This window comes from Lontra canadensis, unplaced genomic scaffold (genome assembly GCF_010015895.1).
Source record: "Lontra canadensis isolate GAN:19392208 unplaced genomic scaffold, GSC_riverotter_1.0 scaffold45, whole genome shotgun sequence".
In the NCBI taxonomy this organism is placed as follows: Eukaryota; Metazoa; Chordata; class Mammalia; order Carnivora; family Mustelidae; genus Lontra; species Lontra canadensis.
Window position 1 is genome coordinate 8,369,867 of NW_022631039.1, and position 62,297 is coordinate 8,432,163.

Sequence of the window (62,297 nt, forward strand, 5' to 3'; positions counted from 1 at the left end):
ACATTCTTCGCCTGGCTTTCTCTCAGCTGCTGCTTCTCCAGCTACAGGCCTTCCCGGAGTCCCTGCCCCCTCCCCCGGTCCCCTGGGCTGTGTCCTAGGGCTTACTTCAGCACAGAGCCTGGAATGCAGAAGGGTTCAGTGGATATTTGGGGTAGGGAAGGCTGATTCATTGGGATTGCACTGCTTGGTCCTGGCCTGTCTGCTCGATGAGTTCAGCATGGGCTTTGGGGTTCAGACTCATTCCCTTTGGTGTCCCTGACTGGGCTCCCCTTCCCAAGAAGATCTTTAAGACCCACAGGCGAGCAGGGCGAAGCACAAAGTGCGGGGCTGCAAGGGAGAGGCAGGGGAGAATAAGCTCCGTCCAGAAGGGCTTGGTGTGAAATAGACAGGAGTAGGAAGTCCCCGGGGAGAGCCCTCCTCATCCCTAACAGCCCACCCAGACTCGTTCTTTCCCTTGACACACACACACTGTCCTCTACCTGCTCGCCTCTCCAGCCCATGCACAGCCTCTGAGAACAGGGTGCTTGCTACTCGGGGCCTGTTGGGGCAACAGCTCCAGGCTGCACTGACAGGTTCCCTGGGCACCTGTGTAGCATTTTCCCCTCTTGGGACCCAGCAGCCCTGCCTCCATTCTCTGTGTCCCCTCCTCCTGTTCCCTGGTGAATGTCCAGGAAACTGGGGCCAACCAGGGGGAAGTCAGAGGGTCTTCCACTCCCAATGTGAATGCGAGCAAAGGAAGGAGGGGTCAGCACACACCCCAAGTTGGCTTCTCTGTGCCTACTTCATGAGCTGTCTGGGCAGAGAACCTGGCACCCAGCAAAGTCAGTCCCCTGAACCCAGGGCAGTGTGGGAGGGGGACTTCAAAGCCCTACCCTGTACCTTCTCAGGCTGCAAGGAGTGCCGGGTTGACTTCTAGAGAGACCAAGCCCCCAGGAACAGATAATTAGCAGTGTGCAGGAGGCGGAGCCAACTCAGAAAGACCTGGGTTCCAATCCTGCCCTTCCTGGCTGTGTGACCTTGAACAAGTGAGTGAACCTGTCTGAACCTTACTTTCCTTATCCAGAAAATACAGTAAATATTTATTTCACGTGGCTGTAGGAATGTGAATTGCCTGGCACAGGACGTGGTACCTAATGAATGGCAACAAGTGACCAGGGCTTCTAAATATATTAGAGAAGTGGTTCTCAGAGTGTGGTCCCAGACCAGCAGCACCCCGGAAGCTGGCAGAAATGTGGATTCTCAGACCCTACCCCAGCCCCACTGAATCAGAAGCTCCGAGGGCAGGGCTCAGCAATCTGTTTCAACCAGACAGATGAAGTTGGAGAATCACGTGCAGACCGCCAGATTCTGAAGTCTAGCACACATCAAAATCACCTGGGAGCTTGTTAAAAATACAGATTCCTGGGCTCAAAGCCAGGGATTGAGGTGAGACCTGGGAACTATATTTTAACCCGAGATGAATTTGAAGAGGGAGGAGGCATGTACCCCCAGAGGCTGCCTTGGGAGAACGTCATAGAAGGACTTCTGGTAGTCGAAGGTGGGGGTGGCTGAGGACTCCCTTAGGGTGAGAGGGGATATAAAGCTGGAAACTGAAGGAATTTGCACTTTACCCTGAAGTCACTGAGTAAGAGGGAGGACGGGCACACAATGAGGGCAGTGCGTGCCAGACCTGGCCACCCGCCCAACCCCGTGACGTCGGTCCCCAAGCCCGGGGGCCCTGGCCGCCCTGGGGTCTCTCTGGCCTCTTCCCTCGGTCCGGCGGCTGCAGGTGGGGAGAGTCCCGGCCCGAAGGCACCACGATCTGGGGTGGGGTGGGGGGAGAGTCGGGGACGATAGCAGGGCGGCCGCCGAGCCGGGGGACCTGCGCGACCCGTCACCTCGCGCTCCTGGGCTCCAGGTGGCGCTGCGGAGCGCGGACGCGGGTTCCGCCCGGGCCCCGCCGCCGCCCTCTCGCCGCGCCTCCTTGGGCCCCGGGATTGGAGCTGGCAGCGACCTTGGCGGGGCGGAGGCGGCGGCGGTGTCCGCGCACAGGGAGGGGACCCTGTGTGAGCCCCGGAGCGCGGACCTGCCCCTCCTCCTTGCGGCCCCGACGGCGTTAGCCCACGGAGGAGCCTCTGCCTGGTGTCCGCAGGGACCGCCCGCCGTGGCGACATGGGCCGTGGCATACGGGTTCCACAGAACAGTTCATTTCTAGTTAAAACGACTACCCCGCCACCCCCCCCCCAAGCTAATGAGACCCGTCTCCTGTCCGGGGACAGCCGGCCCCTGTCCCCATCTTTTCCTCCCCAGTGTCAGCAGCTCCTGTCTTGTTGCCATGTCCACCACCATGGGCCCCTTACTTCAGGCCTAGCAGGGCTGTGTGCGTGTCCATCATCTCGTTTAGTCCTGAAGGCAGACCATCCCTTAGGTCCTAAAGCCATCACCGTCCTTTCCCAAATCAATAAATTGTGCTTTAGGGGGGTGTTTAGTAACTCCTCTGAGAGCTCACAGTTAGTGATATGGGATGGGACACAGGTCTGCCGGGCTGGAGCCCATGTTACCGTCTCTCTCTCTCTCTCTCTGAGCCCCACCTCTATCCTTCAGGGCCACGTGTTCCTGTTGTGTAGGTGGTGCACTGCACAACTCTATAATCAACATAGATCTCTGGAAACATTAGGGCAATTTTCCATTGCATGGCAGTGAAGGGATTTACCGAAGGGGCACATTTTTCTCATTTGCCCAAAGTCACCTGAGCTGCCCTAGTGTTCCTGTAGCCGCCTCTCCAAGTTTGTTCCTCCTCTTCCCAGCAGGTGCATCTGGCATCCAGATTCCACATCGCACTGGGCTTTCTGCAGGAGCAAGGAGGTCTTCATAGAGCCCAGCCCAAGGGATCTAATGTCAGGTGATGGGGCATGGCACTACTCCTCAGTGAGATCTGCATGTGTTGGGGGTCACCTCGTCTGCCAGGCCGTAACTACCCCTTAGAGGTGAGAGCGTCTTGGGAGCAAGATGAGATTTTCCTGGTGGGATTCCTGGGGCGGAGGGCAGGCCAGGTGGATGAGACCCATGAGCCAGGCCTGTTGAGTCTCTAAGCTGATACTATAAGGGCTACAGGGAGGAATCCTCCTCTTCCCAGAGCCCCATTGGGCACCCCACAGTTTTGAGGTTGGACACGGAGGAGATCTGGAGAGGAGGGACATGGTCTCAGGACCATCGAGCTCATTGCATGGATGGTTCCAGCACCAAGTGGGGCAGAGGTGATGCTGGGAGTGGAGTGATAGAAGCTGGCCTGGCGTCTGGAGAAGAGGAACAAAGGATATGGAGGGCCAGTCTCCTGGAAGTGGAGGAGGGGAGAGATACCGAGGCTGCATTGGGTGCGGGGGGATACCCTGGACTGGGACCCCTGGCCTGAGGGTGGGGAAGGAAGAGGAGAGTTTGATGGGATTGGGGGACTCTGGTCTCGGTGCCCAGTGTCCCGGCTTAGCTTCGGGCTGTGGTGGGGCTCCCTTGGAATGCTGCCTTCCCCTCTTTCTCCCTTTGAGCCTGTACCCTGTCTTACCTCAGTTCCTTGCTCACTGGATGACTCCCAAAGCACAGAACCTGCTCCATGCCTCCAGCAATCCCTGCATCCACTTTGTGCTTCTAGGATTTTTTCTATTGCCAAGGAGCAGCCAGGATCTCAGGCTCAACTCTTTAAAGTTGCATCACAGTACCTGCTGCTTCCTGCGGTGCCTGGTGGGCCTGGCTGTTGTGGGCACATCTGTACAGACATCCTGCGCTGCTGTTCAAGGCTGGGAGTGAGGCTTGGGGGGCTGGATGGTGAGGGGCTGCCTTGGCCAGTGGGGCAGGGAGATGCTGGAATCCTGGGGAGAGAGGAGGGTCCTGGGCAGGAGAGAGGAAGGGGCTGGTTGCAGGAGATGCCAAGAGGAGGAGACCAGGCCTTGGGTGGAGGCAAAAGTTTGAACTGTGTGTGTGTGTGTGTGTGTGTGTGTAGTTTGGGGGAGGGGATGTCCTGTCTGGAACATAGGCTGCTCAGAGATCAATTTATATAGAACCCCCCCACCGCTTTAAAAATGAGAAGACTGAGGCCCAAAAGGAGACAGATGGTGTTGCTGGAGGGGGCTGGGGTTGGGAGGCTGGTCCTTTGGCTTCTGGCCCCAGGCCCAGTCCTGTGTGGGTTGTGAGTCCCTCCTATTCTTCTCTCTGTCCCCAAGAGCAGACTTTGGACCTGGGGCTGCAAATGTGGTATCTGTGCACACACACACTTCTTCAGCCGCCCCACATGGTGTAGAAGGTGTGGAAGGCCTCTTTCTCTGCCAAGTTCACTTCTTGCTGGGCTACCCAGTTCTTCCTCGCAGCCCGTGCATCCCCCCAGCCCAGCACCAACTCAACTCCAGCTCTCCTCTCAGCCCGTTGGCCCCAGAGCAACAAGCCTTTCTTCAACCTAGTATGTGGATAGGGAAGGTACTGGGCATCTGGGGGTTTTCTTAGGTTGAGGGACTGACACTGCGCATGGCAGAGACGAACTTGTGGGGATCCGGTGCTGATTCCTAGGGCTCTGCTCACACAGCCCAGGGTTTCGCTCTCCTAAAACTCAGTGACTAAGGCCTCAATTTCTTTCTTTCTTTCTCTCTCTTTCTTTCTTTCTTCCTTCCTTCCTTCCTTCCTTCCTTCCTCCCTCCCTCCCTCCCTCCCTCCCCCCCTTCTTTCTTTCTTTCTTTCTTTCTTCCTTTCTTTCTAAAGATTTATTTATTTATTTGACAGAGAGAGAGATCACAAGTAGGCAGAGAGGCAGGCACAGAGAAAGGGAGGAGGAAGCAGGCTCCCTTCCGAGCAGAGAGCCTGATGCAGGGCTCGATCCCAGGATCCTAGGACCATGACCTGAGCCAAAGACAGAGGCTTAACCCACTGAGCCACCCAGGCGCCCCAAGGCCTTGGTTTCTTGAGCAGGCTACCTGGTCGCCACAGCTACCTGATACTGTGGATGTGATCAGAGACCAGCTGCGTGACCACCCCCCCCCCCCAACATCTTAAGATGTTGGAGGCCACAGGATGGGCATGGCTAGACATAGACCCTCCCCATTAACTTCTTCCCATGGAGCTGATATGGCTTCCCCATCTCTTTCACCACACAGAAGAATCCCCCCCAACCCCGGTCAGTCATTCCTCTATCATGTCAACAGCAGGCTCCCCTCCCCAGTGCCTCCAGCACTCTGCCCATCTCCTATGTCCCACTCTTCGTCCTTCTGCCTTCAGCTGTTTGCTTTGACAACTCTCTGGAGCCTGGGGGACCTCTCTCAGGACAAAAATGGCCCTTCAAGACCAAATCCTTCCCACTATGGGGACACTGCCAAGGTAAGAGTGTGGGTGAGATCCTGGAGAACACGGTGACTAGAGCCTGGGGTGCAACCCAGACCTTTCCCCCAGCTGTATTAGTTTTCTGGGGCTGCTGGAGAAGTTGCCACAAACTTGGTGGTGTCAAACGCCAGAAATTCATCCTCCCACAGTGCTGGAGGCCAGAAGTCTGTGATCAGTTTCCCTGAGCTGAAATCAAGGCATGAGGAGAGCTGGGCTCCCTCCCGAGGCTCCAGAAAAGAACGTATTTTTTGTTTCATCCAGCCTCTAGTGGCCACATCACTCGGATCTCTGTCCCATTGTCTCCTCCTCTTCTGTGTCACGTCTCCGGTTGCCTTCCTCTTTTAAAGGATGGGGCCTCATATCTCTGGGAGGTCATTATTCAGCCTCCTACACCAGCAAAGTCTGGAGGGGAACGACCACATTTCTCCCCAAGTTGTGCATCCCAAATGGTATTTGCCGAAAGCCCTCTTTTATGCCCCCTGCCCCACCTGTAGGTTGGGAAGCACTAGGGGTTTTGGGTAAGAACCTGGGTAGTCAGACAGACCCCAGGGGATGGGCTGGGGCATCACCACTTACCAGCTATCATTCTCAAAGTATGGGCCACGGCCAGGAGGATGACTCCGGGAGTTTATTAGAAATGTAATTTCTGGGGCACCTGGGTGGCTCAATGGGTTAAAGCCTCTGCCTTCGGCTCAGGTCATGATCCCAGGGTCCTGGGATCGAGCCCCACATCGGGCTCTCTGCTCAGCAGGGAGCCTGCTTCCCCCCCTCCTCTCTCTGCCTGCCTCTCTGCCTACTTGTCATCTCTGTCTGTCAAATAAATAAATAAAATCTTAAAAAAAAGAGAAATGTCCTGGGGATAAAAATATGTGTTTATAAAAAATACAAATTAAAAAAAAAAGAAAAGAAATGTAATTTCTTAGGGGCTCCTGTGTGGCACAGTCAGTTAAGCCTCCGACTTTTGGTTTCAGCTCAGGTCATGATCTCAGGGTTGTGAGATCGAGCCCTGTGTCCAGCTCCGTGCTTGGTGCAAAGTCTGCTTGTCCCTTTCCCTCCCCCTGCTTCCTCTTGGGCACGGGCTTGCTCTCTCTCTCAAATCAATAAAATCATTTTTAAAAATTAAAAAAAATGTGAATAAGACCTCCAGCAAACACACAGTGATTGGTAGAATGACAAGAAGTCAGGTCTGCGCAGGCTGTACCGTGTGCCTGGATCTTTAGGGTAGCTGCTCAAAAGATATTTGCAGCATAAATGAAGGAGCCATCCAATGAGTAATAATGGAATACGAATGGTGTGTTTTTCACTTATTTGACAAACACTTACTGAGTCCTTTTGGGGTCTGCCTGGTGCAAAAGGTAATTCCCCAGAGTCCCCGACCTTGCCAGGTGGCAGCGCAGAGGGGGTAAATGGATGTTCGCAGTGCGGGGTGAGAAGGGCCCCAGCTAAGGGGTGTTTGGATGGGCTGTCCAGGAGCCCGCAGATGGAAAGGAGGAAACAGTTGTGGATTTTCGTGCTTTCAGATGTGTGTTATCTTTTGCAACCCCGAAAAGAGCACGAGTATATGGTCTCTTACCTATGCTCACTTGCCGCATGCCCGGGAGCAGACGGCTTGGCCTCTGTGCTCGAAGATCTATTTCCTCACCTGCAAAATGGGAATCAGGACAACCCCCGGGGTCTTGCTTTAAGCAGCATGCCTAGCTTAAAGGAGGTTCTGAAAGCCGTTCAATCTCTCCTTGTAGTTTCCCCAGCAATCCTGTGATGTAGCTATTAACATTCATTTGAAGTCCAGAAGGGAGAGAAATATCTTAGAGACCTAGGCCAAGGTTAGTTACTGCAATCCAGCCCAAACTGAGGCATTGAGCTCCCTGGCAGCAGGGGGGGCAGAGGATGAAAGAGATGGTTACTATCTTGAGAGTTTCTTAATTTACATAACAAAAGGAGGCCACTGAGTTCCTACCGGGAACCCTTAGCACAGCTCTCCCCAGGCTGGCCCTCTCCCGCTCCAGCTCCCAGCTAGAGGCTTGGTGGCAGCACAGTTTCTTCAGGGAAGCTGCAACTGAGTCACAAGCCTGCTTTGATTCAAGGGGAAGGGACCCAGACCCCACCTCTCAAGGGACGGAGCGGCAAAGAAATTTTGGTCATTAAAAAAAAAATTAAATCCCAAATTGTCAGAATCAGGGCTAGTGTTTACAACCTGAAAAGAGTGCTTTTCTCTTATTTGACAAACATTTATTTTCTCTCTGTGTGGCAGACCCTGTGCTGGGCTCTGGGGAACACGGGCCCCCACTCCCTTGTCTGAGCATAAGTGACAGACAGGTGCCCTGGGCCCTGGCCCTCTGGCCCTACCAGATGGAGACCAGGGGTCTCCTAAGCTCTGATGTCTCCTCTGCTTTGAGCCCCCAGGTTCTGAGGGAGAGCCAGTCTGTGCCTGGGCAACCCATGGAGGCAGCGTGGGGGAGGTGGGGACAGTGTGGGGGCAGAAACACAGCCCAGAAGGGGAAGGCTTTGGAGGCTGGCTTCAGCTTTGGACGAGAAAGAATGGAGGTCTGTGGGGGTTGGGCCTGTCGTCCCAGTAGTTCTGGGGAGAAAGTCCCTTTGCTCCACGAGACTCCCACAGGCTCAGCAGTGACGGACACCAACGGGCTCTGGGCCCAGTTTCCTTCTCTGCCATCCTGGACCCCTGCTGGAACCTCTGCCCCCAGACTTTGGGTCCCCTCAGCTTCCTCCTTTCCTCTCCACCCCATCCCTCCTTAAACTTCTGCATAGCTGTCCAAGCTGAGGTTACTACTGGGGACCACTTTGTCCCTTCGTACTGTCCCAAGCCCCCAGTACCTCACCTCTGCCCCCATGACCTCCATCTCTCCTCTCTGCCTACAGCACCTCTGCCGCTCCCCTGACATTTCCTATTTGGTTGGCACAGGGAAGATGGTCCTGGAGCTACTACAGATCGTGGGGTGAAGGGAATCTGATCCTTCTCTCACACCAGCTGCCCTCGGGCCATGGAAGGGCCTCACACCAGCACCCTCCTTGTCTGATCTAGAGGTTTCCCTGAAATCACCCTTCGCCCTTGAGAACCCCCAACAACATCGCCTGAGTGTCCAGTCACGTTGAGTAACACACTGCCTCCAGCTTATTGTTTTGAGGTCCTGACTCCCTGCTAAGCAGAGATCTGTGTCCCAAGGTAAGGCCAGCATCTTCCTGCATGTCCTTTTGCAAAAATTTCCCTGACACGTGGCCCCATCTTCCAGGACTGTGGCTGCATCTTTCATGGCTCTAACCCTACCTGCCCTGTTCATGGCCTCCATCCCCTTTCTTGTAACTCCAGCCTCTCCACAGGCTCTCTTAGGCCCTAAGTAGCCGACATCCACTTTTTTTTTTTTTAAATTAAAGATTTTATTTGTTTATTTGACAGATCACAAGCAGACAAAGAGGCAGGCAGAGAGAGAGGGAGAAGCAGGCTCCCCGCTGAGCAGAGAGCCCGATGCGGGGCTTGATCCCAGGACCCTGAGATCATGACCTGAGCCAAAGGCAGAGGCTTTAACCCACTGAGCCACCCAGGTGCCCCTGGCATCCATTTTTTATTCCCTATGTTGACATTAAGAATATTTCCCTTCCCAGCCAGCCCAGGCCCTCACTCCCAATAGGCTCCCCCATGCTGAGCCCAGCTCCACTCAGTTCTGCATACCCCAACCTTGCATATCTGCTTCTGCTTTCCCAGCTTCATCCAGTTTCCCCTTCTTCATTCTCCTTGACACCGCCCAGCCTGTAGACAACTTCTGTTGCATGAGACCCTATTCTCCACGCTCAACTGTCCACCCCAGAAGCTGGCCTCATCCCCTATCCCTGGAGACTCACATGTAAGGGGTCTCATCTTGGCCCCCTTGTTTCTTTCCCTGTTGCTGGGGGAGGGGAGGGAACAGGTTAGAAGCTTGTGGTCAGTTCACTGGCCTGCAGCTTGACCTTGCTCTCCTCTCTGGATCAGGAGAAAGGAGCGGTGCGCTCAGGCCACGATATTCAGACTTGACCTTCTTTTGGGAGTGGGGGGGGGTCTACCCTGTCAGCCCCTGAGATCAGGCAGGATGGGAAAGGGGGCTCAGAACAGGGGTGTGTGTGTGTGTGTGTGTGTGTGTGTGTGAACGTGGGTCACAGCCGTTGGAAGTGCAAGGTCAGTGACTCACTCTTCACTACTCCCTGTGTGACAGGGGCACAGTGTGGACATGTCTCTGGGCTGAGCCCCACCTGTAGACAGCTCCCAGTTGGGGAGATGGGAAGTGAGGGTCCTTGCGGGTGGGGTTTGCAGAGGGTGGGGGTGGAGGGCTGTTGCCTCATTTCTTTGACTTGGCTTGGCTGTACTAGAGAGTAGCTTCCTATGGGGACTTTGCCCTTCCCTGCCCCCTCCTCCCTGGCAGGGCTCCTCAGCTGCCCTCTGCAACCGTCCCAGCCACTCTGAGGGTCACTGCATTGGAGACATCCCACTGCCCCTCAGCAGCCTGGTCCCTTGAAGGACCTCTGACTCCATCCTGTCTCCAGTCCTACCTACCACCACCCCCCCCATAGTACCTGGCCCAGCAGAAGCTCAGGATGACCTTGAATGACCCCTGCCAGCACTCAGACTCACTTTCCCCAAACGAGGTTCTAGGTCTGGGATCACCCCTCCCAGATGACCAAAGGGAACCCCACTACCTGGTGGGGTCTAATCCATTAAGACAGAACCTAAGGGCCTCAAGCATGACCTCTTCCTGGGGCCCTTCCCTCTCCTTCTGCATTCCCTCTTCCCTCCTCTCCCCACCCTCCCCTGGATGGGAGATGATGCAGAGGTGGGACCTCCCCAGCCTGGTTTTTGGGGGAGCAGTAGAGGGAGGGGTTGGGCAATCTCAGGTGGTGGGGTCAGGGAAGCTTCTCTCCTTCTCCCCTCTTTTGCTTGGAGTGTGGGGGGTGGGCAGTTACTGGACCATATTTTAAATTTCTCTCCTAACTCCTTCTTCTGGGGTTCCCCCTTCCCACCTTCTGCTGTCCCCAGACAGGGCTTGGTTTGGTGTGACATGGAATCGAAATCCCTCTTTGCAGAAGAGGGCCCGCTCTAGAACATACCACCTTGAGGAGACTCTAAAGTTAAGGGTAGAGAAGGAGTCTCTTGTCAGAACCTTCTCAAAGGGGAGTTTTGTTGTTGTTGTTGTTGTTTTAAAGATCTTATTTATTTATTTATTTGACAGAGAGAGATCACAAGTAGGCAGAGAGGCAGGCGGGGGTGGGGTGGGGAAGCAGGCTCCCCACTGAGCAGAGAGCCCGACTCAGGGCCTGATCCGAGGACCCTGAGACCACGACCTGAGCTGAAGGCAAAGGCTTAACCCACTGAGCCACCCAGGCGCCCCTGTTTTTTTTTTTTTTTAAGATTTTATTTATTTGACAGAGATCACAAGTAGGCAGAGAGGCAGGCAGAGAGAGAGAAGGGGAAGCAGGCTCCTCGCTGAGCAGAGAGCCCGATGAGGGGCTCGATCCCAGGACCCTGGGAGCATGACCTGAGCTGAAGGCAGAGGCTTTAACCCACTGAGTCACCCAGGTGCTCCTGTTTTGTGTGTTTTTTTTTTTTTTTAAAGGAAAAGCAATTCTAAGCCTCTCGGCTGGTCCAGCCAACAAAGTCTTAGGAAGAGTGGGGGCAGGACTGGGACCCCTTGTTTGCTCCCCTCCACCCACCTATCCTCACATTCACCGAGGAACTTTCTACTTCCTGGAGGCCTCCCATAAGCCGGCAAATCGAATGGCTTGTTCTTATTTCTGTGTCCTGGCCTAGGAAGAGGTAGTGGCTACATTTTAAGGCTGAAATGGAGCACCTGGACATACCAAGTTCATGGCTAGGGCTCCTGTAGGGCCTCTACATCCCTCAGCTCGGCCCAGGTGTGTGGAGTACCTTCAAGTTTGAGCTCCGACACTTCCTGTGTGCCAAAGTGACCTCAGCCTCCTTTAAACAAGCAAACGAAACTTTTTATCATTGCAATGCTCAAATATATACAAAAGTAAGGGAAATATTATAATAACCCCCCACATACCCATCACCCATCTTCAGCAATCATCTGCATTTGGCCAGTCCTGTTTCCCTACACAACCGCCCTCACACACTGCTCCTCTTCCCCAAACCAACTTCGCCCTTAATTAACATTTTTATTAAGATCCTTGTAGATTCACATGCTGTTGTGAGAAATAACACAGAAGGATCCCTAGTACACTTTCCCCAGTTTTCCCCCACGGTAACTGCTGGAGACTGAAGATTTGTGTCTCCTCCCCGCACCCCAAATCCATTTGTTGAAACCTAATCCCCAGTGTGTTGGTCTTTGGAAGTGGGGTCTTTGGGAGGGGATCAGGCGATTATTACTCTTATGAAAGAGACCCCAGGGAACTCCCTTCCCCTTCCACCATGTGAGGACACAGTGAGCAAACCATCCATAGACCAGGAAATGGTTCCTTCCTAGACATTGAATCTGCCAGCACCTTGATCTTGGACTTCCCAGCCTATAGGACTATGAAAAATAAATTTCTGGGGGCGCCTGGGTGGCTCAGTTGGTTAAGCATCTGCCTTCGGCTCAGGTCCTGATCCCAGTGTCCTGGGATCAAGCCCCGAATCGGGCTGTCTGCTCAGCAGGAAACTTGCTTCCCTTCCTCTCTCTCTGCCTGCCTCTCTTCCTACTTGTGACCTCTCTCTCTGTGTCAAATAAATAAATAAATCTTTAAAAAAAGAAAAGAAAAATAAATTTCTGTTGTTTATAGCCACCCAGTGTATAGTATTCTGTTAGGGAAGCCTGAGCAGACAAAGACAGTAACATTTTGCAAAACTATACTCTACCATCTCAAGGATACTGACATTGGTATAATCTACCAATCTTATTTGGATTTCCTACTTTTGTACTCTGTGTATATATTAATTCTATACAATTTTATCACCCGTGTAGGTTTCTACAGCTACCAGGACAATAAAGAAAATGAACAGTTCCAACACCAAAGGATCTCTGGTATTACCCTTTTATGACCATGCCCACTTCCCTCCCTCCACCTCCTCCACTTTACCCCTAACACTTGGCAATCACTAAATCTGTCTTCCATTTCTATATTTTGGCCAGATAAATGGAACCATGTGGCATGTGATATTTTGGGATTGGCATTGATAATAATAATATTAATATAATAATATAATATAATAATATCACATATTATTATATATAATATATAATAAATATTATTATCATTTTGCTCATCATCACCTACCCAATTCATCCAAGTTGTCATAAATCAATAGTTTGTTCCTTTTGATTGCTGCGTAGTATTCTGTGGAATGGATATACCATAATTTAACTCTTTTTACCTGGCGAAGGACATTTGGGTTGTTTCCAATTCTTGGCTATTATGAATAAAACTGCTATAAAGATGTGTAAAGGGTTGGAAGTGCCAAGGGATATGAAATTGGCTACCACATTCTGGGGACCACAGGTGCTTACTGGGTCCATCATTGTTTCTAATGGCTTTTCAGTGGACAGAATTAGAATATACTTTTCAGGACACCTGGGTGGCTCAGTTGGTTAAGTGTCTGCCTTCGGCTGGGGTCATGATCAGGGTCCTGGGACTCCTGAGCAGGGAGCCTGCATCTCCCTTTCCCTCTGCCTGCTATTCCCCTTGCTTGTGCTCTCTCAAATAAATAAAATCCTTTAAAAAAAAGAATTAGGATACTTTTCTTTCTTCCTTCCTTCCTTCCTTTTTTAAAGATCCCATTCATTACGTGTCAGATCACAAACAGGGGGAGGGGCAGACAGAGGGAGAAGCAGGCTCCTCACTGAGCAAGGAGCCTGATGTGAGACTTGATCCTGCGACCCGGGGATCACAACCCCAAAGCCGAAGGCAGACGCCTAACCTACTGAGTCACCCAGGCGTCCCTAGAATATACTTTTCAATTAAAAATAAACAGGAGTTCCTAAGCTACTTCCTAATTTCAAGACGAAAGGGAATTTGCATAACACCATTGATTTTGTCTGTGTTTCTCTTTTCAATTATGCCATAATTCCATTTCTGATATATCAACATAATTATGCTCTACCCTACAAATTTTCACCAGTTCCTAATATGACTACTGAATACAATTTAAGATTTCGAGGCAGGTTTTGTTGTTCTTAAGATTTTATTTATTTATTTGTCAGAGAGAGAGAGAGAGAGAGAGAGAAAGTGCGCGCGCACGCGCGAGCGTGCGCGCAGGCGTACAAACAGGGAGAGCAGCAGGCAGAGGGAGAAGCAGACTCGCCCCTGAGCAGGAACCCTGAAGTGGGACTCGATCCCCTGACCTTGGGATCATGACCTGAGCTGAAGAAGATGCCGAACGGACTGAGCCACCCAGGTGTCCCCCCCGCTTTTTTAAAAAGGGGTTAATTTTGTTCTTAGGGTAGATCTTTGAGAAGTACAATTAAATTACTGTGTTTTCAAGCCATTCAGAAGAGTTCCCTTCTGTGTAGTTCTGCCATCAACTAGATACACATTCAGGTTCATTTGTTTCATTTTACTTTCAATTTAGGGACTGATTTTTTAAAATTAATTTTTGTCATATAATCATGGAACACATAGGTTTCCAAAGTCAAATACACAAAACAAAGTATATTCAAAGTCTAGCCTCTTTTCTTTTTATTCTGTTCTCTCCTTCTCCTTTTTTTTTTTTTTTTAAAGACTTTATTTATTTATTTGACAGAGATCACAAGTAGGCAGGGAGAGAGGGGGAAGCAGGCTCGCTGCTGAGCAGAGAGCCCAATGCGGGGTTCGATCCCAAGACCCTGGGATCATGACCTGAGCCGAAGGCAAAAGCTTAACCCACTGAGCCACCCAGGCGCCCCCGTTCTCTCCTTCTCAATGTCAGCAACCATTAAAAGTTGTTGTCATACTTCCACTTCTAAACCGCCCCCCACCCGAAAGTATTTACATTTGGGTCTCCCTACTCTCACAAATGAACAGTAGAGGGAATTTGCATACTTTCTTATTCCTCTCTTCAGCAGGAAAGCCTGCAGTGTGTCACCCCAGAGATCTTCGGAAACATTCTGTGTGTGTAAAATGAGGGCAGCTGTGCTTTCCACCTGATTTTCCACGGCAGTTTCTGGTAAGATAAAACTTGTGAAAAACTGCAAAGTGGTACACAGGCGTGTCTGTTGACGGACTATTAACCCCTTTTGGGGAGAGCCTCAAGAGTCATGCACCCGACTTAGCACATTTTGCACAAGAGGAAACCCGCGCACAGAACTGAGAGGACCTGCCCCAAGGAACACAGGAAGTGGACAAGCAGTTCAATCTCCTGCCCTGTCTAGGAGTCCAGAATAAATCCACCGAAACTTTCTTTAAAAAAAAAAACTGTATTCAATCTACAGATGCCTATTTTTTTTTAAGATTTTATTTATTTATCTGAGAGAGAGACAGTGAGAGAGAGCATGAGCGAGGAGAAGGTCAGAGGGAGAAGCAGACTCCCCATGGAGCTGGGAGCCCGATGTGGGACTCGATCCTAGGACTCCGGGATCATGACCCGAGCCGAAGGCAGTCGTCCAACCAACTGAGCCACCCAGGCGTCCCAGATGCCTATTTAAAAAAAAAAAAAAAAAGATTTTATTTATTTGACAGAGATCACAAGCAGGCAGAAAGGCAGGCAGAGAGCAAGGAGGAAGTAGGCTCCCCGCTGAGCAGAGAACCCGAGGCGGGGCTCGATCCCAGGACTCTGGGATAATGACCTGAGCTGAAGGCAGAGGCTTTAATCCGCTGAGCCACCCAAGCGCCCCCAGATACCTATTTTTATAGAGACGAATATTTTAGGGAGCCCTCCACGGGGACAAAGTCACAAAAGGCCCTAAGGCGCAATGAGGCAGTCCTCGCCCGGGCAACCAAGAATGCCCAGAGTCCCTGGAAGGAGCCCGGGGTTGGACTCTGCGAGGATGCGCTCACTCATCCTGGGAAGCTCTACTGGTCCTACTTCATTCCCAGTCCCGGAACGCCGGAAGACGCTGCGGAGGCACTGACGAGGGAGGGCCAACACGGGGCCCCTTGACCTAAAGCTGTCCTGTTTGGCGCCTCGACAGAAGGGACTGACAGACACACTGCGGACTCGAGCAGAAGTCAGGTAAATACCCTGCAGGATAAAGACGCCGCGTCCAGGTTTCCAAAGGCGAAATGGCCCTCGTGAGGACCCTTAGGGCCTCCACCGGTGGCGGTTCCGAAACTCTGGCTTAGGGGCGGGGCCGAGGTTTTGCGGGCGGAAGCCCGCGAGAGAAAGGGAGCCGAGCAACGGAAATGACGCTTAGTAGCGCCAATGGGATGGCGCGGGGGCTGGTCTTCCCGCCCCATTGGGTAGGGGCAAGCGGTTTCCGGTAGCGGCGTTCGGGAGGGGTGGCGGAGGGGGGCTGGTGGTGGCGAATTCGTGTCCCGTGACCTCCGGCCTCCCGAGACCCTGCATCCCGGCAGCTACACCAAGATGATGGGCTGTGGGGAGGCACAGCTGAAGCTGGTCGAAGGGGAGGAGGCCGTAGCGGCTCCTGGGCCACCCCCAGAACCCCGCGTCCCGGAGCCCAGAGCCCCAGAGCCCGAACCTGGCCTGGACTTGAGCCTGAGCTCGCGGTCCGAGACCCCCGAGCAGCCGAGTGGCTGCCCCGGCCGGCGGAAGGGGCGGGCGGACCGGCGGGGCGGGGCCCGCAAGGGTCGGCAGGTGAGCTGGGGGAAGGTCTGGCCGCCGGCCCGCAGACAGGCCCGCGTCCATCTCTTCACCGTCCCGCTTTCTGCTCCCAGGTCCGCTTTCGCTTGGCGCCGCTCTCCCCCGTGCGGTCCGACCCCACGCCGGCCGCCGCAGCACCTAGCGAGAAGCCCGCGGCACCGCAGGACCTGGGGGCGCCCGCGCAGCAGAGCAGCCTGGCATTGAGCCTCGAGTTGCAGGCCGCGCGGGCTGCAGCCGAGGGCCAGTTCGATGCGGCGAAGGCCGTGGAGGAACAGCTGAGAAAGTCGTTCCAGACCCGCTGCGGCCTGGAGGAGAGCGTGGCCGAGGGTGAGAGAGAGAGACGCCCGGCGGGGCGCGGGAAGTGGGGCTGAGAGGCGCCGCTCACCTCCGCTCCCCCTGCGGTCTCAGGGCTGAACGTGCCGCGCTCCAAGCGGCTCTTCCGAGACCTGGTGAGCCTGCAGGTGCCCGAGGAACAGGTTCTAAACGCTGCGCTGAGGGAGAAACTGGCGCTGCTGCCACCGCAGGCCCGAGCCCCGCCCCCAAAGGTGAGGGACCTGGGCTTGTTTCCGTGTCGTGTCCCTATCCCCTTCCCGAGTGTAACCTTGCTTTGGGCTCCACTTCCCAACAGGAGCCACCTGGGTCAGGGCCGGACATGACCATCCTTTGTGACCCAGAAACATTGTTTTATGAGTCTCCACACCTGACCCTGGATGGTCTGCCTCCTCTCCGTCTTCAACTCCGGCCCCGCCCTTCAGAGGATACCTTCCTCATGCACCGGACACTGAGGCGCTGGGAAGCGTAGACGTGGAGGCTCCCTGGATTGCTAGTTAATATTTTTGTGTTAAAACTATTTTTCAGAATAAAATGGTTTTGCTAACAAATGGGACTCTTCTTGGGAGCCTTAAAATGGGGTCAGGCCTCAGGGTGGGAAGCTGTCCGGGAGTCAAGTTTTTGGCCTTTTTGGAACTTGGTAGTGATGGGCAGGTTGAGAACACTGTCCCACCTCTTCCCCTGACTTCCGTCATAGAACCACGTTTGTTCCTTTGCAGTACTTTTTTTTCTTTTTAAGGGAGTGAAGGCATGCCTGAGGGGTCGGGGGAGGAAGATGAGGGGTAGGAGTGCATTGCAAGTGGGTTCCACACTCAATGCTCAGCTGGAAGTAGGACTCCATCAAGGGTGTGAATCTCAACCCAACCGAGCCACTCAGGTGCCCCGCACTACTTAGTTCTGATCACTGGGACATGTGGGTGGGTCTCTGTTGTATATTTTGGGGAGTCTTTCCTTTTACCTCTAGGGGCCTTGCCTATCTCATTTACACCAGATCCAAGAGGGCTCAGTATTTGTTGAATATTCAAGGTTCCAGGAACACTTGAGCTGCTGAAGAGTTTCACGTTAATTGCCCATTCATCCAGTTGCACAGCACAAAAAAGGTGGGTGGGTGGTCCCATCAGTAGTGACTTTCTCTAGGTCCACTTCAGCTCCACTGTTAATTCTTCTAAAGTTAGCCTTCTGTCCAAAGCTCCCACCAAAAAATTGTCAGTGGTTCTTTGGGGGGAGGGGAGATGGACTCTTTGCTTCAAGTTTCACATAAAAATTCACTTTATACCCTTCCTTCCTGATTAGAGCCCTCTTTGGTTGTGTGTAGATGTGACTAGCATTCAACACTCAGTCTTCCCAACCACCGAAAAATCTGTCTTCTTGAGACTCCTGTTTGGGCAGAGGAAGCACAGGTTCTAACAGGAGGCACCATCCCTTCCCCACTAGATAGAAACCGCCAGACACAAGTGTGGGGGCTGCTGCCCTAAACATCAAATTTATTGTGCTGTTCTTACATTCCAAACCCAACCCCTCCTCCCAGTGGGGGTCAGCAGAGGGAAGGATTTTCACAGTACCTGCATGCCTCCCTGCCAGACTTCCCCCTCTTAACCCTCAGTCCATCTATCTGTGGTCCGCTGAAATGCAGCTAGGGACAAGGGCTGAGGAGAAACGGAAATCTCCTTTGGAGAACAGGAGGAAGAGGCCGGAGAACTTGATACCCCCCCACCTCCCATACCCTTAGGAGAACAGAGGTCAGCAAACAGTCCATGCCATCCAGCCCGGTGAGCTGGGGGAGAGAGGAAGATGTTGGTGACTCCAGCACAGCTGGGCTTGCTGCTTAGGGTGCCAGACGTGTAGGGAGGAGGCTGGGGCAGCAACATAGGAAAAGCTTTCTTTGCAGATCCATGAAAGGAAACTCTTTTTGGAGCCAAAAAGGAAAGACCCTGGGATACTTTCCTTTTCCCCCAGGTCCGTAAGAGCAGTGGGCGGCTTCTTCACACTTTCTGTTCAGGGGGCCACTTAGTGGCTGGGGGAACGGGCCTTGTGGAACAGGTACACAGAGCGCTGGAAGCCTAAGGAGAGAGTGTGCAGTCAGTAGGGCTGGTAGGACTTCAACACTCCACAGCACCTGTACCCTCTCTGCCAGGACCCACCACTTCACGGACCCTGGCCTCCCACCCTCCCCCAAGTCAGCCAGCCTTACCTCTGGAGGTGTTGTGGGGTGTAGCCACAAGCTCATAGCTGGAGAAGCCCACCTCTGGGGAGGTCAGGTACGAACTGAACTGCTCCGGCCTCAGCTGGATTCGATAGTAGTTCTTATAGATTGTTTCCTGGGGGAGAAAGGCAGGGGACCGCTTCAGCTTGCTGGCTTCTCCCCTGGTGTAGAATGATACCCACCCAGGGGACCTTGTTAAGCAAGTACTTCTCTTTCTGCTTCCTCGAGGCCTTTCTTGTCCCAGCTAAAGGAAGGGTATCCCAATATCCATGTGAATCCCAACTCACCGTGAGCGTCTTTCTCTTGCCATAGGATGACCAAGGTTGGGGCTCTAGGACCAGGATGCCCCCAGGATGTAGATGCCGGTAGATGCGGCGGAACATGCGCTTCAGCCCCTCATCTCCCCAGTTCAAATGCACCCATTTGGTGAGGCTGAGGCAGAGCACCACGTCATACTCGGGGGCTTGGGCCTCCACCAGCTCATCGCGATCCAGCACGTAGTTACCCTGAGGGCAAGAATGGGGGGCAAGGTCAAAAGAGGCAATGAAAGAACCACTGCCCACCCCCCACCCACCCCCCATCAACCTGCTCTGCAGCCTCTAGACAGAAGGTCCTACAGCCTTGCCTCAGCCCTTGGCCACAACCTTCTCTGACACTTGTCAGACTAACTCCCAAACGGTGCCCTCTTGGGTCTCATTTTCCTGTTTACACCCTCCTGCCCCTGCTTTCTGTTGGTGGTAAGCCAAACAAAAAGGGAGCATGGAGAATTTTAAATTGAGCAAACTACCCACAAGGTCTCCAAAACTGGGGTGAAACTTCAGAGAAAGAACAAAGGTTCTCCCGAGACACTGTCCCACCCCACAAACATTAAGTTGAGTGACTCAATGTTATGCAAAGGGACCTAACCCAGGTTTTGAAAGGGAACCAACCTGTGGTTCCTTCCCTGGAGTTGTGGCTGGCAGAGTTCCAGGTCTATTTCCTTTCTCAAGGAGAAGTAAAGAACCCTAGCCCTTAGGAAACCTTTTCTAGGTGATGTGCTCACAAAGTTTATTCTTGCAGGCTTAACCCAACCCGCCAGCACCACCCGTTCCGGCAGATGGCTGAACTGGAGTGTTCTACGGAGAGCTCTGTGTAGTCAGGGGACAGACACTCCGTGAAGACAGTACCCTCCCCTCCTGCAGAGCACTCTGACTCTTCCCTATCCCACCATCTAGGGTCAACATGAGATGGTCTCCGGCCAAGTCACTTGAGGTCCTGATCACCAACACTCTTCAACCAACTCCGGATCTAAGTCCCTATCAAAATTAGTCAGCCACTAACCTATCCCTCCACCCACCCCAAGACATGCCACGTCTGACACCTGTCCCTTCATGCACCTTCATTCAGTGCGTTGGAGGCCAGTTTTCCATCTGGACCAAATCTAGCAAGCAGCAGCAGCCAGCAAGGGAAGTTGGACTGGTTTGGATTACAGTCCAGGCCGGGAGCAGAGCAAAAGGAGTCAAACCCCATGTTGGGGCCAGTAGTCATGACAAAGGGGCCCAAGTGAGAGGCCCCACCTTTCCAGGTTATAGGAAAGGAGACACTCAGCAGTCATTCACCGACTTAAGGATCCAGTTCTCCTAGCAGAGTGCATGCATAAATTCCCCTGGGTCTTAACTTTCCTCTGTCTTGTTCCCATTTAATCTTATCTTCACACCTGGCCCCTATCCCAAGAGCCTTGGGACCCTCTTACCGTGACGAAGACAACATTGTTGGGGAAAACTGATGTGTCCGCTCCATCCAAGGGCACTTGGGGTGCAGCAATGGGACCCCGGCTGGCTGTCAGTGAGGCTGGGAAGCAGCTTCTCTTTCGGACGGTTACGGTCCCTTCCTCACTCTCTGCCCCGGGGTCCCCCTCAGAAGTCTGGGATGGCAGACGCAGCTCCTCAGACAGGTAGTGTCGGATGTTTTGGCGGGCCGAGTGGATGAGGCGGGAATCAATATCCAGGCCCACCATGCGGGATGGACCCCACTTACAGGCAATGCTCAGGGTCAGATGGCCCACATTGCAGCCCAGATCTAGGACGTCCCGGCCCCGAAACCACTCAGGCTTCAACACTCTAAGGCGCCCGTCCTCACAGGAAGGATTGCGGTAACCATAGTACTTGCAATAATTCCCATACTGGAACTTGAGCTGTTGCTTTTTGAAGCCTGCTGCAGGTAGTGGGTGGAGGTGGTGATGGTGGTGGTGGTGGTGGTGGCGGCCTCCCCCACTCCCTCGGCCCTTTTCCTTGGGACCCTGGCCTCCACCCCTAGCCCCTGCCTCTGACTTGCTGGAAGTCCTGCGACGTTTGCGATGTCGGGAGGAGGAAGACGGGGGTGCAGAGGTAACTGAGGCAGCTGGAGGGGCTGAAAGGGAGCCTGAGGGACCCTGTAGGGCAGATGGAAGGGGAGACACAACCTCATCCCTGCAGTTGATGGCGGTGTTGAGTTCATAGGGCTGGGGGGCATCCCGGTTCTGGCCCCTATGCCGCTGCTGCTGTGTGGTGCCCTCCCCATGGAGTGAGGGAGTGAGGGGGGCTGTGGGGAGCACAGAGTGGCTATCATTCCCTCCAGTTGCCTGCTGCTGCTGGTGGTGCTGTCCCCGGTGTCTATGCCGCTTCCGACCAGTCTTGAGTGGCGATGCAAGAACTACCTGGGCCTCATCAGTGCAAGTATTAAGACTGAGCGGGTCAGTAATATCTTTGGGGATGAGGATTTCCACTGGATCTCGCCCCTTGGCCGGAAGTGGAGATGACTTAGGGGTCTCTGCATTGAGTGCGCGGCTCACTTCCTCATCCAGGAGACTATTCAGGTTCAGTGGATCAAAGATATTGCCCCCCAGGAGAAAGTTGGAGGGTAACACAGAATCACAGTCCGAATTAACCCGCCTGCGCCTCTTGAAGGCCGGATGTTTGAAGCCTCCACCACCCCCACCTACGTTACAACTATTTCTCCTCTTGCCCCCGCCTCCCCCAGGGGGCCGGTGGGGCTGATAGCCATTACGGGGTCGAGGAGGGGCAGGGGGGCCCAGTTCTGTTCCGCCCCCTCCCCGTCGCTCCTCCCCCACGTCAGGGAGAGCTGCTCGCCCGTGGGGATCCGACAAGCGGGCCTCCCCATGCGACTGTGCCTGGGGGCCGCCCCCTCGTTGCTGCTGCGACTGGCCTCCCCGAGTGGATGTGGCCCCAGGGTTCTCCTTGCCGGCCCCAGAAGCTGGGGCTCCCGCCGAGTGTGCGCGCGGGCCCGGCCCACGCTGCGTCCCGCCGCAGAGCTCCCCGGAGGCGGCCTCTCGGTGCGGTTGCACCGTGGGGCCGCCCCCTCCGCCCGACTCATCTTTGAGCGGCGGTGGCGGGGCCGGCACCAGAAACGGCTCCTTCTCCGCCGCCATCTCGATCATTTCCCCCCCTTATTCCGTCCCAGAAGAGGGCAAGGGGGGGGGGGGGGGACTGGGGGCTTAACCCCCCCTCCCTAGAGCCCGCTCCCTTCCCCCCTTCCCTGGGTGCGCGCGCAGCCCTGCTCTTCTCGCCTAGTCTCGCGCCCAAGCACCTCCCCCGAAGCGCGCCCCACTCGCCCGCGAGACCAAAACAAGATGCCCGCGAGAACCGAACAACTCGAGGAATCAACCGCGCGTGCGCCGACCCCTTTTTCTTCTACTACCGCTTCGCCGCGAGCGCGCACTGCTAGAGCGCGTTCCTCTCGCCCCTGAATCACGCATGCGCACTCCGCCACCACCCTGGTTGCGCGCGCATGAGTACGAACCAACTTAACGGCTCCGGGAGTTTAAATATAGCCCACCTCAGCCCCCCCCAAAAGCCCACCACCCCAAACTGACACCCTACTTCCCTTCGCAGCTATGTCCGTCCCTACTGATATCCTTTGTCTCTGCCGCGCGATCCCACCCACCGTAGGCGGGGGACGGGGAGCTGGTGTGAAAAGGTCTCCTTGACACCCGACCCTTGCTCCTGAGGAATGAGTCTCAGCGGTCTCCGCCCGGCTCTAAACCCAGCAACCTCCCTACCCCGCCTCCTTCCTCCCCCTAGCGGGCAGCGCCTGCGCACACCCTTTTGGGCTTGCGCGGGTAGATGCAGCACGTGCTGGAGATGATGCCCCGCCCTCCACCCTAGGGGCGGGGACTGTTACGTCGCTTCCTCAGATTTGGTACACGCAACGTGCGTCAGCACGATCTGGAGGGGGCGTGGCCAAAGGATGGGGGTGGACCTCATGAATTATTCATAACTCGACCGCCTCCCCCCTTAGAAAGGCTTCCGAGGGAACGGAGGGGTGAACCTAAAAGTAGAGGAAGGGAAAGAGAGGAGCGTACAGATAGTTTTCCTACGAACTGTTCTCCGTAAAATACAATAAGTCATTGTAACTCACCCCCCTGGGAAATATTCTCTGCTGAACTGAAAAAAAAAAAAAAAGGCACTAAAACAGCCGATGTTGTCCAACTTCCTCTTCCCCCGAAATGGCCGAGTCGTTTTCTTGCTCCTCCGCGTTACCCCAATCGCGATCACCTGGGGACACCACGCCCTCCTCTCCGCGTCCACACCCACACCCCTGGCACCAGCACCTCCTCCCACCGCCCGACGCCTGCGCGCGAGCCCCCAGCCCGCGGATTGCGACCCGATGCCCACCACGGCCACCAGTAGCGCTACATTCAATACCACCACCGCCACCTCGCACGCAGGCCCTCCCAAACACACGCTGCCTTCACGCAGCCTTATATAAAAAGGAGTGTGGGCGGGGAAGAGGGTTCGGCCTGCTTTGGGCCCCCTGCCTCGGCCAATGGGGAAGAAGCTATTCGGCGCCCTTTCCACAGGGTGCTAAGGAGCTGCGTTCTCCCTGCCAACAGTGCCTGGGGAGTGGGTCCTGTGGCAGAGAAGAAGGCGGGAGAGGCGAGAGTGGGGTTGCGGATCGTCTCAACTAAAATATCCGGATAGGGCGCGAAGGAAACTAAAAGGAAGAACAGGAATCAGGAAACGAAAAGAGGAAGGAAAAGGCCGTCTGGGGTAGAGAGAAAAGTTAGTAAAAGAAAGATGTGCTTCATGAGCGATCAGGCGCTGCTTCTGCCGCCTAAAAAAGTGAGGCCACTGAGGATTATGGGATTTGTAGTTTCATGGGGCATTTGGTTGGAAGATGGCGGAAGTAGCAGCTGCGCAAACGCAGAAGCAGCTTTAACTGCGCATGAGCCCCAGTCCTGGAAGCCCGCCGCCGGGGTGGCAACGCCGCTAGTGCGTGTCTTCACGCCTTCTTTTGGTGGTGGGAATATTGACTGGGTCGGGGTTGGAGGGTTTTGCAGAATTGCTGCAGGGGCTCATTGTGCTCCTTGCCTTTAGGTCCTCCTTGTTCCAGAAGGTAGCTGGCTTTTCTCCAGTTGCAGATGAAAGTGCTAGGCGCTGCCAGTCCTCGCGCCCGTCGCCTGAGGAGTTTTCTCTTCAGGACGACAACGAGCTCTTACCCCTCCTTAGCATCCCTACCGCAAACCTACCCTCAGCAAACAGACAAAAGTGATCCCATATTGTGGCGGGCGACGACGGGCTGAGCGGGAATGAGGATGCTGGTGGCTCCCCACAGGGTGTAGGGGTGCGGGCAGCTGAAAGGAAATGATCTCGTGGCGGGGGTTCTTGAGGTGGAAGAGGGGCCAGCAAGCCACTGTTCATCCACTGAGGGGAGTGAAGGACTTTTGATTCTGTGGTACCTTCGCTCGTTATTACCGTCCTAAGAGCGAGTTGGTGAGAGAAAAGAGTGGGGAAAATGTGGATCCCCAGAAATTTTCCCCTCTGGGTTCAAAGGCGGAATTAGGGCTTTTACTGTTCCAGACCTCGGCACCTTGGGAGGGGAGATGGGGCAGGGATCTGGGGGTTCGTGGGAATGTGCTCTTTTAAGTGAAAACAATCCAGAAAAGCGACTTAGAGGTCGGTAACGGGCGCCTTGTGGAAGTGTTGCAGCCGGCAGGTAGCAAGAGTCCGAATGAAATCAGCGCTCACGAAGGAAAACCAGTATTTTGGTGCTAAGTGGCCGTATCTTTGCCCTCTGGACGAATAAGCTTCAGTTCATCATTAATTTATCTTATTTATTTATTTATTTATTTTGTGGAGAGAGAATTTTTAAAAAAAGATTATTTATTTATTTGACAGAGAGCAGGAGTAGGCAGAGAGGCAGGCAGAGAGAGAGAGAGAGAGAGAGAGAGAGAGAGAGAGGAGGAAGCAGGCTCCCCGCAGAGTAGGGAGCCCGATCCGGGGCTCGATCCCATAACCCTGGAATCATGACCTGAGCCAAAGGCAGAGGCTTTAACCCACTGAGCCACCCAGGCGCCCCTCGTCATTAATTTATTGATAAGATTCTATACAGGGTTTAGTTCAGGTAGTTACCACAGTAGGTGTCTTGTTACGTATGGGCAGTAAAGGTAGCCGGAATCTTGTTTTTATCTTCTTTCTTGTGAAATTATGCTCGCTGAGGGGTGGGGGGGGGGAGGAAAGAGTTAAAAACTCCACTATGGTTATTAATGGGAACATGAAAATAAGCAGGAGTCCAAATGCCATTAAACATTGATGCCAAACGACAATCAGACTCTAGCTTAAAGGAGATTTTAAAGTTTTCCAGGCTCAGTGGAGCCTGTGCAGACTGTGTGTCTAAGGACAATTCTGCAGGGTTTACATGTATTCTCTTAGACCAAAGATTCCAGGAATGATAGAAAGAGGGAATAATTGATAGTTAGGAGAGAGGAATTTGTGAGCACTTTCTAAATGGGGGGAAGAGGGTTAACAGTTTCTGAAAAATACTGACATAACTGAATTGTTATTTAGCTAGATCAGTTCTTAAGCTTATTGGTCTCAGAACCCTCCTATACTCTTAAAAATTATGAAGGATTCCAAAGATTGGTTTATAGCTACATATATGTCTTTTACATCTATTGGTATTAATATATTAAAACCTGAACTGAGAACATTTAAATTATTTAACTTTAAAATAACAGTATGTTATAATTAATAATAATGTGTTTGCATAAATGACATTTTATAAAAAGATTTTATTTGTTTGACACAGAGATCACAAGTAGACAGAGAGGCAGGTGCAGAGAGAGGGGGAAGCCGGCTCCCCGCCGAGTAGGGAGCCCAATGCGGGGCTCGATCCCAGCACCCTGGGATCATGACCTGAGCTGAAGGCAGAGGCTTTAACCCACTGAGCCACCCAGGCGCCCCATAAATGACATTTTTATGAAAAAATATATTTTCCCGAATGAAATTTAGTGTGAAGAAGGGTGGTGGTTTACATTTTTGCAAGTCTCTTTCATGTCTGGCTTAGTAGAAGACTAGCTAGGTTTTTATTTGTTTCTGAATTCAATCTGTTATGATACCTTGTTTTGGTTGAAGTGTATGAGAAAATCCAGCCTAACATGGATTAGTAGTTGAAAAGGGGAGGGGACCCCCCAGGGGTCTTTGGATCACACTTGAGAACTGCTGAAGGAGATGATTTCATCTTAAAATCACTGTCATGATGTTTAGTGTTTTTTTTTAAAGATTTTATTTATTTATTTGACACATAGAGAGAGAGATCACAAGTAGGCAGACAGGCAGGCAGAGGGTGGGAGGAAGCCAGCTGGCAGAGAGCCTGTTGGGGGCTCAATCCCAGGAGCCTGAGATCACGACCCGAGCCGAAGGCAGAGGCTCAACCCACTGAGCCACCCAGGCGCCCCATGATGTTTAGTGTTTTAAGTGAAAGAAAACTTACTCTTTTATGGAACACTTCATTCACCATCTCTTGGTTCCCTTCATTTGTTATTTCCAAGTTCTTTTCCTCATTTTCACCCTTCTTATGTTGAGTGGGTAGGATCTGATTAATGGAATTTTATTTTACTTTCATACTTAAAGCTCTATTGGACCCCCCCCCCCCCAAATCTGAGGTAAAAACAGAAATGAAACAAAACCAAAAAACCCTTCAGATGTTATTCCTGGCTCCAGAGCCCCTGGTCATTTAGTAGCTGGTCAGATGAAAGTTGGTGGTATTTTGTGTATTTATTAACTATCTGGTTTAAAAAAAAATTTTCTCTCTCTGCCCTACATTTTAATATTTCTTATTGTGGAAGAAGAAAATTCATCTGAAACAGAGGAGCAGAGACTTGAGTTGTCTGAAAGGGACTTCTTGGCTTTCCCCTCTCTGTTGATCAGGTTAGATATTTTCTTTAAAAGTAATGTTTTTCATCAAGCACACTCTAGATTAAGGGGAATTAACAACCCCGGGGCAGCAGCTCTTTCTGCCCATGGGTCCTGTCCTTGTGCTTTAACAAACCACAATTTTGCACCAAAAAAAAAAAAAGATTAGGGGGAATTATTATATAATACTGCTTATAAATTTACTGTATCTTATTAACAGTGATCCATGATTTTAGACAGTTGGTTGGGGCGCCAGTAACACACTTTGGCCTGGAGAGGTCAGTATAGGTTTAGGTAATGATTTGAACCAAAGTGCTGGAAAATTTTGCATTTTTAGGTGGATCAAAACACTCTATTTTATTTAAAGAATTTGGAATTTAAAAAATCACTTTTGATGTGGTAACATTGGCATATAATAAAATGCTAGAAATATGCAAGGGAGTACAGTAAAAAGCTCTCTTCTACCCCCAGCCACCGAGTTCTATTTCATAGAGACATTTTTGTCAGTTGCTTGTGTATTCTTCCAGAGACAGTTTATGGATATACAAGCATATTATGTAAATGCACATTTTAAAAAATCAAATGTTGTCATCTCAAATACACTAATTTTCATTTTGCTTTCCCCATTTAGTATAGCTCACCTTGTAATTTATATTACCTTCATAGGGACTTCTCATGATCTTTTTCGGAATTCTGGAATCTGGGAGAAGTGTTTGTCATTTGTGGTCAAATTAATATTCATTTTACAGCCTATCAGTTTCTAGTTTCTATATAGAATTATCAATAAAGAAGACCAATTTGCTGTAGTACTTCCCCGATTTCCCGCTTGCCTTTTTTTTCTAGAGTAAATAGACTTAGGGGCTGGTGATGATGAGTTAAGATGGAAATAGTGAGGAAATGTGCTCCTTGATGCAAAGGAAAAGTAGTTGCTATAGAACTGCACACCTGAATTATTCACATTTACAGAAGTAAGACAAGGAACAAAAAATAACCAAAGATAATTTGAAAATACATTTAGCCATGTTGTACACATACTAAGTCAGGCCCCCAATATCTTTTTTAAAAGTTTTCATTTATTTATTTGATAGAGAGATCACAGATAGGCAGAGAGGCAGACAGAGAGAGAGAGGGGGAAGCAGGCTCCCCGCTGAGCAGAGAGCCTGATGTGGGGCTCGATCCCAGGACCCTGGGACCATGACCAGAGCCGAAGGCAGAGGCTTAACCCACTGAGCCACCTAGATGCCCCTACCCAATATCTTTTGAATTTATCTTGGGATCTAGGGGGAGGAACTCCATACCCTGATCAACTGATTATTCACTATAATTTGGTCATTTGAGGGTCTTAAAACAGTCAAATCAGTTAAAGGATTGTGTACGTATCTTTTATAGAAGATTTATTTTATGCTGCTTTTGGGTCTCTTTATAGTGGGAGATGACATAGTTGGAAGATTGAGTTTTAGGTCCAGGGCCTTCAAGTTACTTAAAACCAACAGTGAGAAATGAGATCATTGAGAAGAATAGATGTGTTATTAGTAGAATTTAGAGGAAAAGGCCTGGGTTCATCTTGGCTCTACCATGTATTAACACTGAGGCTTTGGGCAAATCACTTAATTGCATTTTGCATATTTTTTCCATCTGTAAAAAAGGGGAGCTGGCACTTTGTGACCTCTGTAGACCCTCCCAGAGCTACAATGCTTGTTATAATTGTTATAAAAATAAGAATGGCTTACATGTGTTAAGCCTAAAGAAAACTGGGTGGAAGGGTTATAAGAAGTTTAAGCTGATAAAACCAAGGTCATTTTTCTTCTAATTGCTGAGTAGAAATAGTCTCAATAGTGAAAAGCAAATTGGAAAATAATGTACAAATTACTGCAATGTCATAAGATGAGTCTTGGCACTCTGCTAGACAGCAAATGGCTTATGGCTGTGTGCAGATACTGATCTCTTTAGCCTTGATATGGCTGGAGGTCCCCCTACTCCCAACCCTCAGTTGTCTTTGGCTGTGAAAAGCCTGATCCTTTTACTCCAGAATACCTGAAATTCAGTTTTCATTGTATTTCAGTGTGTATTTTTTTTAAAGATTTTATTTATTTATTTGACAGAGAGAGATCACAAGCAGGCAGAGAGGCAGACAGAGAGAGAGGAGGAAGCAGGCTCCCTGCTGAGCAGAGAGCCTGATTTGGGGCTCGATCCCAGGACCCTGAGATCATGACCTGAGCCGAAGGCAGTGGCTTAACCCACTGAGCCACCCAGGCGCCCCTTTCAGTGTGTATTTTTAATAGATGCTTTCTATGTGTGCTGTGATATTAAAATGGGTTTGAAGCACTGAATTAGACTGTTGAGATCTAGCATGCTATAGATAATAGTGCAAACTTTAACATCAGGTGGGTTCAAATCAATTATCACCTATCGATTACCTATTATGTCTAAATCCTTCTAAGCCTCAATTTCTCCAAGAGTAAAAAAGTATAGATCTCATAAATTTAAATTTATAAAATTTACAAATGTCATCTTATTTAAATAAGATTTAATCTTATTTAATTAAATAAATTAAATAATTAAATAAGATTAAATCTTATTTAAATAAAATGACACATGTTAAGGGTAAAGAATATAGTTGGTGCTCAGTAAGTGTCTTCTATTATTATTAGTTACAATTTTGGTAGTGATAACAAAGCATTCTGATGTAGTATAGAACATTTGAGTAGATAGCTGTAGGATATAGCGTGAAGGTGTTAGATTCCTATTACTAGCTTCCCTGGGGACCTCTGCTGGTTGCCAAATATTTTTGAGCCATGAATTGAGAGAGATTGCTAGAATTCAGCACACTGGAAAATGTATTGGACTAGGAGATCTAAGTAAAGGGCATATAAAGAGTATAGTGATGTTAAAAAGGGGGTTTCCTATGCATAGGGACCTCTGAATTAGGTCAGAGAATTGCCAGATTATTTGTGTTTTAAGTATTTAGGAGAACCTTGTGGGATGAGTTTATGCTTCTGAAGAAAACTCTTACTTTTTAACTCCCAGGACTGTTCATATTACTACTCCTCCTCCTCCTCCTCCTCCTCCTCCTCCTCCTCCTCCTCCTCCTCCTCCTCCTTATACTTCTATCTGTTAAAAACAAGACAACAGACCCCAAATGCAGTTGCTTCTATTAAGCCCCAGATCACCAAAACAAGACTTAAAGTTTTGGCTCTCCCAGAAATAGAATCTTGGTTTACAGCTCATCAGGGATCACCTGATGAGCACTAGTTAGGTAATCTACCTAACAGACCCCTACCATCTCCTACAGGAAAGTCGACTTGCAATAGCTAATTTTTTTTTTGGTCTAGTGTAACTTCCTTGTTCTTGCTTCTCCTGCCAGTACAAGTCTTTCATTTAGTACAGCTTCTCTGAGCTACTTTGTATCTTTTAGATCAAATGCTGCCCAATTCATGAAGTTGAATAGAGCCAATAAGATCTTCAAAATTTCCTCAGTAAATTTTTTTTAAAAGGTTTTATTTGTTTATTTGACAGAGAGAGAGAGTGAGAGAGATCTATCACAAGTAGGCAGAGAGGCAGGCAGAGGGGAAGGGGGAAGCAGGCTCACTGTTGAGCAGAGAGCCTGATGTGGGGCTCGATTCCAGGAGCCTGAGATCGTGACCTGAGCTGAAGACAGAGGCTTAACCCACTGAGCCACTCAGGAGCCCCTGAATTATAATTATTTTTTTAATGCATTGCTACCATTATCATTTCCACTGTTGACTAGTGCCTGCCTTATGTTGGACATAACTCTAGGCACTTAAAACACTAGGGATTGTTGTTTATCTTTAAAACAGTAACTCTCATTATCCTCTGGCATGTGATTGGCACTGAGGAGGTAGAAGTAAAGTCAAGAGGGCAGAAAATGTAGTTCAGGAGTCCCAGGCACAGAGCCTGAGCCCAAGAAGACAGAAGAAAGTTGAAAATCATGTTCAATTGGAATTCTAGCAGTTACTTTCTTTTTTCTAACAGAGGCACAAACAAAGTGTAGCTTCTGAGCTGAATAATGACATCATTGCGAAGCAAAGAAGGTGAGTCAAGAGTAAAGGAGGTTCACGTTTTGTACGTTTCCTCTCAGTTTTCCCTTTTTCCTCTGTCTTTGGTCGTCTCGATGCCCTTCCCACCAAAGGGAAGCTCAGTCCATATATGGTTTGCATGCACTTTGTTAAAGTTACTACTTTTCTAGAAACTTTGAGTGAAATGTATGTGACTTAGAAGCTGTCCAGCTCAGGAAATGTAGGAGCTCATAGAGAGACAAAAGACATTTTAATATCTAGAACACAAATTTAAATGTGGTAAATGCTACCAGAGAGGCACGAAGTGTTGTAGAAACTCAGAGGAGAAAGAGATTACTTATACCTGGGAGGATCAGTGTAATTTTCGCTGTAGTAGTTTGTTTTCTTTTTCTCCCAATTTTTCTAATCTCCCATAAAATTCTGTTTTAAGTTAAAATGAGCAAATTTTTAAAATTTCCGTTTGAATAACTCATCTTCTTGCATGTGCGTATTTGTCACCTTTGAGCTACTCAGTAGTTCCTAAACTTGGCATCAGAATAATCTAGACGGCCTTGTAAAACAACAGATTCCTATGCCTCATTCCCAACTATTCCATCTGAATCTCAGGGGGTGGGGTGGGTGGGAGAGGAGAGGTCTGGTAATCTGATTATGTTAAAAGCTCTCTGGATAATTAGGACGTGCCCAGTCAATGGGCAGTGCAAACACTTTCTGTGTTAGACTCTATATTTCATAAATCCCATTGGATAATCAAATTTCTTTCAGCATGTGGGAAGGGGCCAAAGAAAACCTTTGCCCCACCTGCACCAAAATTGCATGGCCTGATGTGCTATAGCCCTAAACCACCCAAAGAGGACACTGTGAGGATCAGTTCCCCAAAGGCCAGGTTAGAGAAGAAGGAAGAGAAAGCAACCACAGAAAATGGTCCAGGCAGTGGCCAGGAGAATAAAGGAAAACCTCAAGACAAGCAAGTAGAGAAGAAAGAAAAGGTATCAGTCTCATTGATGGGCTCTAGTGGGACAGTTTCGCCTAGATATCCAGACTAGACAATCTTTTATGTAAGGGAACTTGGAGTTTCTTTCTTTTTTTTTTTTTTTTTTTTAAGATTTTATTTATTTGTCAGAGAGAGAGAGAGAGCGAGAGTGAGCACAGGCAGATAGAGTGGCAGGCAGAGGCAGAGGGAGAAGCAGGCTCCCTGCTGAGCAAGGAGCCCGATGTGGGACTCGATCCCAGGACTCTGGGATCATGACCTGAGCCGAAGGCAGCCGCTTAACCAACTGAGCCACCCAGGCGTCCCGGAACTTGCAGTTTCTTATTCCTTTCTTGGGGCTTCTATTTTCTTCTCAAAGAGGTAGAATAAAAAATCTTGATGAAAGCCTTTAACTTGAAATAATGGTAGGGGTTGAGATGGGATGGAGGTAAGAGTAGAAGTAGTCAGAGACTTTACAAACTTTTCCTTTTCTTTGACTCCTTTATTCCCAGGAAATCCGGGGTAGAGTTTATAGAATCCTTAGGGACATTGACTTCATGCTTGCAACCTTGCAAACTTACTGCCTCATGTAAAGGAGTCTTCCCTGACTTGTCAGGGAGGAAACCTGGGGAAAGATGAGTGGGTTTCCTCCTCTGCCCTTGTCTCTGCAGGAAAGATCAAGTCTCACCAGTGCAGAATTTGAGGAGATTGTCCAGATTGTGCTACGGAAGTCCCTCCAGGAGTGCTTGGGTATGGCTTACAGTAAGGGAGGAATTTCAGTTAGACAAACTGTTATCTGAGGGGTAGAGTAAGTTGACAGCTTTTCTCCTTCCCTCCAGTTTCCTAAGTAAGGAAATACTAGATGGGCGTTGAGATAGTTTTAAATAGTTCATCTTCTACCAACAGGACTATAGCTAAACCACCTTAGACAGGAGGTATAGGCTCTTAGAAAAGTGAGCTACCTTGACTTCAGAATATAAATAACAGTCTCAGATTTGTTTTAAAATGTAACTTAAATTCCTTTTTACATGTTTACAATCTACTTAGAAAAGATAATTTGTATTTCTCAGATTGGAAGAATTTAGTTTCCATCTACTCTTGTGTATTTCTGTTTCCAATACTGTTTTAACATATGCTCAGGGATTTGACTTTTTGGAATAAAGAACTCTGTAGTAGGCCCTGAGCACTTCACCATATGACCTGAGGAGAAGGGGAAGGGGAATAGTCTGACATTTTTAGCTATTCTTAGATGTACTTCTTTTTTTTTTTTTAAGATTTTATTTATTTATTTGACACAGAGAGAGATCACAAGTAGGCAGAGAGGCAGGCGGGGGTGGGGTGGGGTGGGAGGGAAGCAGGCTCCCTGCTGAGCAGAAAGCCTGATGTGGCACTCCATCCCAGGGGCCTGAGATCATGACCCGAGCTGAAGGCAGAGGCTTAACCCACTGAGCCACCCAGACGCCCCAGATGTACTTCTATTCTTAGACAAAGTTTCAGGAACAAATGATATAAAACACAATATGTAAAATTTCTGGTCTGTACACAAAATAAAATTGATATTACCTAGCTATCCCTGGAAAGGCTTGCCGAAAAATACAGATTTGTAGTTTTTTCCCGAGAATTTAAAGACTTAAAGTTTGTGATACGACAAAACTCCAAAGGTGGAGTCTTCCAGACAACAGTGGAAGACATTTTGGTGGAAGCCTGCTGTTTGGAAATAACGGAGTCAGTATTTTCTTAATTGTTTCTCTGCTTATAGTATTTTGTTTTGGGAGAGATGGGATCTAGTCTTGATTTTACAGAGACTTCCCGTGCCCAGCCCTTAAGATGCACCCAGTTAGACAAGGAACCAGGAATTGCTTCTTCTACTGATAATGATAATGCTGATGGGTAAGTTTATCCCAGTGAGGCAAGTCGCTCACAGGGTGCACTTAGCATTGGTACATGGTTATCTGTCTGTCTAGTCATTCTCATATCTCTATGGATTTCTCTCAGCTCAGAAAAGATACATGTTTGAACTGGGAAAAATAGGCACTAGATGGGTAACATGACCTCAGGAGGCCTTAGAGAGCCTCGGATTCTTCAATCATCCTGACTTTTACCCTTGGGTTCTTTTCAAAAGGAGGGTATGACAAATTCCTCCTTTTTTGCCTTTTCATTAAAGAAAAAAAATATTATTTTCAGAGAGAGGGTAATGGTACCTCATATTCTAGAGATTTCAGCCACTAAGGAAGCTGGAGTAAGCTCTGTGATAAAGACATCTAAGCCAGGCCAGCCAGATCCTGCCCCCTCTGAGAAGAAATGCAACAGACCTTCCCAAAGCAAAGGAAAGAAGGGCGCCCGTAAGTATAGTTGGATGTACTTTGACATCTGGCTCAAGAACCTATGGCATGGAATTAGGGAATGGGATGGTGGGCAGGCAGAGAATCTTCAGCCAGGACTTGAAACTATTAGGCTATGATTCTTTTTCATTATTTCACCGGCCCTTACTATCTACAGAGATTCTCTTCATCTCCCTCCCCTACAATGTTTTGTTTTGTCTTCCCAGAAGATGACAAAATGGAAAAGGTCCAAAGTACACACAAGCAGAGACAGAAGGACCAACTGAAAAAAACAGTTCAAGATGATTCTCAGACCAGGAACCAAGAAAAAGGAGAAGGCAGTGGTTTTGGTGAGCTCAGCATGATTTGGAAAACGTACCTGGGCTTGAAAAATCGAAGATAGAGATGGAGAGAGGCAAGGATTAGGTTGCTGGAGGAAATTCTGCAAAGACTGTAATTTATCTCTCACAGCTACTTGTCAGGGATATCCGCTGTGGAAGAGAAAGATTTCATTAATTCGGTTATTCAGCCGTATAATCCATACTTGTTGGGTGCTTACTATATACCAGGAATTTTAGGAAGTGCTGAATGAACTCAGAAGAAATTGTTCTATGCCTGTTGGAAGGGAAACAGGCTTGTGAGGAAGGCAAACAAGAAAGCTGCAAGTTGGGAGTAGATATAGAGAAGTTTCCATGAAAAGATACTGTTTGAGCCATATGTCAGAATTATAATTTAGTCAGGTGAACTGAGGTGGGGTTGGGAGTCAAAGTGATATTTATTGGCAGAGTTATGGAGGAGAGCTAATGGTTGTAGCTTTTGGGTGTGTGTGTGTGTGTGTGTGTGTGTGTGTGTAGTAGTAGTAGGTTGTAGGGAGAGATAAGGCTAGAGGCATGTAAGGGCCGGATCATAAAGGGCCTTACATATCAGGCTAAGGAATTTGGATTTTATTTTAAAGGTAAAGAGGAACCATTGGCATTAAATAGGAAAACTTGGTAAGATTTAGTATTTTAGAAAGCTCACCCTGACACACAACTAGACCCACAGAAATAGTGATCCAAGTGAGGAAGATAGACAGTAGCAGTGAAGAGGAAGAGACAAAGTTGGGATTTTTAGGAGGAAAGATCAGTATGATGTGGTTGTCAATTAGGTCTAAGAGGTGAGGAAGAGTGAGGCCTTCAGGATGATCCTGTTTTCTGGCCTGAGTGGCTGAAAGAACCATCATTTGAAATGGAGGCTATAGAAGAAAGAGCACATTTCAGATGGTGAATTCAGCTTTGGACAAGTTAGAGGGGTCTGTGATGAGCTTTAGCATCCGAGAAAGAGGTCTGGGCCGGGAATACAGGTTTGGGAATCTGGATGAAATTTTCTAAGATGAAGACATGGAGTGCAAAGAGAAAAGCTATGGGTAGAAACCCCATAATTTTTAGGTGGAACATAACGTTTGGGCTTGAGCAGAGAATGAGCTGCACAGGGAGAAAACGAAGAACTAAGAGAAAACTTTTGAAGGTGGAAAGAGGTCTAGGAGAATATGACATCACAGATGCCAGGGGAGGAGAGAATTTCAAGAAAAAAGGAGTGTTTATCCTTGTCCAGTGCTGCTACAGAGACATCAAAGAGGATAAAGATTTGAAAATGCTCAGTGATGTTATAATTAGGACGTTACTAGGGTCTTGACTAGACCACCCATATGGGTTGGTAAGGGTGAATTGCCAGTTTAGTTGGTTGAAGAATAAGTACTTTTTCAATTAGTTTAGATGTGAAAATCAGGATGAAGAAAATGGTAAATAGAAGGGAGTAGATAGAGTCGAGGGAAGGTTTTTCTTTCTTTTTTTTTTTTTTTAATTTTCTTTTACAAGAAAGAGACTTGACCTGTCTGTCCTTAGTGTATGTATATGCTGAAGGAAAATTGTTTATGAAGAAGGAGAGGTTGGGGTGACTGGGTGGCTCAGTGGGTTAAGCATCCCAACTCTTGATTTTAGCTCAGGTCTTGATCTCAGGGTTGTGAGTTGAAGCCCTGTGTTGGGCTCCACTCTGGGCATGGAGCCTACTTAAAAAAAAAAAGAAAAGAAAAAGGAGAGATCGAAGGGAATGAGAAGAGAGCCACAGGCCTTATTCTTAGAAAGGACACTTTAGCCTTTGAGATTAGAAGGAAGGAAGATAAGCATGGATACAGATTTATTTATTCTTTTAACCATAGTTATTAATGCCTTATGTTCTATTCCAGGCAGTGTGCTAGGATTTAGAAATACAGTGGTGAACAAATTAGATAATCCTTTCTTTCATAGAACTCATAGTTTTAGTGTATTAGGTAATAAAGAACTGTAAGTTATAACCATGGTAATTTGGGGAAATTTTATTTTATTACTATTATTTTCTTAAAATTTTATTTATTTATTTGACAGAGAGATAGAGAGCACAAGTACACAGAGCAGCAGGCAGAGGGAGAGGGAGAAGCAGGCTCTCCACTGAGCAGGGAGCCCGATGTGGAGCTCAATCCCATGACCCTGGGATCATGACCTGAGCTGAAGACAGCCACTTAACCAACTGAGCCACCCAGGCGCCCCTATTAATTTATTTTTAAAAGATTTTATTTATTTGACAGACAGAGAAAGACAGAGAGAGAGGGAACACAAGCAGGAGGAGTGGGGGAGGGAGAAGCAGGCTTCCAGCTGAGCAGGGAGCCCCATGCGGGGCTCCATCTCAGGACCCTGGGATCATGACCTGAGCCGAAGACAGATAACAACTGAGCCACCCAGGCATCTCAATTTTGGGAAATTTTAGAATGAGAAATAAAAGAGATCAAATGATATGTTAGTATGTTTAAATTTTTGAAAATAAATACAGTTAACAATTGGAGAAAACAGGCTTGCATCAAAAACAGACTTGTACATACTTGAAAGAAAACTCTGAAAAAGAAAAAAAAAACCTCTAGGTATCACACAGGATAGTCCAAGGCAATAAACTGCTCTTGTTATAATGACATGGTAACATAAGGAGTGGAGGTGTAAGTCTCATTTGGGCGGTTGGGTGGTCTGGGTGGTGGTGGTCCATCTCCCTCACCTCTTGGTATTAGGGAAGGATTGGATTTTCCCCTGGGAAATGGAAAGTCCACTCCTTTTAGGCAGTGTTCATTGAGTTGAATTGTGATTGGCATGAATGTGTAAGCCTCTGGCTATAAACGAACTGCTCTTCCTGTTTCTGCCAGTTACCAGGGACAGGCGAGTCCTCCTGGAAAGAGAAAGGGCAGTATCTGATAAATACAGTCCATTTGTGTGAAGTGAGGGAAAAGAATGGAGTGTCATCGGAGGAAACAAGGGAGACCTAATCAAGATTGGGCCAGTCAGGGAATGCAGCTCTAAGTAGATGGCCGTTGAGCTAAAATCTGAAGGAGGAGCAGGAGTAGGAGAAAGAGTTTAGGGAGAGTACAGTTTGGTATAATCCAGGCATTAAAAGGATCGTGATTGGAGTTCAGAGAGCAAGGGGAAGCGAGGCAGGAAAGTGAATCTGGATGAATGTACAAAGTGAAGACTTTATCCTCCATGCAGTAGGAAGCCACGGACGAGTCCTCACCAGGGGAGTGATGTCATCAAAGTAATGTTTTAAAAGACTCCCTTTGGTGATTAATTGGAGAATGAAGTATGTAGGGACAAGAGTGGACGAGTGAGTCCTAGGATTAGATACTTCGGTGGCTTGGATGAGGATGATGAAAGTGGAAACAAAAGTGGATGGTTTTATGATATGTTTTAGAGGTAAACTTGTCAGAACTTGGTAATGAATTGGATATTGTGTGAGAGAGAGGCGAGAGTACGTTAAAGATGATTGGTTTCTGGCTTGAGCGGTTACGTGAGAGAAGGTGGGGAAAAGTGGAGGAAGAACACATTTATGGGATAAGATGAAACATTTGGGTTTGGGCTTGTTAGGTTTGAGATCTTTGTGAGACGTCCAAATGGTGATGTCGAAGAGCGAGGTGGCTATGGGAATCTGGAGCTCAGAACAAAAGCTGGAAGTGTTATACATCTGTGTATGGTCAGGTGTGGAGATGGGTCTCAAACCTGTAGGAATGGGTGAGCTTGTTTTAGGAGAAAGTGTAGCATAGGAGTGAAGGCCCATGGCTGGGCTTTGGAACCCCAACATTTGGAGACTGAATGGAGAAGGAGGAGGGAGCTGCCAGAAAGAGGGGGTGAAGGCAAAATGGAAGGAGGAGGGATCACAGAACCCAAGGAAACGGGCGTCCACTGAAATGCTCTTAGGGTATCTGTGAGTCTGCATTATCATAGAGCTGTGTCGTGAGCTTCAGCCTTCTGGAGCACATCATCCTCTCTTCAAAGTTGTTTGAAAGGAAACTTGAAAGAACTATGTATTGTTGTCATTGGAAATTTTATCCCAAGCCACACAAATACCTAATTCTACATCATTAGGATAACTTTTCCCCAATTCCTTTGCTCATGAGTATTCATTATTTTTACACCAACCATTTATTTTATTGATCTGTGTTTATTTTTATGGTCCCTGGCCTCTTCTCCCCTTCTTTTTTCTAGTCTTGCTAGGTCTCCTCTGTAAACATAAAAAAACTATTATTGGTAGCTCATTTTGTTTTGTTTTGTTTTGTTTTGTTTTGGCTTTTTTGGATGGTATTATTCTGTTTTTATGTATACAAAGTTTCCAGATTGTATATTATCATATCAAAGACACAAGATGCCAGCACATAGTGACCAGAAGAAAACCCTGGTAGGAAGCCAGTACAGAAGGTTCCAGTGTACCTGGGCCAGTGCAGAGTCCTGACACCTTGTCCACCAGCCCAGAGGCAGGGCTGGCTTGATGGGCACCTTCACAGGAGGTCTGTGCCTGAGCCAGGTCCACAGGGGCTCTCTGTGAATTGCCCAGCAGTATTCGCCTCTAACTCCGAATCATAGTCTTTCTGTCTCGGTCCTTGTTCAACTCTCTCTGGTTGCTGAGGCAGAAGGTAAAGATCTGTTTGGGCTGCGTGTTCTCACCATCATGGGATGGGGGTGGTGGCAGCCATGGGCTGCCCAGGAGTTCAGCATGGAAGAAGGGAGGCCTCAAGAGACCTGGCTGCCCATCACTCACTGCAGGCCTCGCCTACCAGCAGCAGTGGAGGCATGGGTCTCAGAGGCCCACAGTGGCTGTTGTGGTGCCACACACACATCTGTGTTCCAGGCTCTACAGCTATCTTTTCAGACTAATGTATCATTCCCAACCAGTACTTTTTTCTTCAAAATAAAATAATTCAGAATGTGATACATAGTATGAGCTACTTTGAAAAGACCCAAATGTAAGTCAGCTGCTTCTCTGAGGGCTGATGGAGGGCATCCCTTATGCTCAGACATGGAAGGTAAAACTTGACAGCGGGCAAGTGAACTTACTGGAGAAACTTATTGGTTGATATTATTAATTGTGATGGTATGGTGTAGACCCATGTGCCTGGTTATGTGACATTTCTCTAGCAATGCTCAGTTGAATGAATGTAGGCACAGAAAAGGTAGAATGTGTTCACTCAGGGTTGTGTTTGGCCAGCTGGGTGGGAAGAAGGACAGAGGGCAAGGGAGTTGAAGATGCCTACAAGAGAACCTTAGGACTCAAACCTGAGTAAGTATAGTGAAGAAAGGAGGTCGCTACTAGATTGGGTAGAAATTAGGGGCCAGTGGATTGATGATCTAGATAAAATGAAAGTTCCTTAGCAGTCTTTGAGCAAGTGAGGCAGAAGGATGGGGCATTTTTATCAGGGAGGGATGCCTGGATAAGTGGTTCCAGGGTGTGTGAGGTCACTACGGATGACCGAGGGGGGCAAGCAGGAGGGGAGTGCATCATGGAATTGAAGTGCATTACTGAGGTGGCCTGGAGGAAAAGGTCAAGGAACTCAGAGAATGGGGTGCTTCTTCGAGGTACCCCTGTGAGAACAGTGGTCATCTTGAATGAGGGCAGGAGGTGGAGAGGAGGAGAAGGCTAAACCACATGCCAGCATCTTTTCAAGGGGGATGAGAGGGCAGTGTAATCCCATGGCTTGGATCTCAAGGAAGGAAGGGTTTTTATAGGAAGGAGGATAGTAATGGTCTGGAAGTGGTGATGAGTAAGGATGATGCTGACCCCACTTTCTGGCCTGGGGTGTGAGAGAGGGAACAGACTCCACTTTGAGGGCTGTGGGTGGGGCGGGTTGGGTAGGGACATTGTCATTAGTGTATCACCAGGATTTGAAAAGGAGATGGATGTTCAGAGAAGTTGAAGATATGTGGACTTTTTGTTGCTCTTGTCTAGAATTCCACAGAACATAGTGGAGGAATTTAGGACGGAGAGAGGAGAGCCTTTGAGGGGCATTGAGTCAATTTAGTAGATGTTGGGATAAAGAAAGCTGGGGATAAGGGTTTGGGAGTTAACGGATGAAAGGAATGCTTGGCCTCTGAGCAAGGCCCGAAGTAAATAGTTGGTTGACTTGGTAGGCTTATCTCTGTGTTTTGGAAAGGGTTAAACTCATGGCAGTTGGTCCCAAAGACTACAACTTGGTGATTTGGTGACGGATAAATCAGTTGGGATTCATTCACATTAGGAACTCTGGATGTTGTACACAAAAGAGATGCTGGTTAGCCCTTCAAAAGAACTTTCCAGTAGTGACAGGCCAGTGGAGAATGAGGCACTAGCCAGAAGATGTTGGCCAGACTTTTCAGGAACTGTCAATACAGAAAACGCTGCTTTTCTCCTTGGGGGAAGGAGAGATTAATAGTTTGGCACAGGAGAAAGATAGATGTGTGAGAATTTTGCTCTGCTACCAATTCAGACTGATCTTTGGCAAGTCGATTATCTTCTCTGAGCTTAGTTTTCCCACTTACAAATCTAGGATTAGGCTAGTTGATTCCTAAGGCCACGTGATTTTGAAGGAGATACATTGATTTTAGTTGGACTGAAGAAGGAAGGGCATATCTTTGTTTCATTTCAGTTTTTTTTTTTTTTTTCTCCTCGCAGGTCAATGTCTTGTCTGGGTCCAGTGTTCCTCCCCAAACTGTGAGAAGTGGAGGCGGCTTTGTGGGAACATTGACCCCTCAGTGCTTCCAGATAATTGGTCCTGTGACCAGAATACAGGTAGAAAGGACTGGAGATTTTTTTCTTCTTTTTAGTTTTTAATGGTTCTTCCCCTTTCTCTGTATGTATCCCTTAGATTAAAGATGTCATAGATGTAGTTATAATTCCAGGGGTCTCTGTAGTGTTTGGGAGAGAGGAAGGGATCATTCTGTCATATCAAGATGAATCTGGCATAATGGGCTAGAAGCAGACACCCTGTAGAGTTATGTTGTGGGAATGGACTGGGATCTAAATGTAGATTCCAAGTGAATTCTCCATTCTTCAGTACTAGTCTGACCTGGTTGGTCTTGATTAGATTGTTGGTATTGGGTTGGTGGATAAGAAGGAATATGGGGCATATGGGGGGAAAGCAGGTGAGAGAGAATGTTAAACCACTAGAATGTTTGAAACTACTTGGAAGAGATTATGATGATCTAGCCTAGCCCAATTATTCTTACAGATGAGATAACAGAGTCTCCGAGAAATGACTGTCATGATGTTATGTAGATGGAAGCAGGGTCAGATAATATGGGATATAGGCAGAAGTTTGGAATCTCTGCAAAGTACAAGGAGGCAGCACTCCTCCTCTAGCTGTAGTTGCCTTTCCTCCAGGGGTCTTTGTTCTTCCTCCATGCCTGTCTCCCACCATGCCCGTCTCCCAGATGCCCTTTTGATTCCCACCTGCTGCATATTCTTGTCCTCTCTCCTGCCCATCCAGATTTTTCCCTGATGGGGTTCTTTCCTTCCCTTCATTCCTTCTCTCTTTTGCCAGACTCGAGGTATAATCGCTGTGACATCCCGGAGGAGTCCTGGACAGGGCGTGAGAGTGATGTGGCCTATGCCTCCTACATCCCAGGATCCATCATCTGGGCCAAGCAATATGGTTACCCCTGGTAGGGCACAATGGTATAGTCAGAGAACCCTTCATGAACTTGGAAGTGGTAGATTCAAGCAGAGAGGGAAGGAAATGGAGAGCACTTTTAACGCAGATGATACCTGCCTTAGAAAGAACATGGGATGAAGGAAGAGAGAAAGTACCAAGTCCTGGTGGGTTTGAAAGAATGCATTTTCTAGAGGTTTCACAGTGGAGGTGGTATCTCCCTGGAAAAAAAGTCTACCAATTCTACCCTGAGTGGGTAGAAAAAGGAAGGTGGCTTTAAGTCATTGTTTAAACATTGAGATATGACAGGTATATAAAGTAGAGAGAATGAAGAAGGGTAGGATAGTTTCTTCTTTAGAGATGTCCCTAATCAGAAGATTTTTTTCTCAGGGTTGGTGGAAGGCCTATTCCTACTAGGAAGAATTTGAGCTTCTTTGTACACTGATAGAGGTCACTTTAGTCATTTTGTAGACTATTCAGGGAGATCCACAAGGGGGTGATGTCCACCTTTGAGATCTTCCTTCCTTCCTTCCTTCCTTCCTTCCTTTCTTTCTTTCTTTCTTTCTTTTGCAAAATCTATTTCCCCTTTCTGTACATATGTATTGTTGAGTTTGTGTTGTGTTCTTCAAAACCCTTCCTCTTCTGTCCCTAAACCTGAGTGTCTTCCCCAGGTGGCCAGGCATGGTAGAATCTGATCCTGACCTGGGGGAATATTTTCTTTTTGCTTCTCATCTTGATTCCCTGCCGGTGAGTTTTCCTGGCTCAGGCCAGAGTAATGAGCAAATCCGTCCTAACTGGTGTACAGAGTTAGACATAGCCAGCAGACATCAGCAGGAATAGACACTTACCTAGAGTGACAAAAACAGAAATAACTACCCACATATAGAAATAAACTTGTATCTGATTAAATATTTAACCATTAGGGTGCCTGGTGGGCTCAGTTGTTAAGCTTCTGCCTTATGGCTCAGGTCATGATCCCAGGGTCCTGGGATGGAGCCCCGCATCAGGCTCCCTGCTCAGCGGGGAGCCTGCTTCTCCCTCACCTACTCCCCCTACTTGTGTTCCCTCTCTCTCTGTGTCTCTCTCTGTCAAATAAATAAAAATCTTTATAAAAAAATAAATATTTAACCATTACTAGGACATTTATTGTTCTGATAAATGTGCTTTGGTTAGGATTTCTGAGGTCAGGCTGGAAGCAGCAGGGTGAGGTGGACTAGTTGGGTCAGGTTTATGGCATCAGAGGAGGACCAGCACCTCCTTCCTTTTATGAATCCTCAGTTCTTCTACCACCTTTTCTGGCTAGAGGCCCAAAGCAAGGAGAAGGACTAGAGGCCATAAGAAAACCATTTTTTTTTAAATTTCAGTCTAAATACCACGTGACATTTTTTGGAGAAACAGTCTCTCGTGCCTGGATCCCAGTCAACATGCTGAAGAACTTCCAGGAGCTGTCCCTGGAGCTAGCCAAAATGGTAAAGCAATCCTTGGGGGTAACACAGGGAACCTGAAAACTGGATCTGTCCTTTATTTAACCTGATTTTCTCCCAGGGGAAGCTGTGTTGGGAGAAAGTCCCACGTCTGATCAAGTGTGCAAGAGTCAAGTTGTTCACGAGGGACTCTTCTTTCTACAAGGGCTGCAACAGGATAATGATTTTTCTTAGTCTCCTTCCTTGCCTGCAGGCAGGGAGTCTTCCTGAAGAGGGCAGTTTTCTACAGTTTAGTCCAGTCAGGTGTGGCGGAAATGAGAGCACATATCAACTTAGGGTTTCTCAGTCTTGGTACCATTGACATTTGGGGCCTGATAATTTTTTTGTTGTGGAGGCCTGGCTTATATATTTTAGCATGTTTAACAGCATCCCTGGGCTCTTCTGGCATCTAGCCAAGGGATGCTCCTGCCCCTGGCCTCAGTTGTGACCACCAAAAAACATTGTCTCTAAACATCACCAAATATCTTCTGGGAGGCAAAAACCTCCCCTGGTTGAGAACCAATGAATGAACTAAATAGTGTTTCCTGCCTATAAGCTCTTTGGTTTCAACCAGCCTTAGAAATGAACAGAGGTCCGGCAGCTCTGGGGGCCTTCAAAATCAGGCAGTATTAAACCAAGCATCTGGATTTGAAGAAGTTTGTGAGAAGCTTAACAGTGGAATCACTTGAGCTCCTTTAATCTTGCCTCTCCAAATGTACATGGGATTTACTGTGGAGAGGACACCAAAATATTGGTTGACTATATTGCTAGCAGTTGATAACAGGTTTGTTATGGGGAAATAAAGGGAGATTATGTCTCTAAGCTCAAAATATTAAGAATAGCAGTATCGTATCAATACCAGGAACTGGAAATAAACGTGTTTAAAGATCCTGTCTGGTGAGTAGCAGTATGTTGGAGTCACTTCTTTAATACTCATCATTGACTTTAATCGTCTTCTATTTCAGAAAAAGTGCAGGAACAAGGACTGCAACCAGAAGCTGGGAGCAGCCCTGTCGATGGCTCAAGAGGCAGAACAGATCAGTATTCAGGTGGGAGAGCGTTCCGACCACACACCTGCTCCACTTTGGGACTTGGGACACAAAGCAAACCATATACTCTGTACTACAGAAAAGCGGCTTGTCTTTCCCCATCATCCAGTCTTAGTCTTAGAATTAGTCTTTGCTTCCCAGGTCAGATTCCCTTGACTCCTTAAATCACTTACTCTTTCCCCTACCCTTGGACAAATAGAATCTTCTCTCATCCCACAGAGAGACATTTTGTAGTAGGAGGCATCCTACCTCCCTATTTAACTTTAGATCTGATGAATGTGTCTTAACCTCTCTTTTAAAAATGCAGGGTCAATGTTCATCCTCAAATTCTTCCTTTGGGGGGTATGGTGGAGAATGACAGACTGAATTATTTAAAAAAGTGGAAAAAAGAGGTTATATTAATATCGCATATAACTATATAATATAATATAAAAATGGAAAGATAATATTATAATAGTCGATCATCACAGAAATTGAGATAAATAGAACACAAAATTTCAGGTAAAAATGGTATAGAATATGAATATAAAGTCCATAACTAAAGTCTTAAAGGCAGAGGGCAAAAATTATCCCCAGGAGATAATGGTTGATGGTTTTGTTTCTTGGTTCCCTCAGGAACGGGTTAATTTGTTTGGTTTCCGGAGCCGATATAATGGATCTGACAGTAGTGGGGAAGGAAAAGGTAGGATCAGTAGGAGGATGAGGACTAGAGAGGAAGGTGAGGAGAGGACATAGAGAGGGAGGTCCTTCATGAGGGCAGCAACTGAACCTTTATTTTGTATCCAATGCCATCCACCTAGTTCTGGATTCTCTAATAGGAGGCTGTCCACAAATGCCATTGACCGAGTGTCTAGGGTGGATGGATGGACAGAGGGATGAGGGAAGAGAGGAATGGAGGAAAAAAGAGGGTGGGGAGGGTGGGTGCATGTTGAAGAGTGATGGGACTTTGGAAAAGGTGGAGCCGTGATACTCCAGGGCCATGTTTTATGGAGAAAAGACCACTGGGACATGAAAGGCAGAGTTAGAAGACTGCTTCTCTGGGTTTAGCGCTTTTAACTCATCGTCTAATTTATTGGATCAATTCTTTAGCCTTTCCTTCCTATTCCTGTTCTAGACTTAAGGCTCTCTGGGTCTAGCAGCCCAGATTCCTGCCTGGAGAAAGAAGAGGAAGATTCAGAGTTGGAGGCAGAGGAGTTGGAGGAGGAGGAAGAGAAAAAAGTAAGATTGATCTTGGGGATGGCTTTTAGGAGATTCCTGTAGGACATATGGTTGGCACTGGTTTCTATTTAGTAGGGAACCATCCTGTGCCTGCCTTAGGGTGGCGCTCACTAGCTGGTCTTATCTCTTAAGGGTCTTCAGGGAAGGAGACTCTCCTCTTTCCTCAGTTATTCTCTCTAATATCTCACATTTCCAGGAACTTATTTCTTGATTATCATCTCAGATCTTTTTTTAAAAAATTTTATTTATTTGACACAGAGAGAGAGATCACAGGTAGGCAGAGAGAGAAGGGGAAGCAGGCTCCCCGCGAGCAGAGAGCCTGATGCAGGGCTCGATCCCATGACCCCGAGACCATGACCTGAGCCGAAGGCAGAGGCCAAACCCTTTGAGCCACTGAGGCGCCCCATCACCTCAGATCTTAATGTAGTGGTTTGGTTCTTCCTGGAGCCATTTCAGAGAATAGCAGTTTGCCTCTCTTCACTCTCTGTCTCCCTTGTGTGGACCCTTAATCTTACGTGGCTTAATATTCATTCACTTGCCTCCTTATGCTTTTTTTTTAAACGTATGAAATATAGATTTAAATTTTTTTTTAAAGATTTCTTTATTTGAGAGAAAGACTGTGTGTGTGTGGGACAGAGTGGCAGAAAGAGAGGGAGAGAGAATCCCAAGCAGATCCCGTGCGGAGGGGGAGCCCAATGCAGGGCTTGATCTCATGACCCTGAGATCGTGACCTGAGCCAAAACCAAGAGTTGGATGCTTTAACCGACTGAGCCACCCAGGCACCCGAGCCTGAAATACAGATTTTTAAAAAGTACTTAAAAAGACTTTTTTTTTTAATATTTTATTTATTTATTTGACAGAGATCACAAGTAGGCAGAGAGGCAGGCAGAGAGAGAGGAGGAAGCAGGCTCTCCACTGAGCAGAGAGCCCGACGCGGGGCCCCATCCCAGGACCCTGGGATCATGACCTGAGCTGAAGGCAGAGGCTCAACCCACTGAGCCACCCAGGCACCCCTTAAAAAGACTTTTTTAAAGGGTGGTTTTAGGTTCCCAGCAAAATTGAGAGAAAAGTACAGGGAGTTCCCATATGCCTCCTGCCTGTACACATGCATAGCCTTTCCCATTATCAACACTCCCAGCAGAGTGGTGTGTCTGTTTGTTGATGAACCTACACTGGCACATTGTAATCACCCAAAGTCCATTGTTTCCATTAGAGTTCAATCTTGCAGTTGTTATATTCTGTGGATTTGGACAAATATAGACAATATGTGTACATCACTGTAGCATCATACAGAATATTTTCACAGCCCTAAAAATCCCGTGTGCTGTACGTATCCACCCCTCTCCCTGCAAGCCCTGGCAATACCTGATCTTTTTATTGTCTCAGTAGTTTTGCCCTCTCAAGAACGTCATACAGCTCGAATCATACATGTATATCCTTTCCAGACTGGTTTCTGAGAAATATACATTTAAGTTTCCTTTGTGTCTTTTCATGGTTGGATAGCTTGTATCTTTTTTTTTTCCTCTGAATTTTTCCATTTTCTGGATGTACCATATTTATTTATCCATTCACTTACTGAAAGACATCTTCGTTGCTTCCAAATTTGGACAATTATGAATAAAGCTGCTATGAACAGCTGCATATAGGTTTTTGTGAGAACATAAGTTTTCAGCTCCTTTGGGTAAATACCAAGGAGCTTGATTGCTTGGATTGTATGGTAAGAGGATGCTTAGTTTTGTAAGAGAACAGACTGTCTTCCAAAGTGGCTATACCATTTTGCGTTCCTATCAGCACTGAATGAGATTTTTTTTTTTTTATTTGACTGAGAGAGAGATGAGAAGTAGAGAGGCAGGCAGAGAGAGAGGGGGGACGCAGGCTCCCCACTGAGTAGAGAGCCCAATGTAGGGCTTGATACCAGGACCCTGAGATCATGACCTGAGTGGAAGGCAGAGGCTCAACCTACTGAGCCACCCAGGCGCCCCTGAATGAGATTTTTTGTTGTTTTACATCCTTGCTAGTATTTGGTGTTATCAGTGTTCCAGATGTTAGCCATTCTAATAGGTGTGCAGTGGTATTTCATTGTTGTTTTAATTTATTTATTTTTAAAGATTTTATTTATTTATTTGACAGAGAGAAAGATCACAAGTAGGCAGAGACAGGCAGAGAGAGAGGGGGAAACAGGCTCCCTGCTGAGCAGAGAGCCCGATGTGGGGCTCCATACCAGGACCCTGGGATCATGACTTGAGCTGGAGGCAGAGGCTTTAACCCACTGAGCCACCCAGGCGCCCCTCATTGTTGTTTTAATTTGCATTTCCCTGATGACATATGATCTGGAGCATCTTTTCATATTCCCATTGGCCATATCTATATTTTCTTTGGTGATGTGCTCACTAAAGTGTTTGGTCCATTTATTTAATTGGGTTATTTTCTTTATTGTTGAGTTTTATGAGTTGTTTGTGTTTAGATAACAGTCCTCAATCAAATGTGTCTTTCACCAATATTTTCTCCCAGTTGGTGGCTGGTTTTCTCATTCTCTTGACATTGTCTTTTGCAGAACGGACGTTTTTAATTTTAATGAGGTTAGTCTATTAATTGTTTCTTTCTTGGATCATGCCTTTGGTGTTGTATATAAAAAGTCATTGCCATACCCAAGGTTATCTACCTTTTCTCCTATGTTATTTTCCAGGAGTTTTATAGCTTTACATTTTTACATTAGATCTATAATACATTTTGAGTAAATTTTTGTGAAGGGTGTAAGGCCTATGTCTAGGTTCATTTTTTTGCATGTGGATGTCCGGTGTTTCAAGCGTATTTGTTGAAAAGACTGTCATTGCCTTTGCTTTCTTGTCAAAGATCAGCTGACTGTTTTTATGTAGGTCTATTTTGGGGCCCTCTATTCTGTCCCATAGACCCCCCCCTTTTTTTTTTTTGCCAATTCTACATTGTCTTGATTACTGTCACTTTATAATAAGTCCTAAAGTTGGCTAGGGTCAGTCCTCCGGCTTTGTCCCTCTTCAATATTGTGTTGGCTATTCTGGGTCTTTTGCCTTTCCATATAACTGTAGAATCAGTTGTTGATACCTACAAAATAACTTGGTAGGATTTTGTTTGGAATTGCATTGACTCTATCAAGCTGGGAGACATTAACTGTTGACAATAATGAACTTTTCCTATCCACAAACATGGAGTATCTATTTAATTCTTTGATTTTATTAATGAGAATTTTTGTAATTTTGCTCATATAGATCTTGCACATATTTTGTTAAAATTATACCTAAGTATTTAAATTTTTTGGTGCTACTATAAGTGGTATTGTGTTTTTAATGTCAAATTCCACTTGTTCATAGCTAGTATATAAGAAAGTGATAGACTTTTATATATGAACATGCAGTCTACTATTAACGTTTGTTAATTAATTCTCTTGGATTTTGGTTGATTCTCTTGGATTTTGGTTGATTCTCTTGGATTTTCCTATTTGGTGATTATGTTATCTGCAAACAAAGACAGTTTTACAGTTGATCCTTGAACCGGTTTGAACTATGTGGGTCCACTTATAGGTGGATTTTCCTCCCATAAATATAGTGCAGTGTTGTAAATACATTGTCTCTTCCTTATGATTTGAATATTTTCTTTTCTCCACCTTTATTGTGAGAATACGGCGTATAATACATATAATGTACAAAATACATGTGAATCATCTGTGTTATTGGTAAGGCTTCCAGTCAAGAGTAGGCTATTAGTAGTTAAGTTTTGGGGGAGTCAAAAGTTATGTACAAATTTTCCATTGTGTGAGGGGTCAGTACCCCAACCCCTGCATTGTTTAAGGGTCAACTGTATTTCTTCCCAATATCTATATCTTTTATTTCTTTTTGTCTAACTACATTACTTAGAACTTCCAATTTGATGTTGAAAAGGATTGATGAGAGGGAACATCCTTCCTTTGTTCCTGATCTTAGGGGGAAGTCTTCTAGTTTCTCAGCATTAAGTATGATATTAATTTTAGGTTTTTTTTTTAAAGATTTTATTTATTTATTTGACAGAGAGAGAGAAAATGAAAGAGATCACAAGTAGGCAGAGAGGCAGGCAGAGAGAAAGGGAGGAGCAGGCTCCCTGCTGAGCAGAGAGCCTTATAGGGGGCTTGATCCCAGGACCCCGAGACCATGACCCAAGCCGAAGGCACAGGCTCAACCCACTGAGCAACCCAGGCACCCCCAATTTTAGTTTTTTTTGTAGATGTTCTTTGTCAAGTTGAGGAAGTTACCCTCTCTTCCTTGTTTACTGAGAGTTTCAACCATGAATGGGTATTGGATTTTGTCAAACACTTTTTCTGTATCTATTGTTATGATCATGTGATTTTTCTTTTTTAGCCCACTAATGTGATGGATTACATTCATTGATTTTTCAAATGTCAGACAAGTCTTGCATGCATTGAATAAATCCCATTTGTTCATGGTATATATATACTTCTGTTTGAACATTGTTGGATTTAATTCAGTAATATTTTGTTGAGGATTTTTGTATCTCTTTTCATAAGATACATTGGTCCGTGGTTTTCTTGTAATGTCTTTGTCTGGTTTTGGTATTCAGGTAATGGTGGCCTCATAGAATTAGGAAGTATTGTCTGCTTCTTTTCTCTGAAAGAGGTTATGGAGAATAGGTATAATTTCTTCCCTAAATGTTTGGTGGAATTGAACCAGTGAACCCATAAGTCTGGTGCTTTCTGTCTTGGAAGGTTGAGTACTAGTTACTGATTCAATTTTGTTAATATATATAGACCTATTCAGATTGTCTGTTTCTTCTTATGTGAATTTAGACAGATTATATCTTTTAAGGAATTGGTCCATTTCCTCTTGGTTATCAACTTTGTTTGCATAGAATTATTTGTAGTAATCCTTTATTATCCTTTTAATGTTCATGGACTCTGTAGTATATTTTCCAATATTAGTAATTTGTTTCCTCTCTCTTTTTCTTAGTGTGACTAGAGGCTTATCAGTTTTATTGATCTTTTCAAAGAATGAGCTTTTTTGTTTCATTGATTTTCTCTACGAATTTCCAGTTCTCATAACCTCATCAATTTCTGCTCCAATTCTTATTATTTCTTTTCTTCAGCTCGCTTTGGATTTAACTTACTCTTCTTTTTCTAGTTTCCCAAGGCTGAAACTTAGACTGCTGATTTTAGGTCTTTCTTCTTTTCTAATGTATGTGTTCAGTGCTAAATTTTCCTCTAAGTACTGCTTTTGTTGGGTCCCACAAATTTTAATAAATTGTTTTCTTTTTCATTTAGTTTATATTTTACATTTCATTTAGTTCAGTATTTTAAAATTTCTCTTGTGATTTCTTCGTTGACCCTTGTGTTACTTAGAAGTGTGTTTTTTAGGGGCGCCTGGGTGGCTCAGTGGGTTAAGCCTCTGCCTTCGGCTCAGGTCATGATCTCAGGGTCCTGGGATTGAGCCCCACATCGGGTTCTCTGTACGGCAGGGAGACTGCTTCCCCGTCTCTCTCTGCCTGCTGCTCTGCTTACTTGTGATCTCTCTCTCTCTCTCTCTGTCAAATAAATAAAATCTTAAAAAAAAAAAAGAAGAGTGTTTTTTAATCTTTATTATTTGGGGACTTTTTAGTTATCTTTCTGTTACTGATTTCCAGTTTAACTCTGTTGTGGTTTGGGAGCAGACACTGTATGATTTCTATTCTTTTAAGTATGTTAAATTTTGTTTTATGGCTCAGAATGCGATCAGTCTTGGTGAATGCTCCATGTGAGCTTGAGAAGAATATGTATTCTGCTGTTGTTGAATATAACAAAGTAATGTGTAGATGTTACTTTTATCCAGTTGATCGGTACTGTTGTTGAGTTCAACTATATCCTTCCTGATATTCTACCTGTGTCCATTTTTGTTTTCCATTCTTTTCCAGCCAAGTGTTTGGGTTTTTTAAAAAGATTTTATTTTTTAACTAATCTCTACACACAATGTGGGTCTTGAACTTACAATCCCCAAGATCAGGAGTCTCATGCTCTACCAGCTGAGCCAGGCAGGCACCCCCCCCCGCAAATGGTTTTTTCTCTTGTTTTGTTTTGTTTTGTTTTTAGAGAGAGAGAGAGACAGTGTGTGTGCAAGTGGTGGGGAAGGGCAGAGGGAGAGGGAGAGAGAGAATCTTAAGCAGGGTACATGCTCAGGGTGGCCCCCGACTTGGGGCTTGATCTCATGACCTTGAGATCATGACTTGAGCCAAAACATGAGTTGGATGCTTAACCGACTGGGCCACCCAGGTGTCCCTCCCCACCCCACAAGTGGCTTTAACTGAGCATTTTATATGATTCCATTTTCTCCCCTTCCTTAGCATATCAAGTAAGGTGTTCTTTTTCTTTGGCTTCTTCCAAGGCTTTTATTTTTTCCTTTTTTTTAAAGTTATTAAATTCCAGGGGCGCCTGGGTGGCTCAGTAGTTAAATCCTCTGCCTTCGGCTCAGGTCATGATCTCAGGGTCCTGGGATCGAGTCCCGCATCGGGCTCTCTGCTCAGCAGGGAGCCTGCCTCCTCCTCCTCTCTCTCTCTGCCTGCCTCTCTGCCTGCTTGTGATCTGTCTGTCAAATAAATTAAAAAAAAAATCTTTAAAAAAAAGAAAAAAATTCTTAAAAAACAGTTATTAAATTCCAGTTAGTTAACATACAGTGTAATAGTAGTTTCCGGTGTACAATCTAGCGATTCAGCACTTCATACATCATCAGGGCTCATCACAACAAGTATACTCCTTAAACCACAGGGCTTTTTCTTTATCTTTGATTTTCTTTTCTTTTTTTTTTTTTTTAAAGATTTTATTTATTTATTTGACAGAGAGAGATCACAAGCAGGCAGAGAGGCAGGCAGAGAGAGAGGAGGAAGCAGGCTCCCTGCTGAGCAGAGAGCCCGATGCGGGACTCGATCCCAGGACCCTGAGATCATGACCTGAGCCGAAGGCAGCGGCTTAACCCACTGAGCCACCCAGGCGCCCCTGATTTTCTATAGTTTAAAATAACACACCTGTATGGGGCTGTTTGGCATTTATCCTCTTGGTGTTCTCCAAGCTTCCTGAATCTGTGGTTTGGTGTCTGACATTAATTTGATAAGCTTCTCAGTCATTATTGCCTTTAGTATTTCTTGGGTTTCTTTCTTTTTTCCTTCTCCTTCTGGTATCCCCATTGTGCATACGTTACACATTTTACAGTTGTCCCACAATTCTTGTATATGATGTTCTTTTTTTTTCTTTTCAGTCTTTGTTTTCTTTGCTTTTCAGCTTTGAAGGTTTCTGTTGAGATAACCTCAAGCTCAGGAATTCAGTCTACTAATAAGCCCACCAAAGGCATTTTCTTTATTTCTATTACAGTGTTTTTGATCTCTAGCACTTCCTTCCTGTTCTTTCTTAGGATTTTTTTTTTTTTTTAAGATTTTATTTATTTATTTGACAGATCACAAGTAGGCAGAGAGGCAGGCAGAGAGAGAGAGAGAGAGGAAGCAGGCTCCCCGCTGAGCAGAGAGCCCAATGCGGGGCTCGACCCCAGAACCCTGAGACCATGACCTGAGCCGAAGGCAGAGGCTTAACCCACTGAGCCACCCAGGTGCCCCTCTTTCTTAGGATTTTTATCCTTCTGCTTACATCACCCATCTGTTCTTGCATGCTACTTTATCCATTAGAGCCCTTTACATTTTAATCATCTTTGATTTCATTCCAATCTGATAATTCCATGCCATATCCTGTTTTGATATTTGTTCTGTCTGTTCAAATTGTGGGTTTTTTAAAAGATTTTATTTATTTATTTGACAGAGAGAGAGATCGCAAGTAGGCAGAGCAGCAGGCAGAGAGTGAGGGGGAAGCAGGCTCCCCGCTGAGCAGAAAGCCTGATGCGGGGCTCAATCCCAGGACCCTGAGATTATGACCTGAGGCAAAGGCAGAAGCTTAACCCACTGAGCCACCCAGGCAGGCCCCCCACCTTTTTTTTTTGCCTTTTGGTGCGCCTTGTAGTTTTTTATTGATTGCTAGACACAATATACCAGGTAAAAGAAATGGTTGTAAATATGCCTTTATTTATTTATTTTTAGATTTATTTATTTATTTTGGAGGGGGAAGAGGAGAAGAGCACCAGTGAGGGTAGGGGCACGGGGAGAGAGAATCTTAAGCAGACTTTCTGCTGAATGTGAAGCCTCAGTCGGGCTTGATCCCACAACCCTGAGATCATGACCCAAGCTGAAACCAAGTGTCAGATGCCCAACAAACTGAGCTACCCAGGTATCCCTAAATATGCCTTTAGTAGTGTGATGGTAAGGTCAGGGGAGGGGATGTGTTCTGTGGTCCTACTACTATGTCTCATGTCTTTTTTCTTTTTTAAAACATTTTACTTATTTAAGTAATCTCTACACTCAGTGTGGGGCTTGATCTCGCAACCCTGAGATCAAGAGTTATATCCACTTCTAACTGAACCAGCCAGGCAAACCTAGATCTCATGTCTTTGAATGAACCCATGCTTTGGACTGTGAACTTCGTGGTGTTTCTTAGTGTTTTCCCCCCTATTAGGTGGGACAGAGTGGCTAGAGTGGCAGGGGTTAAATATTTCTCTTCCCCCTGGACAGTCAGTCTCTGATAATATCTTGGTAGATCAGGCTATGGTTAACTAGTTTCTCCTGAGAAAAGGCCTGTTTCAGAAGAATAGAGTGCTCGCCTATATTTCAAAATGTTGCCTTTGCTCTTCCTTCTGCCGGAAGCATGAAGGGATTTCTCTCTGATATTTTCTGTGAGAGCATGGTCAGACTCCTGGAGGTCAAACCCACAAAGGTCTGGAAGCCACTGTAAGACTGGGCAACACTGGTGTTTTTAACTCCCATACTTGTCTGCACTGAACAATTTATTTAGTACTGTTGAGGTTTTCCTGCGCTGGAACTGGTTCTTGTGGGAAGTGCTGGTTCTTCTGCTTCTGAGTCTGTGCCCTGATAAGGTATGACTTCCTACATTTGCCTCTCTGTCTCTTTAGTCTTGAGGACAGCGGTTTGGTGGCCCTGTGTCCTCTCCCCACCTTTTTTTTTAAGATTTTAATTCTTTATTTGTCAAAGAGATCACAAGTAGGCAGAGAGGCAGACTGGGGGAAGCAGGCTCCCTGCTGAGCAAAGAGCCTGATGCGGGGCTTGATCCCAGGACCCTGAGATGATGACCTGAGCCAAAGACAGAGGCTTAACCCAGGTACCCCGTTCTCTCTTTTTTTTTTTTTTTTTTTTTAAGATTTTATTTATTTATTTGACAGACAGAGATCACAAGTAGACGGAGAGTCAGGCAGAGAGAGAGAGGGAAGCAAGCAGGCTTCTTGCTGAGCAGAGAGCCCGATGTGGGACTCGATCCCAGGACCCTGAGATCATGACCTGAGCTGAAGGCAGCGGCTTAACCCACTGAGCCACCCAGGCGCCCCCCCCGTTCTCTCTTTGATCAAAATAAAAAGAGTTGTTGATTTTTCAGTCTGTTCAGTTTTTTTACTTGTTGTTAGAGTGATGACTTCTAAACCTCTTACACGTAGAACTGGAAACTGGAAGTCCTGAAAGAGGGTTTTTTTTTTACTTTCTCTTTTAATTATTTTTTTGTTGAGGCAAAATTGGCCTATAACTGTAGGTTTCAGGGGTACAACATTATAATTTGAAATCTATATCTACTATGAAGTGATCAACATTTAAAGAGTCTAGTCATTTATTTGATTTTTAATAGTTTTTTTTATCATGTTCATGGCCTAACTTTCTTTCTCTATAAAGCTTTGTACTGATCAATACCAAATAGAATGGAAAGGAGAACAGTTTTATCTTTGTTGTCATTGATTTAAACAGGATCAAGCTACAGAACTCAATTTGACTCCCCTAACCACTCATCATTTCCATAGCATCCCAGTCTATTAAAAACACTAATTATATGACTTCATTTATATTTTCTTATTTTTCTCTCCCATTCTTAGGACCCAACTTTGCCCAGTCCCAAGCCAGCCAAAATTCAGACCAAAAAACCCAAGGCAAGAGGTAAGCAAGCCAGCTGGGAACAGGTACGTGGTACCATTGAGGCAGAGCAGAAGCAGACAGTGGGAGGGGTCTGCAGGTCACTGGATCTTACTGGCTGTCTCAGCTCTAAAATCTGCAAAAATGGTCAAGAATCCTACTAGTGTCATCAGGGAAGCTGTAGCCTCCTTGCTTCTCTGTTCTGATTATAAAATCTTAGGTTAAAGGTGGAATGAATGTCTTAAATTCTTAGCCAGGTGGGATGACTTCCTGGAGGAAGGAGGCTATGAGGAAAAACATAAGGTGAAGAAGGTCCAGGACCAAAAAAAGAAGGGGGGCAGTTGGAGAGAGAGAGAGAGAAATATTTGGGGAAAAGGAAGGAACCGAGAGAACGCCCTTGATTGAGAATGAGCAGAGGACGCAGGCAGAGACTAACTGAGGGGAGTCTATGGACACTTGCTGAGCTGTCATTTGGAGGGAAATAAATATCCTTCATGGTTGGGGTGGGGTGATGCAGGCCTAGCAAATGGACGAGATGGGACCCTGCAAAAGAAGACAATGAAGAGATCTCTGGGAAATGAATCTGCAGCTCCTCCTGTATCCGTAATACGAAGGAAAGAGGGGCATGGGAAACCGGAGCCTGACCAGCCAGGTAAGGCTCAGGGCCTGGGCAGAACTATGGGAGATGAGGTTCAAGTCTGTGTCTCCCCTCCCTCGATCATTTCTTAACTTTATAGTTCCTCACTACTTTTTTTTTTTAAAGATTTTATTTATTTATTTGAGAGAGAGGCAGTGAGAGAGAGCATGAGCGAGAAGGTCAGAGGGACAAGCAGACTCCCCGTGGAGCTGGGAGCCGGATGCGGGACTCGATCCCGGGACTCCGGGATCATGACCTGAGATGAAAGCAGTCGTCCAACCAACTGAGCCACCCAGGCGTCCCAATTCCTCACTACTTTTAAAAAGAACAAAAATTAGGGGCGCCTGGGTGACTCAGAAGTTAAGCATCTGCCTTCGGCTCAGGTCATGATCTACAGGTCCTGGGGGGGGGTGATCTTCAGCTCAGCAGGGGTCTGCTCCTCCCTCTCCCTCCTTGTGCTCTCTCTGTCTGTCTGTCTGTCTCTTTCTCTCAAAGGAATAAAATCTTAAAAAAAAAAAATTAGGCATCTCAGATTGGAGAGTGTAGCACACCTGTAGAAACATAATGGTTATTGATGGATTTGATCTAAGGACAGGACAATGGTGAGGAGGGGGGACCTGACATTTGTTGAGTATTGCTGTGAGCTGGCTAGGTAGATACTCCTTGCTGGTTCTCTTTAATTCTTTCAATATCTCCATGGCTGGACAGTTGCTATTTTAGAGATAAGGGGACTAAGGCCCCAAAGGGTTTAAAATTTGCTCAAGACTCATGACTAGCATATGTCTGGATCCATTACTTGAATCCAGGTCTTTCTAACACCAAAGCCCATTTTCTTTCTGTTGAGAACAGGCCTCTTTCCCAGAGACCTTTATGGAAATAGGAATTTAGGAGTTTGACTTGTAAAATCTCACAATGGCCTAATAGGACTCTCAGTTTCATCACTTTTTCATCCAGGCCCTAAGAAAAAATTTAAAGCTCCTCAAAGCAAAGCCTCAGTAACCAGCTTGTCTGAGGACGAAGAAGCTAGAATGGTACCAAAGGACCTGACCCCACCAGCTCATCGTGGGTCCTGTCCCGTGGTGGGGAAGGAAGGCTGGAAGTGTCCTCAGGAGGCTGGAGGTGTCCCCCCTGACGATGACGCCTCCAGTGACCTGGACCTGGAGCAGTTCCTGGAAGATGTTGGGATAGAGCCAGAGCGGCTGGAGGAGCCGTGGTGTGGAGATGCCGCCGGGGAATTCACCTTGGCCTTCTTTGAGGAATAGCTGTGTGCGCCGGGTCCCTGCTGCTCTGCAGGGGGAACCCCTCAGAGGGTCCCTGAGAAGCTGCTAAGTGTGGGGCTTGGTCACTGGCTACAGGTCAACTGGCCGAAGTCCTAGCTGTGCAGTTCCCGTGTTAATAAAACAGGTTACCGCTCTCCACAGCTGGTCTCTAACCCCGTGCTTCCCTTCGGCTTCCCTCCCTCCCCTCCGCTCCCTGGGGCACGTCCCTGTGTCTGTGGGAGGCTGGCACAGTCTGAGGGATCTGGGAAGGCCCAGACGCCTGAGTCCTGGGAGAAGGCCGTCGTCAGGGAGGGCAGGTCTGGGTTCAGACCCCGGCTCAGCCACTTACTAGGCGTGTGGCCTGGAGAAAAGCGCTAATCATTGTGGTCCTGTTCACGGCTTGGGTGAGCGCATCCAGTCTGGGCTCAGCTTGTTGGAGGCACCTAAATGAGGTGGTGCGCTTGGCACGTGCGTGCTCGTTCTGATCAGAGGGGAAGGGGAATGCGTAGAGGAGGGGCAGACCCTGGATTCTGGGCTGGCTACCAACATCGGGGTTTATTGTGTCCCGCCCGGAGGCAGTCACCAAGTCCAGTACTGGGGGAGGGATCTTGGGTGTGACCTTTTATTATAATTCATTCGTGGTGAGAAGGAGAAGACAGAAACGGAAGGAGCCATCAGTTTTCCCCTTAGATGCCTTCGGGCAAATTCTACCAGTCTTTTGACTCTTGTGGGCAAGGGCTGGGAAGGTGGAGAGGGGGTTGGAGCAGATGGCTCTGTCTCTCTGTGGTCCTTGGAGGCCTTCCACACCCACTGGCTTCTGAGTCTTCCAGTCTGGCCGGGGTCATTATCAGAGGCTGTGACCCGCCGGGCAGCTCAGTCTAAGGAAGTCATCCTCCAGTCCCACTCGTCAGGCCTTTATGAGAGAATATAGGGTCTCCTCCTGGGGGACCTCCTTGGGACGGAGGTGGGGAGGTGCTGCTGGTGATGAGGAGTTGGAGAGGGTAAGGGAGGCATAGAGGATGGGATTGTCCTGGGCTTCATCCTGGTGAGAAGGAAGGAGAAGGGGGTGAGACAGTGGAAGGGGAGCTGTCCCCACCTGAGAGCAGTAATCTGGCACCTGAGTATTCACCAACACTACGTGCAGTCCCTCTATTCCCTTCACCCCACCTTCTCCAAACTTTTCTTTCTTTTTTTAAAAAAAGATTTATTTATTTATTTGACAGAGAGAGATAGATCACAAGTAGGCAGAGAGGCACAGAGAGAGGGGGAGGCAGGCTCCCTGCTGAGCAGAGAGCCCGATGCAAGGCTCGATCCCAGGACTCTGGGATCATGACCTGAGCCAAAGGCAGAGGCTTAACCCACTGAGCCACCCAGGCGCCCCCAAACTTTTCTTTAATTCCTTCAGGCCATAGTCTGAGATGCTTACCTTGGGCTCCAGGTTGGGCTCCAGCCGGGGCTCTGTTTGTTGTCCTAGAAAAAAATCAAGGTGTGCTGGGGTCAGGTGCCTACAGCCAGGGTAGAGAAATGGGCTGGAGCCTCCAGCAGTGAGGTCATCTGCTGTGTCAGGACCAGGGTCAGGACTAGGGATGGGTGGGGCATGTGTGTGAGCAGGGAGTGTGTAGGGAAGGATAGGACTGATGGCAGTAAGAACTCACTTTTAATCCCGATGTTCTCATACTTCTCCTCAGTGTTTTGGAAGGATCCCCTGTATAAGAAGGAGAGGGCAGAATGTGGGTTAGAGGCTGGACAGAAGAGAGTTCAAACCTGTGTGGGGCTGGTTCTCTGTGTATGCATGTGTGTATGGGCGGGGAGGGGCACTGGGACTGCCTGACACTCTGAGGTGAGCTCTGTTTTGAGGCTGGCAGGTGTCCTGGATTATCCGAGAGGCAGTTTGCAGTGTAACCAGTAGAGGTCCCACAGGCCTATTGAAGGCCCATGGTCCTGGAGAAGCAGCTTTGTTGGAAGAGCCTTAGGAAGGGTGAAGTCTTGTCTTGCCCTGTGGTTGTTGGTACAAACTAGAGAATGAATACCAGCTCTACCCACCTCAGGTCTTCTGGTGGGTGCCCAGGCCAGAGGGGAGAGAGGGGAGGGAAGGGGCTGGAGAGAAGGACAGAAGTCCAGAAGATGGGCTGGAGGGACAGGGAGGTGGGAAGGTAAAGAGGAAGAGGGCTCCAGAGGGAGGGAGGGAGGCGAGGTTAAGAGCTGAGGAGGGAAGTGGCTCGGAGAAAAGAGACACCCCCTGGGAAAGGACCAGGAGAGTGGAGTGACAGAGGCCCTGTGCCCTTCCCATAAGGAACTTCCCTATTTCCCAAGAGGGACAAGCACTCACTTGGGTACTGCTCTGGCGTTAGTCTTCAGACCTGTAGGGGAACAGCGGCATGTTAGGGTGCCATCCATAGAGAGCACCTCTCCTCCCTGCCTTCCTGCTCTGTGTGCTCTGAGACCAACCTCCAGAGAGACCAGGGCAGTGGAGCTGCTCTGTTGGACCCACCTGGGACTCAGAGTAACACCTGCTGGCATCCTGAGGCTGCCCAACCCTGTCCTGTGGTTGTCAACACCAAATCAGGAGAGCAGCTCTTGCCTGCATCGTCTTTCTCTCCCAACCTCAATTTTTCTGTTTGTTTCCTTACCCCTTGCTTGAATTCCCCAAGCATCCCTCAACCTTGCTCCTTCTACTGCCAAGGCCCTGCCCACCCATCCCTTCCTTCCACCTTGTCTCAGACCCACTGCTTCCTCCTATCCTGAAACACTGGCTTTTTGTGTTTTCCTGAGTAGTATTTTTTTCTCTCCTGCCTTGTGAGCCTCATGGCTGGGACCTGGGTCTGAGCTGCAGCCCATTCCTCTCCACCCTCCACCACTGAAACCTGCCAGTCTCCCCACCCCCCTCTTCCCTTCTCATCCCCCCGAGTCTTTTTGCGGCATTTCCCAAGGATTGACCCCTGCATCACAGACATGCCCTCCACCACCCAACACCATCCTGGAAGGTCCCACCATCCACGGAGACAACCCTCTGGACACACGGGACTCCTACGTCCCCCAAACTCCAGGACCCTCCCTTCTGCCATACCCTGGACTTTTTTTTTTTTTTTTAATCTCTTGGACTGAGAACTCTGATATATTAAATGCCAGCATCATTTCTATGCTACAACTTTCTTTCCTTCCAGCTTTCTCCTATTATCATCCTGCTTGCTATGCCTGCGCTTTGACCCCATGAACTCTTGTCCCTTAATAATCCACTTTCTTTCAGGCTATCCAAGCTCCCTGCTGATCCTCTCCTCTTCATTCCCCCTCTCACGAGCTCCTTGACCCCTCCTGTTCCCCTGTCCTTAGGCCACACTTAGCTGACACATCTCTAATTCTGGATGAGGCCTATGACAGCGGACGCTCTTTGCTTACCCAATTTCCATTTATTTCTTTGTACTCAGTTACAGAACCTTGGTTTTATTTGGGGTGGCAGTGTGCTCCACTGATAGATGTGGGGAAAATGACTGCATCCTCGCCAATACGATTCAAGGGGAAGTTGTGGGTACGATTTTCAGGAAGACTGACTAAAGGACAAACAGTTGCAGCATGGTCTTTTTGTCCTTTCTTCCTTCCTCCTGTTTCCTGCCTGGATTCAGAAATGATGGCTGGACTCTAAGCAGCCATCTTGGATCATGAGGCAACCTTCAGGACAGAAGCCAGTAGCTAGGACAGTGAGCAGGAAGCTAGAAGCCTGAGTGCCTGAGGACAGCAGCCTCTGCCATCTGCTTCCTCATCCTTTTCTATGAGGGGAAACAAGGAACTCTGTCTTAGGTAAACCCTGTTACTTTTCATCTCTGATGCCAGCAGGGAAACATAACTTCTAACCAACACGTTCTAGAAGTTTCTACACCTGCACGGGGGGGACATGATCATGCGCAGTGATGTTTTTACAGAGCTCTGGCATCTCATCTGGGTGGAATCCTGAAATACCATCTTCTGTTCCCTCAGTGACTGTCACAGCTCTTCCTCTCCGACCCTCAGCCTCACTCTAGAGACAACTGTTGTGACTTTTCCTCTGCAGAATGAAGAGCAATTTGTATATGTTGAGTTTGTCAATAGTTTTCTTCATGGATTTTAGGTTTTACGTCATACTTAGGGAGGCCATCTCCACTGCATGGACATGAGATGGTCTCACATGCTTTCCTCCAGTATGGGGTTATTTTCCCCCTCATTTAACTCTTTGATTGATCTCTGTGGAAGTTATTTTGGTGCGAATTATGCGATAATATTATTTTCTCCAGATGGCTGCTCACTTGTTCCAGCACCATGTACTGAATGACTCTCATCTTTCCCCATTGATTAGAAATGCTGCTTATTAGACTACTAAATTCCTGAACATATTTTGATCTGTTTCATCCTGCCTATATTGGGGCTTTTCTCTTCTCGGATATTGGTTTATCTGTGTTTTCATAGGACAGGATCAAATCATTTTAATCATTACAGTTTAAAATTGCAGGCACTAATGCTCATATGGTCCTTATTCTGTGCCAGGATCTACTCTCGATGCGTTACATGTGATTGTCATGACAACCCCCCGGGTGAGTGTTATTACTCTTCTCATTTTACCGACGAGTGCGCTGGGGCAGAGAGTAATAGTACCATTGCACCGGAGTTTCCGCAGCC

At 47.5% G+C, this 62,297-nt stretch overlaps 4 protein-coding genes across 4 annotated transcripts; 2 read left to right on the forward strand and 2 right to left on the reverse strand.

Annotated features, from left to right (window-relative positions):
* Positions 1–15,684: 15,684 nt before the first annotated feature.
* PPP1R35 (protein phosphatase 1 regulatory subunit 35) lies at positions 15,685–16,932 on the forward strand. Its single transcript, XM_032872572.1, has 4 exons — positions 15,685–16,045; positions 16,126–16,378; positions 16,460–16,596; positions 16,680–16,932. The coding sequence occupies exons 1-4, from the start codon at positions 15,815–15,817 to the stop codon at positions 16,851–16,853; spliced, it is 795 nt and encodes a 264-aa protein (XP_032728463.1). The 5' UTR covers positions 15,685–15,814; the 3' UTR covers positions 16,854–16,932.
* A 904-nt stretch (positions 16,933–17,836) lies between these two features.
* MEPCE (methylphosphate capping enzyme) lies at positions 17,837–22,973 on the reverse strand. The gene is made up of 4 exons (XM_032872573.1): positions 20,317–22,973; positions 18,872–19,090; positions 18,573–18,699; positions 17,837–18,441 (listed from the first exon to the last, which is right to left on the reverse strand). Exons 1-4 carry the CDS (start codon positions 21,997–21,999, stop codon positions 18,389–18,391), a joined length of 2,082 nt encoding a protein of 693 aa, XP_032728464.1. The 5' UTR covers positions 22,000–22,973; the 3' UTR covers positions 17,837–18,388.
* A 615-nt stretch (positions 22,974–23,588) lies between these two features.
* ZCWPW1 (zinc finger CW-type and PWWP domain containing 1) lies at positions 23,589–57,653 on the forward strand. The gene is made up of 19 exons (XM_032872574.1): positions 23,589–23,833; positions 23,939–23,957; positions 26,692–26,770; positions 30,749–30,807; positions 31,555–31,778; positions 32,431–32,509; positions 33,562–33,649; positions 33,944–34,101; positions 34,308–34,430; positions 41,056–41,172; positions 41,924–42,044; positions 42,703–42,778; positions 43,396–43,500; positions 44,460–44,543; positions 45,159–45,225; positions 45,658–45,761; positions 55,718–55,778; positions 56,272–56,406; positions 57,346–57,653. The coding sequence occupies exons 4-19, from the start codon at positions 30,783–30,785 to the stop codon at positions 57,651–57,653; spliced, it is 1,875 nt and encodes a 624-aa protein (XP_032728465.1). The 5' UTR covers positions 23,589–23,833; positions 23,939–23,957; positions 26,692–26,770; positions 30,749–30,782.
* A 603-nt stretch (positions 57,654–58,256) lies between these two features.
* On the reverse strand, positions 58,257–60,341 carry PILRA (paired immunoglobin like type 2 receptor alpha). Its single transcript, XM_032872335.1, has 4 exons — positions 59,980–60,341; positions 59,306–59,355; positions 59,077–59,120; positions 58,257–58,692 (listed from the first exon to the last, which is right to left on the reverse strand). The coding sequence occupies exons 1-4, from the start codon at positions 60,168–60,170 to the stop codon at positions 58,558–58,560; spliced, it is 420 nt and encodes a 139-aa protein (XP_032728226.1). The 5' UTR covers positions 60,171–60,341; the 3' UTR covers positions 58,257–58,557.
* Positions 60,342–62,297: the final 1,956 nt, after the last annotated feature.

Coding starts and splice junctions, on each gene's coding strand:
- PPP1R35 (XM_032872572.1), top strand. CDS start 15,815: ATGATGGGCTGTGGGGAGGCACAGCTGAAGCTGGTCGAAGGGGAGGAG. Junction 16,046..16,125: donor GGGCCCGCAAGGGTCGGCAG/GTGAGCTGGGGG, acceptor TTCTGCTCCCAG/GTCCGCTTTCGCTTGGCGCC. Junction 16,379..16,459: donor GGAGGAGAGCGTGGCCGAGG/GTGAGAGAGAGA, acceptor CTGCGGTCTCAG/GGCTGAACGTGCCGCGCTCC.
- MEPCE (XM_032872573.1), bottom strand. CDS start 21,999: ATGATCGAGATGGCGGCGGAGAAGGAGCCGTTTCTGGTGCCGGCCCCG. Junction 19,091..20,316: donor ACAATGTTGTCTTCGTCACG/GTAAGAGGGTCC, acceptor TCTTGCCCTCAG/GGTAACTACGTGCTGGATCG. Junction 18,700..18,871: donor GCAAGAGAAAGACGCTCACG/GTGAGTTGGGAT, acceptor TTTCTCCCCCAG/GAAACAATCTATAAGAACTA.
- ZCWPW1 (XM_032872574.1), top strand. CDS start 30,783: ATGACATCATTGCGAAGCAAAGAAG. Junction 42,779..43,395: donor CTCATCTTGATTCCCTGCCG/GTGAGTTTTCCT, acceptor TTTAAATTTCAG/TCTAAATACCACGTGACATT. Junction 56,407..57,345: donor ACCGGAGCCTGACCAGCCAG/GTAAGGCTCAGG, acceptor TTTTTCATCCAG/GCCCTAAGAAAAAATTTAAA.
- PILRA (XM_032872335.1), bottom strand. CDS start 60,170: ATGCCAGCAGGTGTTACTCTGAGTCCCAGGTGGGTCCAACAGAGCAGC. Junction 59,121..59,305: donor TGAGAACATCGGGATTAAAA/GTGAGTTCTTAC, acceptor ATTTTTTTCTAG/GACAACAAACAGAGCCCCGG. Junction 58,693..59,076: donor AGCCCAACCTGGAGCCCAAG/GTAAGCATCTCA, acceptor CCTTCTCACCAG/GATGAAGCCCAGGACAATCC.